The sequence below is a fragment of the Perca flavescens genome, chromosome 1, assembly GCF_004354835.1.
Source record: "Perca flavescens isolate YP-PL-M2 chromosome 1, PFLA_1.0, whole genome shotgun sequence".
Lineage (NCBI taxonomy): Eukaryota > Metazoa > Chordata > Actinopteri > Perciformes > Percidae > Perca > Perca flavescens.
Window position 1 is genome coordinate 6,605,952 of NC_041331.1, and position 72,089 is coordinate 6,678,040.

General features: G+C 41.1%; 4 protein-coding genes across 11 annotated transcripts in view; 1 reads left to right on the forward strand and 3 right to left on the reverse strand.

The window, feature by feature from the left end:
* The window catches only part of txlng (taxilin gamma), a 15,686-nt gene extending 12,637 nt beyond the window's left edge, over positions 1–3,049 (forward strand). For all 5 annotated transcript variants that reach the window (XM_028578329.1, XM_028578294.1, XM_028578310.1 and 2 more), the window contains exons 9-11: positions 743–835; positions 942–1,037; positions 2,558–3,049. In XM_028578329.1, the coding sequence (XP_028434130.1) occupies positions 743–835; positions 942–1,037; positions 2,558–2,959 (591 nt within the window). In that variant the 3' untranslated portion in view covers positions 2,960–3,049. The remainder of the gene's footprint in view (positions 1–742; positions 836–941; positions 1,038–2,557) is intronic.
* A 4,653-nt stretch (positions 3,050–7,702) lies between these two features.
* LOC114555157 (histone-binding protein RBBP7) lies at positions 7,703–25,727 on the reverse strand. Of its 2 annotated transcripts, none has more exons than XM_028577355.1 (12): positions 25,523–25,727; positions 24,691–24,835; positions 19,043–19,188; positions 15,908–16,081; positions 15,681–15,796; positions 14,066–14,226; positions 12,253–12,379; positions 12,090–12,167; positions 11,468–11,544; positions 9,471–9,528; positions 8,899–9,009; positions 7,703–8,762 (listed from the first exon to the last, which is right to left on the reverse strand). In XM_028577355.1, the coding sequence occupies exons 1-12, from the start codon at positions 25,536–25,538 to the stop codon at positions 8,691–8,693; spliced, it is 1,281 nt and encodes a 426-aa protein (XP_028433156.1). In that variant the 5' UTR covers positions 25,539–25,727; the 3' UTR covers positions 7,703–8,690. The 2 variants fall into 2 exon arrangements, with proteins under 2 accessions (XP_028433156.1, XP_028433147.1); XM_028577346.1 differs by having other exon boundaries at positions 15,908–16,084; positions 25,523–25,726.
* A 5,833-nt stretch (positions 25,728–31,560) lies between these two features.
* On the reverse strand, positions 31,561–43,606 carry hdgfl3 (HDGF like 3). Of its 3 annotated transcripts, none has more exons than XM_028583287.1 (6): positions 43,357–43,606; positions 42,473–42,549; positions 40,543–40,681; positions 40,090–40,242; positions 35,671–35,805; positions 31,561–32,310 (listed from the first exon to the last, which is right to left on the reverse strand). In XM_028583287.1, the coding sequence occupies exons 1-6, from the start codon at positions 43,438–43,440 to the stop codon at positions 32,290–32,292; spliced, it is 609 nt and encodes a 202-aa protein (XP_028439088.1). In that variant the 5' UTR covers positions 43,441–43,606; the 3' UTR covers positions 31,561–32,289. The 3 variants fall into 3 exon arrangements, with proteins under 3 accessions (XP_028439088.1, XP_028439081.1, XP_028439074.1); XM_028583280.1 differs by having other exon boundaries at positions 31,561–32,313; XM_028583273.1 differs by having other exon boundaries at positions 31,561–32,316.
* Positions 43,607–46,797: 3,191 nt separating this feature from the next.
* On the reverse strand, positions 46,798–53,486 carry LOC114554752 (testis-specific serine/threonine-protein kinase 1-like). Its single transcript, XM_028576771.1, has 2 exons — positions 53,443–53,486; positions 46,798–47,517 (listed from the first exon to the last, which is right to left on the reverse strand). Exon 2 carries the CDS (start codon positions 47,503–47,505, stop codon positions 46,798–46,800), a length of 708 nt encoding a protein of 235 aa, XP_028432572.1. The 5' UTR covers positions 47,506–47,517; positions 53,443–53,486.
* Between the last annotated feature and the right edge of the window lie 18,603 nt (positions 53,487–72,089).

Sequence of the window (72,089 nt, forward strand, 5' to 3'; positions counted from 1 at the left end):
GTGGTTTAATTTTCAAAAAAAGACTCCTCTTTTCACCCTATGTCAGGTCTCTGTTTTAGCTACAGAGTGAGACCTCGCAACTTGTGTAACATCTTTGTTGTCAGTCGCACATGCGCAGTAGCTAGGTAAGGATTACATGAGCTAGCTGGCTGTTTCTCCAACTTTGGCCTGTAAAAGGCAGGATGAGCCTTCTTCTAAACGAGGGCGCCCTTCCAACTTTGCATGGAATACCTGCAGAATAGGGACATGGAAGTAGTTCTATACAATTTATTTTGTAGATTAGGGTGAATTTGTGTGTGTTGTAGCAGCGTTTTGCCCTTGAGAACGAGCTAGCAGGTTAGCCCCCCTAGGCCCCTCGTCTCGGCTAGTGACGTAGAAAGCCGTGCAGATTTTGAACAGCTCACCCGGAGACTGAAGCCAGGATACATTCAGAAACCGTATCTCACTCAAAACAGCATGGATGGATTTTTTTTTCAAAGTTTGTATGCGTGTGGAAGCACCAGAGACACAAAATAACACCCCAAATCCCAGAAAAAGTGATTTTTTTTTTTTCTTCTTCATAATATGGGCACTTTCAATACAATAAAAAAAACTCTTTTTACTAAAAAAGAATAGTGGAAGTTTCAAAATAAAGTGTATCAATATTATTGGATTGGATAATACTGGATGGTTGAGGATTGAATCGATAGATATCTATCTATCGATCCAGATGGATGTCGTTACATCTCTCTCTCTCTCTCAGCTCTCCCTGTACATGGACAAGTTTGAGGAGTTTCAGAGCACGCTGGCCAAAAGCAACGAAGTCTTCACCACGTTCAGACAGGAGATGGAGAAGGTGACTACCGTGGGGCGTCCTGTTGCCTAGCGTTTGTGTCTCCAGTGTTTTGTTTGTTTTTTGTTCCCCCTGCCCGCTGCTAACTGTCTGGATTTCCCCCTCCCAGATGACCAAGAAGATCAAGAAGCTGGAGAAGGAGACAACACAGTGGAGGACCAAATGGGAGAGCAACAACCAGGCACTGCTGCAGATGGCCGAGGAGGTGACTCTTAGCATCCACCCGCTCCTCCTTGCTTTTGGTTGCTTTGGTAGCAGTAAGACAAATGGGGAAGAAAAAAAAAATCATACGGTTTTATTAAAACTGATTATCGACTATTGTGGTTGTGGATCGTTTAGATTTGAACGATTCCGATCCCTAGACAGATTCTTGAAAAATGACATCAAAGAAAGGCTTTTACGTCCTTTTACGTTTTTGGTGAGCCCAGAGGGAAAATATGGTATTATAAAAGTAGCCGACATTTACGGCAGCTCGCTCACGGTGGACTACAGAGAAAGTGTGATATTTTTACATCTGTTTCGGAGCGACAGAGGGAAAATATTTCAGTCGACACATGAGGAAGGGAAATTTGCGTTCTAATCCTGTCCGATTCCTACCGGTTGCTTAGGAATAGTGGAGCATAGTGGAACCGGGTTTCGGTACCTAACCCTACACTTATGTGGAATTGGCCTTGGTGAAAGGTGCACACATAAACAAACCAACAGGAAGTAAACTCGGGCTGAACGATTAACCGCTGAATGCGATTAGCTAATCGTGAAGACCGCGATTAATCGACTGTGCAGTATTTAGTTGAGTTTGGTTTAACATTTTATATTCCTCTTTTTATTATATTTACAGATTTTATTTATTTTTTTATAAGAAAAATGCTGCAATAATGTTACATATCATGGATTGTTTAATGTCCTAGTTTCAGTGGATCTTTCATTTATTTGTTTTTACTTTATAATTTTATAAGATTATTTTTTGGGGCATTTTTGGCCTTTATTTTTGACAGGACAGCTGAAGTCATGAAAGGGGAGAGGGAGGGGGGGGGGTCGAGAAGTAAATGGACACCCGGTCTACCAACTGAGCTAACCGGGCGCTCTGTTTTACTTTATTTAACATGATCATAGAAGGTGTAATATTTAGCTAAAAAAATCGAATTGTTTTTTTTTTCTCCCCCAATTGTTTAATTGTAAATAATAAAATAAAATAAAACAGCTTGTTATGTTGGTGCACGCCTGTGTTAGCGTGCGCTTGTTGCCCCGTGTGCGCTGATGCGCTCATCTGTTGACATTTCCAACCGCCTTCCTACAGCCGCTTAATCAAAGCGGGCTTTCCACACAAACAAACGTACACGTGTCATTAGCATGAGAAACCCACTGCCACGATTATTTTTTTTAAAATTAAAAGCCAGACCCTGGATTAAACACAAACCGTATGCTTTCGACAGGAAGTTCAGAGCTTTCACCGTAGCCTACGTAAGTGGTCAGGTGTGTGTGTGTGTGTGAGTGTGTGTGAGAGAGAGAGAGAGACGGTAATTACCGGTAGCGACTCTAGAGTCGCAGTGATCGTCAACGATCACGGAAGGCTTGTATCACGCGGACACGCCGACAGTGTTGTTGTCGTTACTTAGAATTCCTCATGGGGGAGAGAGAAACGAGGCACCGTAGCTTCTTTTTTTTTTCTTCACTTTTCCCGAACTGGAAAAGTGAGGCTCACGAAAGCTTGTGTTTGCGTTGTAGAAAACTCTGCGCGACGGCCACTTCAAGGCCCTGCAGGGGAAGCTGGAGCTGCTGGAGAGGCTGTGCCGCGCCCTGCAGAAGGAGAGGAACGACCTCAACAACCAGCTGAGCCTCCTGCAGGAGCCGGGAGACAAAGGGAGCGCGGCGCTTCCCGAGACCCAGCCGCCGGAGCCCTCTGCTGGGGAGGACGACGACCCGGGCGAGGAGGAGGAGGAGGAGGCGGCGGAGGCGGAGGAGGAGGCCGGCCTGGCACAGGCTGGCGAGCTGGAGGCGGAGGGCATCCACAGAGCTCCCCGACCCCCCGAACTGGAGCCCACGGCGGCTGCTACTGACACAACCACTACCGCTGCTACGACGACGAGCAGCCAGCCCGCAGAAACGGCAGCCTCGCAGCAGGACTGAAGGAGCCCCCCCCCCCACACGGTGAGAAGGCTGTGATGGGAGGGGGCTCCACACACCTCCAGCCCACAGAAATAAAGCATCTTCAACGGGGATAGATTTTTCTTTTCTTTTTTTTGCCTCTTTGGGTTTCTACACGGAAACTCAACCCCATATCTCTCTTCTCTTCTTTTTTTTTTTTTTTTTTTTTTTTTTGTATGTGCCGTTAGTAAAAGAGGAATAACATGACCGTATTGTAAGGATTCTATTCTAAAATGTTGCCAGTGTTTAACATTGGTTGTAATAACTGGCTTCGTGGCAAGCACTTGGTCCTCCCCTGTTTTCTACCACAATTGTATTTTTTTTTTAGGCAATTTCCATGCAGTCCCATTGACGCTGTTCAAAGTCAAATTGGCCAGGGCGGCAACTATCGATTTTAGTTTTTCACCATCGATTAATCAGTCGATCACTTTCTGGATGAACGGGGTTAGTAGTTTGGATTCTAAAATGTCCGAAAATGGTGAGAAATGTGGATGAGCGTTCCCCCAAAAAGTCCAAGATGACGTCCTCAAGCGTCTCGTTCTGTCCACAGCTCAAAGATATTCCGTTTACTGTCACAGAGAAGAGAACTAGAACATATTCACATTTAACAAGCTGCAGTCAGAATTCCCCCCCCCCATTTTTGACTCCGACTGATTAATTGATTTATTAAAATACCTGGCGATTGATTTAAATAGTTGACAACTTATCGATTCATCTTTGCAGATCTATAATTGGCCTTCCGTTTCCCTGTAGCGTCACACGTCTCACTGGGTATTCGAGTTGGATTCAATTCCAACGTGGACATATCACATGCATAATTTGTCATAGGTTGCTTTTGATTAATGTAGCCCTTAATGTCCCCATGTGATCTGGAAAAGCTTGAAGAGCAAATGGGACATAGTGTAGAACAATTTTCAAAGTCTGTTCTTGGCCACAGGGTATTAAACAAGTTTGTTCGGATCATGTCATATCAGGTTTTAAAATTTTTGGGATTAGAGCAGGAAGTGCCAGCAAAATGAATCTGCACATGGGTACGTGTAATAAGTGGTGGTGGTGTTTTTTCGGCTCGGTAATGTGGTGACTACAGCTCGCAAGCTACTGTAGCTGCCGAGGTTGACCTGCTATCAGTAACTCTCTGGCAGCACGCTTGCTAATTGCCAGTTAGCGAGCTAGCTAGTAAGGCTGTCACCTTATCTGAAAGGCGCCATGTCATTTCTCTGACGCTCCATTGTTCCGACCTCTCAATAACCCGAAAAATTCCCTTTTTGTTCCTACTACAGCCCGCTAGTCTTGACGTCCACCAGCCAAGACCCCGCCCTTCAGTAGCATTTATTGGCCAGGCGTCCGTGCTTACGGAAGGTAACGTAACCCCATTTGTACAGGGCCTGTCCCCTGACCAACCGGCTATCCTAACCATAACCACTCGAGGTCAAATGCTTAACCCCAACCAATCGAGATGCTCCGTAGGGCGGGGCTTGGCATGGCCAGAGTGGGATTCGTAATTTCGCAACACCAGCGGGACGTCAAGACTAGTGGGCTGTAGGACCAAAGGGAATTTTTCGGGTTATTGAGAGGTCGGAAGAATGGAGCCTTCGGAGAAATGGGCAGTCCTCCCCCATCTGAAAAGCAATATTTGATCTCTACTTGTCAGTTTTGAATTCAAAATTCGGAAGTGCATTAACCATTCATCGTCCAGCAAGGGGGTCATGGCCTGTCCATGAACTAGGCTGCCATTTTGGTCAGTTTTTATTCACGCAAAAGTGGAGAAAACTAGCAAGCGCTGCTGAAAGGATAGCCACGACGCCAAACCATCGAAGAAGTAACGCGTGGAGGGATTTTTGGACAGAAAACTCAAACTTGTAAAATGCATCATAGCTTGTCACTCAAGCGATGTAGTGGAGGCACCATTGATCAAAAACTTTTAGATATATTCACTTGAACTTTGGCTTTTGGGAGTAGTGGCAGCGCTGCTAGCTAAAGTTAAAGTTGACTCAGGAGACATTTTCATACCATCAAACTCCTGTGGAGCACGTCATCTGGTAGAGCTGGGTTATTTCAAATGGTTTGCGACACAGCTAATATGATAGCTTCCTCTATCTGGTTCACGGTTATCTGCATTGCAAAGAACTAAAAAATGAAATAAATTGCCACCTCTATACAGGCGGTTAGCAACAGAGTTAATTTTCTCTAAGGTTGGGCATCGTTTTGATTTTAACAATTCCGATTTTTGAGTTGAAACGGGTTACATGCTTATTCCACAGCTAAGAGGAAAACATTATACAATAGTCCTATTGCAAGAATGATGTTGGATGACATGTTCTTGCAATTGTCGTCAGTCACACTTGCGGGGGCGTTTGCTGCCGCCGGTGGTCAATCCACGTCATTTTTGAACTGAACTCTGGGATATGTAGTATTAAAGCTCACTTCTGTTAGCACAGGTGTCACCAAATCGACCAGGATCTTAAGGAGTTAAAAGGGTTAGAACTGAAACATAGGTTGACCTTCTATTTCACCTTTTTTCTGTCCCTGCTTAATATGGGAAATTGAAACCCAAAAATGAACGATACAGGTCGAGAACATTTGCTGTTGCGGGCTTGTCGCCCACTTGAGAACTTAAATGATGTAGAGATGAAAGCTCAGCGAATGTCCTTGCGCAAAAATGTGTTGATTTTGATCTGCATCTCAGCACTTTTGTTTTTTTTTCTTGTTTTAAATGACCCATGTCATTTGATTTCCATATGGCCAGCTCAACCGGGTGTACAGAAAAGAGCCAAGTCAGGAGTTCTGAAACGCCACTTTATACTGGAAGAAGATGGGTTTTTTTTTTTTTTTGATGCGTGTGAATAAAAAGATTTTTGCAGATTTCTAGCAGCGATGCATATCAATGGGAGGCATTACAGGAGCTGCAGTTATTGTAAGGAAACACTGGGATTGTTCTAGTAGCATTAACGAATAGAATCCTCAAATCAAAGTCAATTCACACTTGCATCCTCTGCAGATGTTATTCTAAGGCCGGTTACTAGTGATCCACTGTCTTTACTCTCTGAGCTCACTAGATGGCGCTCTCTGTTCAAGGAAAAGGTTAAATGAATGGCAATTCAGTGTTTTCAAACCCCTTGTTAAATAGAGCGCCATCTAGTGAGCTCAGAAAGGAGAGACAGTGGTTCACAAAGCTTCATTTGACCATCACTACCGGTTACACACTGCCTGCGTGGCGTTTGTTGCGTGGCGGCTGCGTGGATTTTTCTACGTCTTTACACACCAGAAACATGTCTGACGCGCTGCTGCTAGCCTTGTCTGGACAAATGTATGTTCCCCATTGGTAAAATGAAATACCATGTTAAACATAAATATATACTTGTTTGATTACAGCAAAGACCACGTCGGCAGTGTTGACGGCAAAATAGGCTACAGAATATTTTGTTCTGTATTGACAGGCGCTATATTAGAAAATAATTTTTTTTATTACATTATTTGCATTTATATCAAAACCTAGAGCCTTCCAAACATCAACATGTCATTTGTTTAGGTGTTAGTGTCTAAACGACATAAATATTATTCTATTTTGCCTGGAAACACTTCCAACACGCTTGCGTGTCACGTGAAAAATAGGCGTCTGTTCTATTTCTAGCAGGCACGCGTTTTCGGCGCGGCTCGACACCTGAGCCACGTGTCACGCAGGCAGTGTGTAAGCTCTAACCCGTTAACATGGGAGCCAAAATATAAATGGACACGCTCGCGCGATGCAGCCAGTGTGTAACCGGCCTAAGTCACCAAGTTTTCTTTAGGAGCACCTTTTTGTTAAATCTTTAACTCCGCTCTACCTAGGCAAGGTCTCCTAATGCAGCTACTGTCCTGCAACAACAGGTCCAATAACTTGAGTATAGTAGGCTACTTAATTCTAACCTATGATTGCTTCGTCTGCATCCTTACTCGGAATATTTTATTTCTGGATACGATTACAAGGCTGATCCAAGATCAGCACCTTTGGGCAACTTTCCCCCCCCCCCTGCAGTGGAAACCGAATTGCTTGTTAACTCATCCAACTGTTTGGTGAAGGACCAGATTACCACAGCACTGTTAGATGTGTTGTTCCGGCCATCAGTTCTTTACGTGGCTGTCCCTTTTCCAACTCTGTATTTTGTAAAAAAAATCAGTGAGAATCATAGGTGGCATTACTGACCAATAACAGTATAGGGGTATTAATGACAAATAATCTTCCTTAACAAATATGTACACAGAGCCACGTAACTGGGTGGAATGTCCTTAAAGACGTTGCCTTGCAGTCTTTTCTACATTTCTCCTCGTGCTTTTTATCTTCGCATTTGACATGAATGGGTCTAGTTTGAGGGGGAAGACCTTTCAGCATCCATTTCCTCTTTCTTTGGCGTTGCCCCAGATTGACTCTCAGGTAATGTCAGAATCTACCTCTGTAGGTGAGAGTAACTGTGAAAGAAGAAGCATGAGTCAACATAGCTTTGGAGAGCTCTATTTTTACTATAATGAGCCCCCCCCCTTTGATTGTACAATGTTCTTATAGTCCTGTCTTGCTTTTCAATAAACATTTTTGTAGAATTTGCAATACGTGGATTTATTTTTGGGTCTTGTGTGTCATTTCCTAAGTAGAGAGTGAAAAATGAGTAAAGGTTTAAGTGCAGCATTTTCATTTTTTTTTTTGTTTTTAGAATTTTTATTTTTTTAAGTTGCATAAATAAGAAATTTACCTTTTGAAAAGTTATAAAAGTTTTATTGCAATTTGTGGTGCAGGAAACAAAACAAGGCAATTTCACATTATGTAACAACAGAAAGAGAGGGAAAAGATGTGCGTTTCCCTCAAGTGCACTAATTTAGTTCCACACCTTTCACTCAACCAAACACTGGAGAGTTTCTGTACCTTAGCGTATTTAACAGGAGGCAAACGCAGCAGGGAATGTTTCTTCAAAAAAGGACAGCCAGGAAGTGTCAGCTAAGTGCGATATTGGGTAACAAATTAAACAGCCGCAAGTACTCGACAGGTGGGAAACTAAAGTAGGAATAAAGCTCCCCTGGACGTGACCATCGCGGTTAGCTCTTAGCCAATCAAAGTTTGGACAGGTGTAGATCAGGTTTTCCAACAAAAAAAAGCATTTCAGTGCTCAGATCAGTCTTTTACCGTGCGGGTTTCCTTACTTATTTGTGTCTTGCGGGGAAGCCTACTAGCTAGTGGTTTTCTTGGCTACTCGTTAGTCCAAATGTAAAATGACACGTTTGTGTTTTCCTTGCGTGAGCCCTTGGAAATGAACCGATGTAACTCGTGTTAACGATAGCTTGCGCTGACTTTGCACCTAAAAAAGGTTTTTTTTCCTGCTCTTAAGAGTCTCCCAATCCCATTCCCCAAACACTGGAGATATTACCACCTGAGCGACTCCTATCCTACTCCAAGGGCTTCTGGGGGACTTGGGGCCGTGGTGAAGTGGGAGCAAGCTGAGCCTGAATCATCCAGCCGTCGGTTAGCCAGGGTGGAGTCTGTGCCGTCTCGAACCCTCCACGCGTTTTGTTCACGTGGAGCAGACTCTTTCCTTGTGCACTCGATTAGCCAGAGAGGGAAACGACAGGCTGGGCGGGGTCTGGGAGCTCAGGGAATAGGGCAGGGTTAGGGGTTAGAGGTTGGTGCAGGTGTGGGGGGCCGGGGGGGTCGTGGGGTCGTGCCTGGAGAGATGGGTGCAGAGCTGGGTTATGATCCCTGAGCCTCCAGCTCTGATGCAGGGGTGTTGTCTGGCTCCTCGTCGTTGTAGATGTTCTCCGCCTGGGAGGAGAACAGGACACGAGGTTAATAACTTTAGCTGGGTTTGCATGTTCTGCCCATGCGTCGGGGGAGGGACTGGAGCTATCGTAATCCCAAAAAGAAAAACTCGGTGTGGACGGACGGCAGTTGCGCTCACCATCTGCCAGACTTGCATGATGTTGTCCTCCGACACCGAGCAGATGACCCAGGGTTCATTGGGGTTCCAGGAGAAGTCAGAGATCTTGGCTGTGTGGCCACCGTGGATAAACTGATGGAGAAAAAAAATAAAAAAAGAAGGTGGACATTAGAGACAGGCACTTTGATACAACAGCCAGACGTAAACAGGTAAGCTATTGATACACATCATCTTTAAGATGTGCCATTATTTGAAAATTCCGACTTTATATTTATTTTTTATTTTTTTATTTAAATGTCTGGAAGAGCTCAGAACTCAAGAACTTTGTTCTTACTTCTTCTTTACTTTGAAAGTGGTAAAATGTTCTCTTTTTTGAGTCGATATAAATGGAACTGACTGGGTTAAAGGGACTTATACCGCCTCATGTTGCAGGCAGATGAACTGAATCAGAATTTGTGATATCAGCAAATATCTTTTCTGTGTCCAAAGAATTGATATATTGTGATAAAACTTGTGATTTAAAATAAATATTTAAAAAAAATATTTAAAAAAATATAATCACACAGTTATCTTGATTATAGGATATTGCTTACCAGCAGCTCTGGTGGGCCATCCTCAGCATCTTCTGCCGACTGCTCCTCCCCGATTTTACTAGAAAAAGAACATCCAACAAAAACGTAGTTACTCCTCAATAGAGACCGAGCATATTTAAGTCCCGCCCCCCACTGGATGAGAAAACAACTCTCAATTTACTTGTATTGTGTGAAGGTGTCTCCTCATCAATTCCGCCTGCTAGCAAGCAACAGAAAAATGTCTCAAAGCTGCTTTGTGGCGGTATGCACTACCAACAACATAAATAAACCATAACTTAAGTTATTATAAGCTGCCGAGGCGAAACAAGGAACTCATGGGGACAAAAGTGTAAACAGATGTGAGGAATCAGCAGGGAGAATGGAGGACTGTGGGATCTTGACACTAAGCTAACAGTATGTCTGACGTTTGCCGCAAGCATTTTGTTACCAACACAAATATCCAAATGTCAGTTTTAAGCTAACTATATTTCCGTAAGTTTAGCTAAAGCATTTTGTACACAGTAGCTAACTTGTGTTATAGTGGAATGTGGGTAAATCAGAAAGCTATGCAGTATTATGTCTGCAGGTGCTATAGCTTGTTAAAGTGGCCATATTATGAAAAACACTTTCTCGGATTTGGGGTTTTATTTTGTGTCTCTGGTGCTTCCACACGCATACAAACTTGGGGAAAAGAAAATCATCCATGCTGTTTTGAGTGAGATACGGGTTTCTGAATGTATCCTGCCTTCAGTCTCCAGGTGAGCTGGTCAAAATCGGCACGCTTTCTACGTCATCGGCTGAAACATTTGGTGTGCGCCAACCACTTTAGCTAACACCACATCAGCTAGCTGTTTCTCCAACTTCGGTCAGTACAAGGCAGGAGACTTCTTCTAAACGAGGGCACACTTCCAACTTTGCGTTGAATACCTGCAGACGAGGGACATGTAAGTAGTTCTATACAATTGCTTTTGTAGATTAGGGTGAACTTGTGTGTGTTGTAGCAGCGTTTTGCCATTGAGAACGAGGTGGCTAACCGCTAGCAGCGTTAGCTTCTAGCTAGTAGCCCAGTACCTAGCTACTGCGCATGTGCGACTCCCAACAAAGATGGGACAGAAGTGAGATGCCTCACTCTGTAGCTAAAACAGAGACCTGAACACACAGGGTGAAAAGAGGAGCTGCAGCAATGTGCAGTACAACAAAAATATGGCGTTTTTTGAAAATTAAACCATGTAAGCCTATTCTGGTACAACCTCAAAATACAAATATGAAAATGAGCATAATATGGGCGCTTTAACACATAGCTAACATTAGCTTGCTAACAGCTAACTTGTCCTCTCTGGTAAACAAAAGGTTGCTAAAATAATACCTTGACATGCTTAAATCTGATGTTTTTAAGTAAGCTACAGGCACTTTGTTAGCATTTCAGCCCTTAGTTGCCTATCGTGGCGCAGATTGTTTTCCTCTCTGGTGGGCGTGGCTTCCAGGGTATGACACAATGCGCTGCACGTCAAGTGCAAGTTAAAAATCACAAATATTTACCACGTGTGAGCAGTGCTGGCTAACCATTATTAAAAGGAAGATTTTTGTTGTCAGTATTGGCCAGCCTCTACTCACTTGTTCCCGACATAGTTCTGTACTGTTGAAGCCAATGTGGTAATCCTTTAAAACGGATTCCTACTGGCATATCGAATATATCTTCTGTTCAACAGCTGCAGCTTGGTCTACACTGATACTAACAGCCCCCAAGTAACATTATATGGTGATGAGACAATATATTCTTGTATTAATAGTTAGTACGATGCCTTAAGGTTATCTTTTATTGGCATTTAAGGCTGCACTATATTTAAATTGTAATTTCCTGTAGTTATCATTTATTATGAGTTGAGGTGGCTGGGGCATGTGATCAGGAAGCCTGCGGGGCGCCCCTCCTTTGGAGGTTTCCCCACCACTTCCAACTGGCAGGAGACCCTGGGGGTCATTGAAGACATGGATTATGATGCATGGTGGAGAGTTTTTACCTGAGGTCCCAGACGTTGAGACGCCGGTCGGTGCCGCTGGAGGCCAGGATGGTTTCGTTGTGTGGAGACCATTGTACCTAATGAATTGGACAGTTGGTCACTGGCAGGTCAAAATGTAGCACTCCTATAGCAGCATGGGCTTTCTCGTAAAAAAACTCTCCTCAGGCTCGTTAGCAATTCAGAAAACAGTTTCAGCATATGTACCTTTGGCCATACCTTTGGCAGGGCAATGACTGTTGGAGTGCTCCATCATTTTATCGATATATCCTCACACAATAAACAGGGGTATGCTTCATTAATAATGTTTAATAAATTGTAATTTAAATGCTGCCGTTGCCCTAGAAAAGGAAAAACTCAGTAGTACACCATTTCTGTTCAACGGCAGCATATTTGTGTGGAGGAGATCTGTTCTGTTCAAGTAAGCTACAGCTTAACTTTGATTTTACAGAGTGCTCGTGTCATTTGAATGAACATCATATCATTTATGTGCGTCACCATGGCCTAGTGCAGAACAAGGCACAGCAGCCATTAGTTTTCATGCTTCTCTTCACTTACTGGCAGTAATTAAAGTTTAATGTTGGACCTACTTACTAACTAAATAAATACATTTGGAAGTTCTTACCTGGAAAATTTCATCTTTGTGGGACTCAAAGGAGTGGAGCTTCAGTTTGAGGTTCCTTAGATCCCACAGTGCAACAGTCTGAGAGAAACAAAACAAGCCCTGAATTAAAATAGTTAATCCAGTGTATGTAATTTCAGTCCAGGGTGTATTTCTTCTTCTCTACCTTATCAGCAGAACCAGTGGCGAGAATAAACTCGCTGTAGGGGTTGAAGCTGAGACAGTTGACCTCAGCAGTGTGCGCTTCGACTGCGTGGCTGGCTTTGGACGTGGTGTTGGACCGAGTGTCCCATCTGGTGGAGGGTTAAGGAGAGTCAGAGGCAGAAGGAACATCAGTTATTTGGTTAGAAATTAAACAAAAATAAAAATGTACAGGGCTGCACAATAAATCTTTTTTTATCGTCATCGGATATCAACTGGCACAATAAAAATATCACAAAGGACTGCGCTTGAGAGAGAGATATATATATATATATATATATATATATATATATATATATATATATATATATATATATATATATATATATATATATATATATTGTCTGTCAAACAATTAAAATATTTAATCGCAATTAATCGCATTAATGTCCTAGTTAACTCGCAATTAATCGCATATTTATTTTAAATGTCCCTTGATTTCTTTTTGTCCCATTATTTTTTCTCATTTTAATGCTCTTATCAACATGATACGGTACTTTTAAAACTGTGCCTGAACTGAAAGATATATATATTTAAAAAAGGAGCACCTTGTTTAATTGTATTTGTCTGTTCAAAAATATAAAACAATAAAAAGTTGATCTAAAAAAAAAAAAAAAAAAAAAAGGAGCACAAAACGGTGAAAACAACCACTGGATGGGAAAAGGGTATTTTACAATTACAGTGAATGCACCAGAAGGCTGGTGAGGCGAGCAACATGACATCACGACATGTTTTTCAGACAACGGCAGCTACAGTCCGGTGTTGGAATCATCTCCAGTGAAATACAGACACACTTTACACCGTTTAGCTGTAAACATTTTAACCGCGTTTAATCCAGCTGCTAGCTAACGGTAGGCTAACATTACCTGCTGCTAAGTGTAGTGTTGACTGGCCTCCTGTGCGGCAATGTTTCAGTTCCCTCTAACGTCCGTTTTTTGGAGCATCAGAGAGAAGCGCAGGCATTGAAGTGGCACCTAAATAAGGCACCGTAATCCGCGTTGCTATTTGGTCCGGTAGATAACGGTCGTTAAGGCACTGGTGCCGTATTAGCACCGGGTCTCGGACGAGCGACTAGTTTGCAGGTATGTACTACTCTTTGGCCGGCTCGCAAGCAAGTGCAAACAAGTGTGTGCAGCGTGCATGTTGTTTTGTTTCCGGTCTAGCTAGATCCAGTGTGATGTTGTAGTTTTTCCAACGTTACTAGTTGTTGCAACAGCATGTGAAAAAAACGACAAAGTTTGCTGGGCCAAAAAGAACGTTAATTTCGCCATAAAAAAATTGACGCCGTTAAAATGGGTTTGCGTTAACGCCATTAATAACGCATTAAACTGACCGCACTAATATTAATATATATATATATATATATATATATATATATATATATATATATATATATATATATATATATATATATATATATATATATATATATATATATATATATATATATAGATAGATAGAGTGGTGTCTTTAGTATTCAATGTTCAATTTGTTCAATAAAAAATTGTTGTCAATTATTTCCTTTGAATTGATTTTCAACAAGCAATTTGTTTTATTTCAGCAGAATACTGAAAGCAGCGTAAGTGCAGAACTGAGTACACTTTAACATCTGTTTATCGCAAGAAAAATCGCAATATTCAATATTCAATATTCAAAGTTATCGCATATTTTCCTCATATCGTGACAGCCCTACAAATGGAGCAGTTTTAACTTGATGAATATTTTGTCTCCATTCACAAAACCAGACAACAGACTACCTATTTGCATCGGCAACTTACATCATGAGTTTCTGGTCGTCAGCCACTGAGCCAAACAGCGATTCATGGAGCAAATGCCAGGAAACATCTTCCACCACCGCTGTGTGGCCGGTGAAGATGGTCTTGGCATCCACAATCTTCCCTTCCTTTGGGCCTGCCCCAATGTCCCATAGACAGATGGTCTGGAGAGAAATGGCAGCACAATCAATTAACAGATTTTTCAAAAGTTTTATCCACACTGTGTTACTGTACTACTCTACGTGTCTTTGTAAATTGCCCACCGGGGACATATGAAGTGTTTTGATTGAATAGAATTTTTTTATTATTTATTTTTTGTTATAAGATGGGAAAGTGCTGCATCATTAGGCATACCCACAATTTGTCATCACAAGATCTTTCCAAGAAGTCCTCAATGGTTCGAGGGTGCAGCAATGAACAGTCAACAGAAGATGAAACTGAACACCAAATCCACTAGCGCCTTTTCCATCAAATGTGTATGCAATAGTCTTTAAAAAGGACAAATCCGGCGCAAAATGAACCTAGGGGTTAATAACACATGTGTACCGAAGCATTGAGAACTTTGTAAGCGTACAGACAGTTTATTAAAAAGATAGATTAGAAAGACAGTACCGTTCATGTATACAGGAGGGCACCATCTTGGGAAAACAGTCACGGCCAGTCGAACGACGTGCTTGAGCTATGTTACTGGTTGCACGGCGTTCAACTGGTCATGACTGCTTTCCCAAGATGGCGCCCGTCTGTATACATGAACGGTACTGTCTTTCTAATCTATCTTTTTAATAAACTGTCTGTACACTTACAAAGTTCTCAATGCTTCAGTTTACATGTAGGGACCCTCATTATGCTACCGTGGAAGTGTGGTATAGAAATAGCTTCTTTTTTTTTTTACTTTACCTTTGCCCTGACGACTAGCGTTATAAGCTAATTAGGAGTTTGCGATTAAACTGGTCACATTTGATTAGCATAAAAACATGTTCCAGAGAACGGTCAAACTCGGTACACAATTGTTATTAACCCCTAGGTTCATTTTGCGCCGGATTTGTCCTCTAAAATGCACACTGCTTTCAGTCTAAACAAACCTTTGGACTAGGGCTGGGCAATACATCAATATTATATCAACATCGATTTATGAGGCTAGATATCAACTTAAATTTTGGATATCGTAATATGACACAAGTGTTGTCTTTTCCTAGTTTTAAAGGCTGCATTACAGTAACGTTATCGGTGATTATCTAAAATCTTATTGTGTTAATATTTTGTGAAAGCACCAATAGTCAACCCTACAATATCGCCGCAATATCGACATTGATGTATTTAGTCAAAAATATCGTGATATTTGATTTATTTCATATTGGCCAGCTTTACTTTGGAGCCTTCTTTCGGGCACATTCGCTTATCTGGACAACCAGTAAATGAAGGCCCGGTTAGCTTTTAGATCCAGGGAGCACAGTCTCTCTCTCTCTCTCTCTCTCTCTCTCTCTCTCTCTCTCTCTCTCTCTCTCTCTCTCTCTCTCTCTCTCTCTCTCTCTCTCTCTCTCTCTCTCTCTCTCTCTCTCTCTCTCTCTCTCTCTCTCTCTCTCTCTCTCTCTCTCTCTCTCTCTCTCTCGTCACTTACATGGTCGTCGGAGGCGCTGAGCAAATTGCCGCTGAGGTTGGGATTCCAGGAAAGGCCATAGCCTTCTTTTTGGTGGCCTTTCAGGCGCAAGTCAGGACTGCACTCCCCGCTGGGATCTGAAACACACAAATACACACTGTATTCACCTTCATGATGTCTGACTCACTGGAGCTAAGTGTATTCTGGTGCGTGTAATCATTGGTGTATCAGCGCAGCAGTGACCCAACCTGGCTTAGTCGGGTGCTTATTGTAGTCGAAGACCAGCACGTCAGAGGTGGGGGTCTTGGTGGCGATGATGCAGTGGTTCTGGGGCATGTAGCGGGCTCGGTTGACCTCTCCCTCGTGGTTGATCTTAATCTCGATCTCGATCTTCCCACTTACAGAGCCAAATCCGCCAAACTCTGACAGGAGGATACAATCAGACTGTAGTGCAGCCAATGCAGGAAATGGACACTTGACAACTACAGGTCAAACCTTGCTCGGTTGGATAGTCTATTTTACTACGAGGGATGCACAGTATGCATGTTAACGATACACTCAACTCACAAGTCGATACAATTTTAAGTTCAACATACGTTTTTCTCAGGATCTTTTTTAGCAAAACGAGCTGCAGACAAATGACTGAAAAATATTCCTTCATTTATATAAAACTGTGCCAAACAACAGATGTGTCCTCTTATCAAAAGTGACACTGAAATTGTATTTTATCTTAAATAACAAAAATGTATAATTTGATTTTTAAAACAAATCCCACATCAAAATAACTAAAATAGAAAGAAATCTCTTCAAATAAATAAAGTAAGAACACGCAGTGAGTGACGCCTGTAATCAAACTAGTGAAATCAAGCGTAAATAACTCCCCTAGGCAGTTTATGAATTGCATCTAAATTTTTTTTATCTCAACGGGTTATCGATTTTTAACCGATTCACGATGCATCGTTACATCCCTAATGCACAATATTGGTGGCTGATACATTATTGGCCTATAAATGAGAAATTAATGTTACTGAAACAATACAATTACATATATCCTCTATCATAGGGACAGTGGGGGCTCTCTAAACATTGGTGTGCTAGAAAGATAAACTTGTTAAGATGCATTTGTAAGATTCATGTTGGCAGGTAACATCGGTACTGGCGACAACGAACAGATAATTATTGGTTATAGTTATTGGTCCTGAAATTCTAGTAATAGCAGAGCATCTCTATATTTTATAGGATGTTGGCAGAGTCACTTTGACTGGAAAGTGTTGTATTAAAACAGCTACAGTGGCCAGTGCACATAAACTTCCACTGTAGTATAAGGTGCTGCTGCTTGCCCAAAATCAGCACCGGCTGATTAAAGAAAGCCATTATGTGTTAATGTACTAAAGCTGGTAAGCAGTTTGACAGTTGGTTTCTGAGCGAAGGTGACTGCGGCTGTGCTCAGGCACACTTTAACAGCAGGACAAACTAAATTCAAAAAGAAGAAAACCCAGAAACCAACATGTAGTAAACTATTACTTTACCCCTAGAATTTTTTTGTGTGTATTGAGCTTTACTCTCGGACTGGACTGTACCTTAAAATTGTTCCGTGGCCATGCTAACATACTAATACTACCTCCGGCAACACGCCAAAGGAGCAGTGAGCCTTCAGCACACCTGCACACAGCTGGGCACCCATCAACATACCTGCTGGAAGACAGAACAACACAGTTTCAGCATAAAGATCGACAGGAACGGGACGCGGGTATTTAAACCAGCTCCTGACAACGACAGTGTGACTCTAGAGCTATAATCACAATTATTTTGATCAATATTGAGATCACGATTAATTATCACGATTATTTGTTGATTTTAACCAAAACAAATTTTATTGTCACATAGGCTAATTATAACTGCTTTTACATCCATATTGTGCTACATTCCTGCTAATACATCCATATTGTGCTACATTCCTGCTAATACATCCATATTGTGCTACATTCCTCCTTTATGGAAGGATACTGTGAAGGAGTGTATGCCATTTCAGCTGTTGTGCGACCGCTTGCCACACATGCACGTTTGCCATGAAAGATACAGGCAACGCAATTTTCTGTTCACGATAACGGCACATGTGGTGCCCGGTATATGGTGCTACCGAACGAAATAGCAACGCGGATTTCGGTGGCTCATTACACTGCCACTTACATGTCTGCGTTGCGCTCCGATGCTCCGAAACCCACGTTAGAGGCAACATAAACATCACTGCACGTCACGCTAGTAAGCACTAATAACACATTACGCAGCAGGTAATGTTAGCCTACCGTTAGCTACAGTAGTAACTGGATTAAACAAGGCTAAAATGCCGACAGCTAAACGGTGTAGTGTGACTGTATTTCACTGTAGAGGATTCCAACAGCAGGACGTCCAACATTCTGCTGCTAAAGCTATGAGCTAAAAGACACAAACTAGCACTGGTCACTGCTGTTGTCTGAAAAACAAAACAGACGGGACAAAATGTTGCGTTTACTGGTAAACTGGTAAACATCGTGACTGACTTACGATGACCACCTGTTGCGGAATTTTCCTCACGTTACTCTGTCCTCTGTGACTGTCTACATCTAGAAACTAAGCTGCGCGGTGCAGGGAACAACTCTGATTGGCTCATGGGAGGCACGTGATCAGACAGTGGTTTATGGAGCGCTAGATTGGCTTTGCAAAAACTTTGCTAAGGAGTGCTCTATGAACGCAATGACGCATTTTAAAAATTGCTCGATCACGCAAATTTGATCGTTGGAAGCCAAAATCGTGATCGTGATTAAAATTCGATTAATTGTGCAGCTTAATTGTCAACTATAAAATTAAATCGGCAACTATTTTGATAATCGATTAACCGGTTTAATTCACTTTTTACGAAAAAGAGTCAAAGTTCTCCGATTCCAGCTTAAATGTGAATAGTTTCTAGTTTCTTCTCTCCTCTGTGACAGTAAACCGAATATCTTTGAGCTGTGGACAAAACAAGACATTTGAGGACGCCATCTTGGGCTTTGGGAAACACTGATCCACATTTTTCACCACTGTCTGACATTTTAGAGACCAAACAACTGATCCATTAAATCGAGAAAATAATTGACAATGAAAATAATCGTAAGTTGCGGCCCTACAAAACTCACATGACAAACAGTTGTAGTTGGTGCTTCTACAAACGTTTCATGAGGCAGGCAACGCACGCTATGTACAGTATGGTGAGATTCAATAAATGTTAAAATATGACATTGTCCACTTGTTTGTATTGCAAATGTACACCTACTCCCCTGACCTTACAAAGACACGTATAGTGGTAACCAACAACTGTTCGGATGTGAAAAGTTCTCCTGCAGGATGACGTGTGGTGTATTTACCTCCTTTTTCGCTGTCGTAGTGCGATGCGTCAAACTGGGCGTCATCATTTGGTACCTGGACGCTGGCAATCACCAGGTGGTTCTGCTCATCGGACGTATGGGTCCCTAACACCAGCCGGTGTACTGCGTAGTCCTTCCCCTCAGGCCTGTGCAGAGTTCCACAAAAGGAGGACAGGATTTGAATCTATACTCCGTACCAAATGTAGCTTTGCCTTTCAGTTTTAAGTGCGGCGCTTTTGCGATGGAAACAAGGTAGGAAGGCAAATGTGATTCTTCAAAGTTTTTACAAAACATTCCAAAACTGTTGAAGACTGCGGATAGTAAAAAAGATAGAACAACAATACGGTTTTATACAGAAAAAGAATATCAAGGTATAAAAAAAGTTCTGGGCTTCAATCAATCTCTTAGTGTATTCTTGCTATTTGGTAATGCCAGTCACATAGACAGATAGGGGTGTCCATTTGAACTTTCTAGCTGATGCTAAAATGCTAAAAGAATATAGACAGAAGCATCCATAGCTGATAAGAGCCAGACAGGATATATGGACCTATCACTGCCAATTGTAATTGGCACCAAAAGCTTTCCATACCGTGTAATATAATATCAATATCCAGTTTTTCAAGATGAATGTACAGAGACAGTCTGCACGCTAGGGCTGGGCAATATGGAGAAAATCAGATATCACGATATTCTTGACCAAATACCTAAATATTGATATTGCGGCGATATTCTAGGGTTGACAATTGGTGCTCTAACAAAATATCTTCGAACTAAGATTTTAGATAAATAATCATCAGTAATGTGGACATAACGTGTAAGTGGGGATAAGGCAAATAATAGAACAGCTAGAACAGTATGGTAAGTTCAGAAAAGTACATCACTTTACTGTAATGCAGCCTTTAAAACCAGGAAAAAACACTTATGTCATATCATGATATCCAAGATCTAAGACGATATCTAGTCTCATATCACAATATCGATATATTGCCCAGCCCTACTGCACGCTCACATTTAGAGAAGCGCCTTGCTTATGCCAGTCCCAGCACGCTTAAGTCATATTACAGTTGATGAGTTAGATATATAATAATTTAAAACCATGTCTAACAGCAAATATTGCAATACTCCAAAAATATTAAAACAAATAATTTACGCATTTGGCATAGGGTTTGGTATTAGGGGTATTTGCCGTTTTTCTAATCCGGTCCAATTCCTACCGGTTGCGTAGGAACCAGGTTTCGGTATCCAAGCCTAATCTGGAGGCGCCTCATCTCCACCCGGTCAGCGTCCCGCTGCTTCAGAGCCTCGAGAGAGACAATCTCTTAAAAGATATTTACTACGTCTTACAGATCCTGTCACTGTGGACAAACCCATTACAGCATTTAGCAGTACATGACATCTGTGAGGTATCTCACTATCTGATGGCTGCTGCAAAGGTTTCTCCATCTGAAACACTGACCGAATAAAGTGCTTAGGTTTTTATGCTCAGCCACTCTGTCACGTGCTCTTTTCTACAGCGGCTGGGAGAGCTCCATCGCAACTTAAAAAAAAAAATAATTCTTCTGTTTGTCTAGCAGCTTGTGTTTTCTCAGGTTGTCATGTGTTGAGCTCTCTCAGCCACCATACTTCTCACGCTCTCTTGCCAGTTTGGGGTATCACAGTATCGAGGCTGGTTTGTGTGTCAGTGAACAGACACATGATCCCACAAACAGACTGTGTCCTGAAATGGGAGACCAGGTTATGTTATGTTAACTTCCTTCCCCATTATTTTCTTACACTGTCTCACTAGGCCAGCGTGTTTCTCACCAAAAATTCCATTTTGCTCTGCTTTTGCAAAATCATGAAAGACGTTCCCAGTGAGGGGCGGTGGGCTGTGTGGCATAAAGAAAAAAATTGTATCACCTCTTGTGGTCACTCATTTTAAATATCAATATAGCCAATCACAAAGCCCAGTTGTTGTCGGAATTAAGATGCATTTACTAGTGATGTTACGTTCTGTGCTGAAGGTCCGAAGAGCTTGTCGAGAAATCCCCGAAGTTTTCCGTGAAGCGCGTATCGAGGCTTGTAACGTTGTAGACAAATGACGTCATTGATGGCATCTGAAGCCTTGCTGCCCATCCGTAGCACGTGACTGTTTTATGAAGTGGTTTGATACTAAACAGTTTTATTACACATCTGGGATCTACACAAGCACATTCATCAACCTCTGCCCAGTTAAACCACCGCCACTTTCCAGTTTTAGAATAGCCTACTTATAATGCCCCTCCTGCTATTACTATATTATGAACAAAAAGGGTTGAGATCCACACGGATGATCGCCGCATTCCTCTCAAGGAAATCTGTTTACTACACAGTTATATTGATTATATTATACCAAAAAGAAAATACACACTATATTATAATATAGTGTGCATTTTTTTTGTGGATTAGGTGGAAATTGATTTTTTTCTTCACCGTTATTTCTAAGTCTTTACAGGCCAAAACCGTCTGATTCAGCGTATCACAGATCACTAGATCATCTGTATTATAGCTGTCTGTTTTACACTCTTCGACCAACAGGTGGTATTGTGAGAAATAAACCCTTTTGCTGGAAAGCAGCAATGCTTTATGAGGCTTCATCTCGTCACCACTAGTATTTGCTGTAGGTTCATTTTGTCAGACAATGTCATGATCAAAAAATAACGATGTGATCAGCATGGCAACGCAGCACCTTGGGAATGATTGCCGCGTATTATGTAAGCAGAGATAAAAATCACTATTTCATACTTCTGTTGCCTGACGACACGAACACACACACACACGAACACACACACACACACAAACACACACAAACACACCAACGTTCGGCCATGAACCTCTTGAATTAACCTGCAACATGTCAGCGGTATGGAATTTCTTCAGCGTGTGCAGAAGATAACAAGTTTGCAATATGAAACACCTGCAAGGAAAAAGTAGAGCGTGGAGGGACGACACCAAAAACCAAAATCACAATTTTTTTTAGTTGGATATTGGATGTGAAAAGAAAGAAATGGTTCTAACGTTGCACTTTAGATGTGTGTGAATTTCCCACACCAGAAGTAATTTACATAGTTCCATTTTATAGTGATCCATTATCTGTTAAAACATTTTTTCTATGTTCTGTGAAAAATGTTCTATTTAAAAAAAAAATAAAAATAAATAAAAAAAAAAAAAAAGACAGACAGAAAATAAATATTTGTGTGTGCTGTAAAGTGGTTAGAAAAAATGAAATCGGAATCTGCTAAAATCTCTATCGGCTGGCCTAACTCAAAGAAAATCGGAATCGGCCTAGAAAGTTGTAATCGGTGCATCTCTACACAACAATGAAGTTAAGTGAGTTCTGCTGTCCCACTTCTTCTGACCAGACATTGGCTTTGACATAGGGCTGGGCAATACATCGATATTAGATATTCTCTTCAATTTTGTGTATCGTAATATGAGACTTGCTGTCTTTTCCTGGTTTTAAAGGCTACATTTCAGTAAAGTGATGTCATTTTCTGAACTAACCAGGCTTACTAGCTGTTCTGTTATTTGCCTTTACCCACTTAGTCTTTAAATCCACATTACTGATGATTACTTATCAAAAAAATCTCATTGTGTAAATGTTTTGTGAAAGCACCAATAGTCAATCCTACAATATCACTGCAATATTCACATTGATGTATTTGGCCAAAAATATCATAATATTAGTAGTGGTGCACGATATATCGGCCGCCGATATAATATCGGCCGATATGGTCATTTTTTTACAAATCTGTATCGTTCCAATGTCAAAATAGGGCCGATGAATAGAGCCGATGTGTATCATTCCTGTGTATTTGACGTGTGTAGGCTTAGATGTAAGTGTGTGAGAATTTAGATTTAAATCTGACCTGTGGAGGGCAGTAATACGCTTAACAGCGTCTATACTGCTGAAATCAGAAGAAGAAGAAGAAGAAGAAAAAGTGTGGGCGGGGATATTGGTTTTTGCAGACGGAATCTGCGGCGAAGTGGGACACTGGAAACTTTAGTAGACCACCGGCTCTCGGTGGGCGGGGGAGAGATGAATGTTCGGAAGTAAGAGGTTGCTGTTTGGTTGCTGCGGCCCGCCGTACAGGTTAGTTTGACCAGCGGGCAGCAGCGGCGGCTGGAGTGGGCAGCAGCGGCAGCCGCCGGAGTGGGCAGCGGCGGCGGCGATCATGGGGGGACATTCTCAGCGGTGAAACGCAAACGGGGGCTGTACCTAGCTAGGTGGAAAGCTAACGCTAGCCAGCCACCTGTTCCATCAATCCTGTTTGCAAGTGTCTGCTCATTAGACAACAAACTGGAGTACATCCAACTTAAAACGAAACTCCAATCGCGAGTTCAGAGACTGTGTTTTTCTTGTTGTGGAAACATGTCGCCGGGTAAGAGTGGAGATTTTGTTAACACGGACTTGTGCAGAAATTAGCTGCTTGTATCCAACTAAATGCTAACTGCTGGGGAAGTTTGTGACTAGTAAATGCCGACCGTTCTACATTTCACGCAAATTAATCTAATCTGCTACATGTAGCTATTGCACACACACGTAAAGTTCAGCTAATGCATACTAACATTAGCGCTTGGTTGACTGTAAACACCTGTTTCGTATGTCGTTTTTATATATTTTAAATGTGTAACCATTACAGCCACGGTGAAATGTTGTTTCGTGTATATGGTTGAAATGACAATAAAACACATTTGGGTTGAGTTGAATGCTGCCTCACTGTCGGTCTGTAGGTGGATGTGGCTTGGGAGTAGAGTCTAAGCAGCGAAGCAAGTGCATTCTGGGATTTCGTGTCTTTCATCCATATGAGCAAAAACGCATTTTATGGCTTATCTCGGCCTAGAAGGCACCAATTTCTATAATTTCAAGGGTTAGGCCTAACCTTTAAGTACTTGGCAGTTACTGTACTTCCAGTTCAGACTGCAAAAGCCAGTGTCTGTTCAGTCCAGTTTTTTCTGGCTCCATTTTCACATTTTACCTCTTTCAATACTTTTGGCTTTGGCCATTTAAGGCCTACTACTGTACTTTAAAGTTTTGAACTGTTGTACAATATTCACAGAATACAGTGACTTGGTCTCAAGTGAGTTAAATGTTTATTGTGAATACTCAGGGTTGGCTTATTCATAGTGTGAATTCAGGACACACTTGTATCCTTTTAAAAATGTATTTTTATATAAATATTTAGATTTTCTTCTGAAAATCTGATGACAGTCATATTTTGCACACAGGTAAATGTGCCCAATATCAGTGATTTCTGAAAATAAATCACAAAAGTAAAAAAAATGCCTTTTGGAAAATAGTTCCTTATTTGATTATCATAAAAAATGTGTTCTATACAGAGATATCGACATCGGTAAATATCGGTATCGGCCATAACAGCAATATTAATATCGGTATCGGCCACAATTTTCACATCGGTGCATCACTAAATATTAGATTTTCAACACCAGCAAAAGAGACCCACAGTTAAGAGCTGGGGAACTGTCCAGTCTGCAGGTGGTGGAAAGTGGCACACAGCACAGGGCACTGACTGGCTGTAAAAAGTAGCTTGACAGACACCTGTTGTTGGTATTGCTGTTGGGATTTACACCACGTTGTATGAGCAGTAAGACGGAGACCATGTAAATACCTGCTGACATCTGGAAGCCACTGGACAGTAAGGCTGGGCCACTCCAGCGCATGAGTCATCACCAGGTCATACAGGAAAGGTGTGTTTTTCTTCCAAATCTTGTATTCTTCATTGATGACCCTTTCTTCCACAGCATCGTCATACACTTTAGCAGAACAACATGGTATGAGATACAGGTATAACAGCAAATAGTAGCAGATATTGCCATTGCAGCAATGTATTTTCTTTCCCCCTCGTAGATTTATGCATTTCCTCGAGGAAAGCGGATTTACACATAACGTTACAGTTACGTTGGTGGTTCAGCCAGAGGCTTGCTCAAGGAACCGTTAACAAACAGTCTTACACCATACTCCATTTAACATATCACTACAGTTTAATGCTAGCTTAGCTTATGTTACGTTAACGATAAGCTGTGTTAAGAGAATGATGAAAGAAATTCAAGAATCATAGCTGAAAAGGTATTCTGTATTATAAACCATCTTCACTATTTCTAACTAACGTCACGGCGTATTTTGGTGAAGGGGGCTTTTGCAGCGTCACTACATGCAAACAATTTATTAAGTTAAAATAAGTGCCGTTTGGTGCATTGGGTGTAACGTTAACGTTATACCGAAGTTAAAGAGTAGAGGTGTGGTATGATGTTCTTAAAGAAACGTTCAACCGACAGCAACACACAACCGACAACAAGCCTCTTGATAGGACTTTACTAAGCTAGCATGTCATGCTAGCACCCATGGCAGAGCGCACACAAAGCGGTAACGTTAATGCACGAGGAAAACAGGCCACCTTTTTATACGATAGGTAACGTTAACGTTAGTTCTGGTAAACCTACCCTCTTTATCAGCCATGTTCCAAACTTTGCGCTTTGTCACGATGCTCGAAAGCAAAGTAACTAGGTAGACGCCGTTTTAGTTAAGACTGCTGTTGCCCTAGCTAGTACTGACGCGTTGGTTGGTTGTACCGCTACAAAAGTAGGTTCCTTCCTTTTCAGCGCCGAATTACTCAATTACCTATCACGCATGCGTCAATGCGCGCATAGCAACGAGGAACAATACTGCGCGCGGAGTGCGCATTGATGGAGAAGGGACTGCGCCTGCGCTGACAACTTGGCCCTGCTCCAACATTGAGCCTTCACACCACACTCGGATCCCACCACCTCTAAACAATGATTCAAGTATATAATGATATATCAAATACAATGTTGGCCAAGCCATTTTGCTTCATGGGTTTAGAAAAAATAAGAATAAATTACATGGGCAGAATACACAATGCAAGTGCAAAATGTGCAAATTGAAAGTAGCCAATTAAACAGAAGTGTATCACAACATATATTTTGGGCTGTAATGACTACTGTAATGCAAAACTATATAGTGTATACAAAGCACAATGTATGGCATTATATAAGTTATGTTCAGGGAAAATAGTAGATACTGTTATGTGGTGATAAGTCAATAGGAAGTTCAGTGAAAAGTCCAGAAAGACATCAGCTAGCATTCTAATGTTAGCATGCTAACAAAGTACAGCTGATTTGATGAAGGTAACAACATAGCCTTTCCTGTGGCACCACCCTCAGGAAATCTTTTTTTTTTTTTTGTCCCACAAGTGGTAAGGATCTTTAAAAGGATTTGTGTATCCTTTATTTTTACAGATGCAACAATTTTGTATTGTGGTGTGTAATGAACATTACAGCCTCACAATGCATTCCAATGAGTTTATTTTGTAAAAGTCTCGTCCATAAACAGCAAAAACAGTTTACAGTAAATTACAAACCTTGAAAATGCAAAACATGTTTCAAATACAAGCATAACAAAGATGTGAAGGAAATAAAAAAAAAGCATGAGTTTTACTTACAGAAGGTCTTAATCAGCTATCATCAAAAAATAAATAGGTCTATATGTCTCATGACAACAACAGCGGGAGCAAAGTAAAGGCAACTGGCACAGAGTTAAAAGACAGAGTAGTCTGGTGTCATCTTCTCCATCTAAGTAAACTCTCACAGGGGACAATGGTACGTTTGAGAAGTTCAAAAAATGCCTTATCACACTGTATGTTTCAGATGAAAAACATTTTCAAAGCTCTCAGTTTTCTTAAAAAGTGAATGTGGTTCAGTTTACTGTCAGGTTTAGACATCAAAACAAGGCAACAGAAAAAATAAAAAGTGGATTGTGTATTCTTTTTTTCCTCCAGGTCTAATTACATACCAACAAATATCGGATTTGAAACTAAGAACCAATGGACACTTTCATATAAGAATGATCCGGAGTACAACAGCAGAGCATGCCACTTTATAAAGCTTTGAAATATACAGTGATCTTTTTCACAGATAAACAGAAGAACAGATGTATCACTTCTCCAAAAAAAAGATGAGCTGTTACCTAGAGCAGTCCGAGTAGAATAGTGGTCCTATATTCTACAACAAAAGTCAAATATACAGATATAGATAGTTTTGAGTTACAATGTGTAACCCAGTTGTGCACAACACTTCATACATGTATCTATGTATTTCCATTTGTCTTTTTCTGGTTACATAAAAGAGTTAACATATATGGGGATGGATAATGTCTGACAGTTACTGAATTTTCCATAAGCCCCTCCCATAACTAGCCTCGTAAAAAAAAAAAAAAAAAAAAGAAGCAATTTCAAGCTACAACTAGAGTGATCAGTACACTGCAATATCCAACATATATCATAGATGGTAGGAGGGTATATAATATGGAGGTCTTATCAAATGCATTTGTACACAGTGGCAGGTGATTATGAGTGATACAATGCGGATGGGTATGCACGGGCCAGTATGAATTGATGGCTATCTACACTATGTGTGATTATGAAGCACTGGGGAGAACACAAACCACTCCAACCCACTGTTTCATCCAGGGGCAGAGCCAGATGTTGGAAACAAAGGGGGCTCAGCCTAAACCCAGCGGGGTCCGAGGGGCATGTTTCGAGGAGATTTGTTTTTCTATTTATGGCAGCTATATGCATTATTTTTCAGGCCATTTGAGAGAATACAAGGACTTAAAATCAGTACATCAGAGATGTAAATAGAGGCAAATATTGTCTCATGTTACTATTTTTTAAGTTAGGCTACATAACGTAGGTAGGGTAGGAATTTGGCCTAAATAGCATTACTAATCTTTGAACCCATTTGGAGCGGAGTTCACAAAATGAATGGCGATATTTTCCCAGTAATAGAACTTCTGCTGCATTGATTTGCCGGTCCAGTCAGAGAGACTGAAGGGAGAAATGACACAAAGTTATTTTACAACCCTAAAAAATTTGGGGAAAACATTCGTGGCTGGAGCCTAAATAGGACATCTACTGCAGTTACATGATTGCGTTCATGTGGTGTCATATGAATTTCATATGTGTCATCAACATGGCGGGCTAAACTAGATTTTATTTGAACAGTAGAAACGTTTTTTCTTTACATTAATTGACATATTTGATATCAACTTTTGCTCAAATATTAATTCTAATATGGTATTAACATCATTTGTTGTCCATAAAAAGCGACCTAGACTAGTTTATTAAGGTAAGTACGGTATTGAACCCTTAATAACAAGTCAGGTACATTAGCTGAAGCACTATGAGCTATGAGTAGAGATGTTCAAATTATTAATGGGTAGTGTATCATTTTGTATTAACTTGTTTCAGTTTTGTTCTGATCTATTTAGAAGTTAATTGTGCTTGATACATATAATGGATGGACAGTAGCTTAAGGATGGTACAGGAACAAATTATTTAATTAAGAAAATTATGGAATAGGAGGAACTTGATCGATTAATTGATCGGCAGAAGTTTTTGGGGATTTTGACGATGTTTTCGGCTATGGGGTTGTATGGTTGTTTATTGAAAAACCACAGATTAAAAAACACTTTGATAAGGATAATTGCTTATTCTTGCTTTGTCTTACAGTGAAACACTTTGTGTCTTGTGTTTTAAGTATGTTGTTCGAAAATAAAACCATTCATTTATTATTTCAATATTTTTGTATTTATTGGCATTCCACCTTGATTACGGAGTCAGGTAACGTTAAACCTGACTCGATAAATGCCAATAAATAACCTTACATACTAATCTAGGTCACCCCTTTTTTCCTAGCATCCATGTTCGTTGTTATGATTACAATCAACATTCCGACTTTCCACCTCGAGTGCACGTGAACACAATGAAGTTAGACGAACGACTTCGGATCTCGGAAAAATCGGACCATCCGAGGAGCACTTGAATGCGTAATTCTATCATGTTACATACAGAGTAGAGATGCACTGATACTGTGTTTTTATTGAGTTCACAAACTACTGTAAAAAATGACCTTCTGAGCACACATAATAAGTCCCTTTTCAACAGTCAGTAATCTCCTGTAATGTACTTACAGGTACAGGTGACCAGGGTTGTGGATAAATACTACTGACTCTTAAGGTGAAAAAGCAGGGCTTCCTCTATGTAGATTTTGTAGTGGCGGCCCGCCACAGCAAAATTTCTGCCGCCACGGTATCAGAAATAGTGCTGGGGGGTTGTTGTTCAGACAGACCTGCCCCCCTGCTAAAAAAAAATCCTAAAGGAAACACTGAAAAGTGATTAGAACTACATTAACACTGCTACGTTCTGGTTTTTGAGCAGAGTTTTGAGCCAAAAGCGATCTCCGTGCACACAAGTATCTTTAGCTCCAGTAGAAGAAGTAATCTCCGTATACTGGGCATAAACAGGAGGCTGCATGTTTACTCCGCCCCGTTGCTGGTACTTGCCATGGTAACGTTAGTAGCTTAAGTCTCAGAGAACGAGATGTCATGACCCGATCAGGCGGAGAAACGTTGGCGTCAGTGTCGGTGTCGCCAAAGGTCTCCGCTTGCACAACCCCGCGGCTCGGAAACGCCAGAGTGGTGTAAATGCGAGGTATAAACAAAGCAAAAGATATTCGCTTTTAAACCAAAACGTAGCAATGTAAATGTATCCTAAGACCAGCAGCTTCACATCTCACTCTGAGAGATAAAGCCAACTGTTTGCCAATCCTGGAGCTTTTATCAGCCCTAATAAAGTAAGAGGCTAATTATTGTCTTAGAAATGTAACAGTAGAGGGTTTGTCACAAAGTCTTCAACTTATTATGTCAACTTGAAGCATCTACATTCTGATACTTGTGCTGTTTTCCAATACATTTGTGTCAAAAGTGCCAATTCCTTTATTTATTTTTAATTCATTAACCATAGAAAAAGGCCTAAACCTGAAGAAGCTGGGTTACTAACACAGTACAAACATGTAAATCTTGGATCTCCTACTTGTATACACTCAACTTAAAGATTATTAGGAACACCTGTAAGATTTCTCGTTAATGCGATTATCTAATCAACCAATCACATTGCAGCTGCTTCAATGCATTTAGGGGTGTGGTCCAGGTCTAGACAATCTCCTGAACTCCAAACTGAATGTCAGAATGGGAACAAAAGGTGATCTAAGCAACTTTGAGCGTGGCATGGTTGTTGGTGCCAGAATTTGGCGTAAAGAGGATGAGAACATTGATCCATCATGCCTTGTTACCACTGGGCAGGCTGGTGCTGGTGGTGGTGTAATGGTGTGGGGGGAGGATCCCTTTAGGCCTTCAGAACTGCCTTAATTCTTCGTGGCATTGATTCAACCAAGTGTTGGAAGCATTCTTTAGAAATGTTGACCCATATTGATAGGATAGGGTCAAACACAGTATTAGTATGGTGTTCCTAATAATCCTTTAGGTGAGTGTATATTGAACTGCTTACCCAACAGAAAATACAGTTCTGCTCATTCTCAAGCCCAAACACATAGGTAGTATTTAGCATGCTGAAATATTACTTCTTCACCGGACTTAGGTAGCTTACCTCTTATTGTCAAATTGTGATTTAGCATTGTGACTTGGCAGCGAGTGCATACTGTTTTCCCTTCTGTATGAAATCATACAATTAACGATTCCTATTAATGTGTTCCTTTATATTCGGGACAATTTAGCCAACAACTCCCAATTGCTGATGAAGACAGTGAGATACAGTTGATAGTTCTGGAAAAAGCAAAAGTAGTAAGCAGACCTTGAGTAAAGATTATTTTGACAAGATTTTAAATGATTGTTTTGGTCCACCAGGATGATCAGAAATAAGTCAAACAGATGGATATTTTACTGCTATGTTTTCCAGTGAAGCAACAGGTTTAGTTCTACTCTTGTAGTTATTAAAAGAGGCAAAGGGAGCCACGCACACCAATTACCAATTACTTAACAAATAATGAACCTCTGAAAGGGGTATAACTTACAAATTCAAAAAAAAAATTATTGTGATTGGGCTATTATAATTAACGCTTTGGCTACATTGCACACGTAATGTGTGCGGAACATACACCGGATTGGATTTGCCGCGTAATGTATCAACCTGCATGGTTGTGTGAGTCACAAAGCGAGACAGAGGTCTTTCGCTTTGGGATTGTTGTTGTTTCTTCAATTTTTGGAGCCGGCACGGCGCTGTGAAAATGTCAATCTACCGTCACCTATTATCAAAGGACGCACGTGACAGGAAACAAGAAATAGAAACGGAAGCTCTCAAGACCAAACTGCAAATACACTCATTGGTAGTTTAATTTAAATCTTTAGTGCGTACATTTTTGATATTAATGAACGTCCGCGCAGAAACTCGAGCAAAGTTAATGACCTCTTCTAAAGAGTCCATTGTGTTTTTTTAATCCTCCGTGTCCTCCTTGGCTACTAGCAACTGTGTGGAGGAGGGGTGGGGGCGCTGTGCGCAATCACGGAAGGCTTGTGTCATGTGGACGCGCCGACAGTGTTGTTGTCATTACTTAGAATTCCTCATGGGGGGCAACAGATACTACGCACTATAGCTTTAAAAGACATATAGACACTTTATGATCCATTTCTGTGTATAAGGGCGTAAAAAATATAAATAGACTATCCTATTTTGTACGCTTGTAGAGCGGATCTCAGCGACGCATACGCACCGCATACAAGCTGCTCTCATGCGCGGTGTAGCCGGATTTGATGGATTGTAGTGGAAGCGCAGTGTAGGAGCATACTTCACGCGTGCAATGTAGCTGGCCTGTAAGCCTAGCAGAGAAGAAGGCTCCATATAAACACAACTCATAGTATCACAACGCCTAATTGTTGCCGATAGAACATGATACAAGTCAAGTCAAGTACGTAATGCCCCTTTACATGTCCTAAACTTCACGTTGATGAAAACAATATAAACTCACAAGCATTCAGAGTCACCGGGTAAACATGATTAACCATCTGAATCTGTCTATTTAAGAGAGTTCAAGATGACAAAGGGCTTTGCTTTGATTTCTGATACAGCTCTTTGCCTTTAAATGTAGGCACTGAATAAAACAAACAAACAAAAAAACTGTGTGACATAATGCCCAGTTATACCCTGTCACCCAGATACCATTATCAGTATGGGTGCACCTTTTTTTTTTATAAAAACACATACTTGAAGTCCAACAGCGAAGCGGAGGTGAAGATGGCAGCCAGTAGATGGTGCTGATGAGAAATCACGTCGGAGGTTCACCTTTCCAACATCACAGCTACAAAGAACCATTTCCCTTTCATGCTTTCTTTTCTTCGCCTAATGTTCTTCTATGAGCAGCTGCTTCTGGGGGACAACACAATGGAGAAACACAGTTATTATTAGCATTGTTGTTAGTAGCATTAGCCCTATGAAATCAAGTCCAATGTTGACCAAAGGAGACATTTAAAATACAATCGGAAATAAATAGGTAAATAACTGTAACTGTGTTATGAGTGGAAAGCATAACCGTGATATTGGTAACTACAGCGATAGACCAATAGTAAGGTTATCAGAAATGAATCAAAATGTTGTGGTTTAAATATATTAACACCTAAAGTTGTTCTGGTAACCATGTTAGCAAACAGTGGCTTATTTTTAAAGATCCAGAAGACACAGAGCAACATTATCATTCATTTGGACTCGTGTTTGTGTCCACCTGATGAATATCAGTCCAGTATCCACTCTCTTTTAGCTCGTTTACTCTCCAACTCCTGAGAAAAATATCTGGTTTCTAACAAATTTGGGAAAATATGGGGGCCATTTTTCCATTTAGATGAGAGACTAACCCCCATTCTCCACTGGGCTGTGCTGCGTTCCGGTTTTGTTTCGTCCTAACGCCAAGCGCCATACCACGCCGGGAGAGTCTCAAAAGCCGAGCGTCTTGCTGTCCGACTCGCAGATTATATTGTCTCTACAAGTACGTTACAGAATAAAAATGTTTATTTTGCTAGTATCTACCTTCCACTCCAGGCACTCCTGCAGCTAAACTCCATGCCTTCTCTTTTCTGGTGTTGTCTTAATAAAAAAGATCTGCCCGGCTGTCTGAACGCCCTGTGGGTCGCATGAAAATAGACCTGGCGTGTAACGTTAGCAAAGCGGAGCGGAGAGCCGCTTCATGCGCGCTTCTGGGACGCGGCACGTGTTGTGTCCGGAATCACATGCTAGGCACTACATACTAAACATGTATACTATTATATATATACTATTACGGTTCAATATACTTTTGTGTAAATAAACAGTAGTGTGTATATGTTAGGACGCACTAAGCTGTATTTTTCAAAATCACTTTCTGAGAGCCTCCTTGCCGATTGGAGACATGTAACCATGGTAACCCCTGCCGACCTCTTAAATTACTGAAAAAGACCAACAGTTGCAGGTGACAAAACCACAGATTTTAAATATGTAAAAATATAAATTAAAGCGTTTTTGACGTTAAAAGGCTCCTTGGTTGCTGTCCGTTTGTCTGTCATGAACGTCCTTCCTACAGCTTTGCATTGTGGGATACTTATGCCGGCGTAGTGTGCAGTGTTTGCATACTGTAATATTTCAGCGGAAATAGTATGCAACTCACACAGTATTGGTTTCATACTAAGGTTTCAGCCGACTAAATTGCATGTTAGTGTGGGATATCGGACGCAGCCAGACTGACATTTGTCCTGATTTTATGTCCAAGTTTCTTTTTTATCTATTCTATTACGGACTGGTGTGTGTGTTGTGTGTGTGTGTGTGTGTTTTTCAATTTATTTTTAAATTTATTTCATTTTTTCTTCATTTTTACATCTTATCATGACCCTTTAAATGCATAAATGTGCTCTTCCAAAATTGATTCATGTTATGTTATTATTACCTACTTTCCTTTTGTTATTATCCGTAGTGTCATGTTTGTTTAGTCTTCTTTGTCTCTATGCAAAAACAGAACTGGTTTGTATGCATAATGCATAACTCTGAATGTAAATGACAATTGTATGTCCCTGCAGAACTTAATAAACAAAGTAGGAAAGAAATATGTATCTGTCTCTCTAAAGGAGCTGTGGGCTGGCAGCAGGCCCCTTGGAGACAGCCTTATTCTAGCCACACTGACTTTAGGCCTCACGCATTAGCTGTCCCAGAGGCTAGTGGATTTTGCTTTCATTTTTTTCCAAAAGTTGAAGTTTAAAGGTTCCATGGCATGAAAATGTCACTTTATGAGGTTTTTTAACATTAATATGCGTTCCCCCAGCCTGCCTATGGTCCCCCAGTGGCTAGAAATGGTGATAGGTGTAAACCGAGCCCTGGGTATCCTGCTCTGATTTGAGAAAATGAAAGCTCAGATGGGCTGATCTGGAATCTTGCTTGTTATGAGGTCATAAGGAGCAAGGTTACCTCCCCTTTCTCTGCTTTGCCCGCCCAGAGAATTTGGCCAACCCATGGGAGAGAGACATCATAGCTTTCAAACGAGAAAAGTGGCAGTTGGTCAAGGCCACACCCCCACCCTCCACCTTGCCCCTCCCTCTCTCCTCCTTAATAGCTACAGACACAGAAATGGCACATCTTAAGGAAAGCTCATTGTGGGACTGGCTCTAGTGGCTGTAATTCTGCACCAAGGCTGAATTTCGGTAGACTTCAGATATAGTATTAGGGGACCACTTAGGTCTATATAAAAGAGACTTCAGATATAGTATTAGGGGACCACTAAGGTCTATATAAAAGAGACTTCAGATACAGTATTAGGGGACCACTAAGGCCTATATATAAGAGACTTCAGATACAGTATTAGGGGACCACTAAGGTCTATATAAAAGAGACTTCAGATACAGTATTAGGGGACCACTAAGGCCTATATAAAAGCATCCAAAGAGCACCATGTCATGGGACCTTTAAAGCTTTAGTGCGTAACTTTTTTTTATATTAATGCACGTCCGTTACATTCAAGCCATTGCCAAATGAGTTGATACAAAGCTAATTAAGGGGGATTACGGAAGGCTTGTATCATGTGGACAGTGTTGTTGTCATTACTTAGAATTCCTCATGGGGGTGACAGAAACTACGCGCTGTAGCTTTAACACACTTTTTGTGATTTGCAGAAAAAATGTTGAGCCATCTATTTAAATTTGACTAAATGTAAGCTTTATTTAATGGCATTTTATTGATTTGACGATTATGGAGAGGGTCTACATATTTCTTGGCAAAAGTAGTAATAAAGTAAAATCCTTTACAAACTACAGTGTCATACACGGGTGAGATGCCACTGCAGTACTGGCAGCTTGTTTACTCATGCCTACAAGGTGGATTAGTCTATATCTCAACATTAGTGACAAAGATATGAACTCTCAAAGCCCCAAGCCCCCTCGATTGGACTGGTGGTAAAACACCCACTGTTGCTCTCGCCTACAGTGGTTAGCACTAGTGAATGAGTAAGCGCTATATCATTACATTTCCGGGATTGTTCCGGTGCAGCCAGAGGTTCCGGCTATTTTGCAGAGTTGCTCCGTTCGGCGCATAGCACTGCCCAAGACGATTGCGATTGGTTTAAAGAAATGCCAATAAACCAGAGCACGTTTTTCACCCATCCCAGAATGCTGTGTGGACTAAACAGGCCCTCCTCCGCAGCGCTGTGGAGGAAGGTCAGGACTAAGTAAGCACTAATGACTGACTAGAGTGCTAAATATGGTATCCCACCTTACTGTCGGTGGTATTTTGGATGATGTCGTTGTCGGGGTCTCCTCCCTCTAAGCCGCTCTTCTGGTCGTCATCTTTCCCGTCCTTCTCCAGGTCATCCTCCCCAGATGAGATCCTCGACAGCTTGGAGGATTTCTGCCACAGAAACACAGATAAGGACGCGGGAACGCTTGCTGAGTGTCAAGAGTTTTTCATTTCTAAACAGACCAAAAAAATTTGTGTAGCAACGCATCACGATTTGCAGGGAAGAAACCAACACAGTTAGAAGAGGACAATAACTATTCACACTGTAAAGCAGGCGTAGATGACTTAGTGGCCCTGTGGCAAGCAGTGCCTTTCTCATAATTTGATACATTCCTATTGTGGCCTGTGTGCTTGATCCCCGGTTTAAGCATCTTCAGTTCATCCCCGTAGAGTAAAAGAGAGGCAGCCCAGAGCCATCTCAACGCCCTGCTTGAAGAGGAGGCGGAGCGGCTTTGCAGCAACAGGTGAGTCAGCTGATTGAAACAAGTCTGTCACCTTAATTGTTTTAAATTCTTTTCTATTGCTGAATTCTGGTAAACTTTGGTAAACTTAGTTATTAATTTTGCCCTAGGTGAGGGTGTACAAATTGAGGACGTGGATGATAGTGAGGGAGAGCCAGTAACGGGGGGAAAAAGCCAGGCTCGAACAGGATTTTGAACAACTTTTCGGCCGGTGCTATCAAAGTGGAAGGAGAGCGGACGAAGAGGTCCGCGATTAATGTGCAAACGCAAATTCCCACTATGGAGAACCCGCTGCAGCGGTGGGCCCGGAACGCAGACAGTTTTCCTTGTTTGGCAAAGTTGTGCAAATGTTACCTGGCTGTCCCAGCCACCAGCACACCAAGCGAGAGGATTTTTTTTTCCTTCCGGCTGGAATCACCATTACGCGACAGAGGGCGAAGCCTTCGCCCAGCCCACATCGACGCAAACCAGGATCAAAAAACCAAAAACTGTGACTGAAAAGGACTGTTGTGAAATGTTTGTTTAAAGCACTTGAATAAGAAATTCATGTTGTTTAGTTCAAAACAGTCTAAAGAAAATGGTAAATTGTAGGGTGATTAAAACTCACTGTTTACATTATTTACAGTACTGCATTTACAGCCGATATGTGAAAAGGTACACAACCTTATTTGTTTAACAGTAATTTAGTTTTACTGCGAACCGTCACAGGAAGTGCTTTTATTTTGAAGTAGCCTACACGGAAGTTGTCTGTTGTGTACTCTTGATAGCGTACTGAGATGAACGTGAGATGTTACAAAACGTGTCCGTTAAGCTTAAGTTGTTCACTTTCTCGTTTGTAAAACTGCAACATATTGAACAGTAAATGTTCACAGTAAAAGACAAGCGTCTTTGGCCGTCATTCGAAGCCTTTCCACTACAGGGACAGTGATGGTGACTTGGCTTGCAGGCCCTTGCCTGTGTGTACTTTTCCTCCACAGTTGTTTTCCGAACTTCAAAGTATTTTCTTTTGCACTTATATGGGAGACGTAGCCTAACGTTAGGCGTTAGGCATAATGCAGCTGAGTTGCTGCTTGTTGTACTTGCTGTTCTGCGTGAATTCTGTGTATTATCTGTCTGTTGTGAATACAGATTGTTGCAAAGCATTCCCTCCTCCTGTGATTTAATTAATGACTGAAAAAAAATGATGTCAATGACGTCATCAGCGACTGGTCGACTTGACTTTCATCACATCGGAGTCGACTTGAAAAATCTGAAGTCATGCAACCCCTTATGAGAACGGGCTGACCACCCTGCACGCTGTTATTGGCTGGGGGTTACACACTCGTGTGGGGCCCAAAGGCTCTTTGACCACGCCCATTAACGTCCCACACTCACAAAAAAACAAAAACACGAGTGAATCCAGGCAGAGGGCAGGGGTTCTGCAGATACAGACACCACCACACACTTCTAGTGGGTCATAAGTTACGATTGACAGGGATTACTTTTGTATTAGTCTCATACATTGTTTTTTAGTAATATAATGCATATTATACCTTTAATTAATTGTTATTTATGTTTCATTCGTAACAACTACTGTCTTTTATGTATGTGAAGATATCTAAAAAATTCATAAATCATCACCTTTTACATGGTCACAAATGCATCAATAGTCGCAGTGGCACAACAACTCAAATAAAACCATTAAAATCCATTTTAAAAATGTAATAATTTACCATTGGTCTGTGTGTGTGTGTGTGTGTGTGTGTGTGTGTGTGTTTGTGTGGGCGTGGGGTTGAAAACAACCAAATGATTGTTCACCCCTCTCACCACCCCATAAACACAGAGATCACCTTTAATCTTTTCTCAGCTGAGGAGATTCCAGTTCCATCATGTAACACACACACACACACACACACACACACACACACACAGTGTTTCAATGATGTTACAGGGCACGCAAACACATCAGCAAACCGCTCCACAATAGTGCCACATTCCTTCGGATGCACCACATGTGCTGTGCGTAATGGAGCCCAGTTGCTAGGCAACTGTGGTTGCTAAGTGAGGAACAGGATGCATGTGACTTTTTCAACCCGCTTCCATTTACAGCAGCAATGGCTTATGCACTAATACAGTAACACACTGTGGCAGTGCTCTGCAGCACTCCATCCCTTCAAACCCTCAGAGCTTCTTTTTTTCAAAATAAAGGCAAGGTCAAACAGAAGTGGACGGCCCGAATGAATACAGTAAGATCCCCTGGAACGGAGGCTGTTAAAGACATGTTTGGATGAATGAAACTGGGAGAAATGCCACAATGTGAAGCTATAGTCTAGTATTCAGCAGAAAAAAAACAAAAGGAATCAGCCACGCTGCTCTATTTTCAACAAATCCTGGAAGACCCAAACCCCTTTAATGACAATATTGTGTCCATGAACATCTAAGTATCCCTATACACTGATGAACTGCCTGCAGGTTTTATATATCCCTCTGGGAATAATGCATACAGTATATTGTTCTATATGGGTTCTAGGCACTCTCCGTTGACTTGCAATCTGGAAAAACCAAACTCTGGTCAGGCCAATCACATCGTGTATAGAGTCGGTGGGCGGGCTTATGGCTGCTGCTGCTGGGAACAGTGGTCTTCTGGAAGACTTGGAGCTAAGCTTTTCTTTGAGAAAAGAACAAAGAACGACACTGAAGTCATTCTTAAAAAGGAAGCTGTGTTCGGAGTTTTGCCGACTGTTCATGCCAGATTTCAAATATGCAAACGGAATGAAAGACTGTTTCTATATTCATAAAATCTAGCCTCTTAAAGGTCCCATGGCATGAACATTTCACTTTATGAGGTTTTTTAACGTTAATATGCGTTCCCCCAGCCTGCCTTTGGTCCCCCAGTGGCTAGAAATGGTGATAGGTGTAAACCGAGCCCTGGGTATCCTGCTCTTTCTTTGAGAAAATGAAAGCTCAGATGGGCCGATCTGGAATCTCCTCCTTATGAGGTCATAAGGAGCAAGGTTACCTCCCCTTTGTCTGCTTTGCCCGCCCAGAGAATTTGGCCCACCCATGAGAAAGAGAGAGACATCATGGTTTTCAAACAAGCAAAGTGGCAGTTGGTCAAGGCCACGCCCCCAACATCCACCTTGCCCATCCTCTCTCCTCCTCAATAGTTACAGACAAAGAAATGGCACATCCTAAGGAAAGCTCATTGTGGGACTGGCTCTAGTGGCTGTAATTCTGCACCAAGGCTAAATTTCGGGAAAGAGACTTCAGATACAGTATTAGGGGACCACTAAGGCCTACATAAAAGCATCCAAAAAGCAGCATGTAATAGGACCTTTAATTGATCATATCATTTTCAGGTTGGTTGTCATCAGTGGTAGAATGTAACTAAGTACATTTACGCAAGTACTGTACTTAAGTACAAATGTTGGGATACTTGTACTTTCCTTAAGTCTTTTCTTTTCCTACCACTTTCTATACTTCTACTCCGCTACATTTCAGAGAGAAATATTGTACTTTTAAACTTCACTACATTCATCTGACAGCTTCAGTTACTAGTTACTTTACACATTAAGATTTCTGCACACAAAACACCTGTAGTTTATAAAATCTGATGTTTTATTATAAATTAAACTACCCAACAAATAACGGCCTACAAGTCCAGCTGAAATGATTAGACCATTAAACAGTTTGGATCCTTTCCAGTTTCTAAATTTTTGTTGTTGTTGCATTGACCACTTTTACTTTTAATACTTTAAGTACATTTTCCTAATGATACTTAATTAACATTTTCAATGCAGGACTTCTACTTGTAACGGAGTATTTTTGCAGCGTGGTATTAGTACTTTTACTTAAGTAAAGGACCTGAATACTTCTTCCACCACTTCGGTGCTCTTATTATACCTGAGTTTTCCTCGCTCCTGTTTTAGTATCGTCCCCAGCTGAAGTAAAGTACCTTGGAGCTGGCTGTCTTTTTCCGTTTGGATCCGGTCTTGTCTCCCTTCAGCTTTTCCTTGTCATCTTCCTCCTCAACAGAGTCGCCCTCACTGCTGCCATCAGCAGCGTTTCCTCCCTCTTCTGTTTCTGACGAACTCTGTTGCTGGATGGCCTGTGTGCGAAAGATGCCTACCATTTTTTTTTCTTGCTTGCAAAACTAAAAATGGCTAGTTCCACAGTAACTAACACGTGAAATGTGTAAATGTAAGACTGCAAATTACGACAAATGAATCCAACTTGCTTTACTCAAACGCTGTCTGCTTTGAACAGCCCTTTTCATTCATGTCTTACACTTTCTGGCGAGGTTAACAATGTGGCTTTGTTGAGCATCGAGCCCGCCTGGCATCTCTGCTTCCCCCCGCTCATGTTTTCTCCCACTGTTCTCCACAGACACAATAGACTGCCGACTGACCTGATAGCCTGTAAACTTGACTCCGGGGTTGTTCTCGATCTCCCATAGACCCTCATTGAAGCCTTTCCTCTTGTTGGACTTGCCAAATTTGTCTTTATACTCCTTGTAGGGCAGAAGATCCTTCGGGCCCAAGAATGCGCTAAAGAAGAGTGGAAGACACATCTATTACTATTACCGTAGGTTGCTTTCACACCCACCTCGTTTGTTCCGTTTAAAACCAACCCTGGAGCGTTTCGGTGAACTCTGGTGCGGACCAAACAAACAAGCTCTGGTCCGCTTGAAAACGGTGGCTCTCAGTTCTCTTCCAAGTGAACTAGACTTCAAATGTCTGTAGCGGAGCACTTCCAGGACTCAAAAAGTTAGCTTGAGGTGCTCTTTGGATGGGATAATCATAATGTAGAAACCAATAAGGAAACTCCAAGGCACTCTCTTTTAGAAAAATACAAAGCCTTTATTTACGGCTTAGTCATCATAAATCTTAAAGTACTCCGACGCGTTTCGGCATACAAGCCTTCGTCAGGGAGTCAATCGATTGACTCCCTGACGAAGGCTTGTATGCCGAAATATGCCATTAATAAAGGCTTTGTATTTTTCTAAAAGAGAGTGCCTTGGAGTTTCCTTATTGGTTTCTGAACTAGAGTTCAGTTCACTTCAGGTGAAAAATACAGGAAGTGAACTACAAAAAGAGCATTTACAGGCCTGCAGTTTCAGCCTTGCACACAATTGACTTATATATGATTTAAGAGATGCTAACTTTTAGATCCATAAGCTGTTCTGAGCACACATCGCTTGACGTCCGTGTGACATCATCAGTCTGTGTGACATCATCATCTCTCTCACCTTCACTCTGCAGCTGCTCATTGTTTGCCTTCTTCTAAAATATTAGAAACATTAAAGCAGAACCAGGAAACCTAAGATGTTATGTGGTGTTGCTCCATTATTTCTGAGACCAGGAAGTGTCGGCGAGTTTCGGATATTCTGTCCAATAAACAAGCAACCATCTTGATCGCGTGATGTGGGTTTACAGTGTTTGGTGCAAATGAAAAATGCAACAACGTTGCTACTTCACCCCTGAATCGCCCACCGAGTCTACCGAACAACAGGTGTGAAAGCGCCCTAACTAAAGCATTCTCAAACACCACATGATGTTTCGATGATAAAAGATAAATTGGGCAGGATCTTTGTACATAAAAGTTTTCAAATTTAAAAAATTATAAAATTTGGCAGAATTTTTTTTTGCTGCTGAGCAACTTCGAACCCAATCACTATGAGTACTGAACTGTAATAACCTTTAGAGGTAAAACCCTAGCTGACCTCTTTTATTTTAAAAAGTGTTTGCTTACACAGAGGACTGAATATGTGTCTGTATACTCAGATTCATAGACTTGTTCACTTATTATTTTATTATATATTTGCTGATCTAAATCAGGAAGCTTTTTTTTTTTACTGTATTTCATTTGGGCAAAATACTTTTTTGCATTTAGCAGTTTATCATATTTTGTTTTAAAAAATGGTTTAAATGTGTTATCTAGGTCACATGGTGTATATGATTATAATCACGTGACCAAAGTCCCATAGTTAGGTCACCTGAGGACCATATGATGTGGTTGAAAGTTCCAGAAAATGCTTGTGGGACCCTTGATTTAAAATTTCTTTTTAAAGCTATCATTTCTAAGGTCAAGAATGAACGCCTAAAATGTGGATATTCCCTAAACTAAGATAATGAAAAGAGTATTAGTCATATATAATTTAGTAATGTATTGCCTTGGCAGGGAAAACACATTTGTACACAAACAAACACAACAAAAAAAGTCCCAATATGGTGCAACTGTATCACAACTCCATAACATTCATATTAATATGAGTATGGCAGCTGCTCTCCTTTTTAAATAACATAAATGAAAGCAAGAGATGAAGAAAAGGTGCTTACGTTTCATGGGTCCCAAAGAAGAAGATGGGGTACTTGTTGGCAGGCGGTTTGACAGCTCCTTCTGGAAGCTCATCAATCTGAAGCACAGGGAGAGAGAATTACTGCATATTTATTACACTTCTCCTTTTTTTAGATTATGTTCAGATTACCAGCCATCTCTTAATGTATACCACAGTACCGCACTAATAATTTACTACTATGGGTTATATCCCCTGTCATACAAAGCCCACATATACAATAAAGCATTGTATTTTAGTAGAGATGCTCATTTGTTGTAAGAGGTTAGAAATGGAGCCTGCATAGTGGAAATCCACAGTCATAACATAACAGCCCATGTGCGCCATTGAATTTGAGGCCATACTCTGTCTGCTATAGTGTATTTAAATACATGCATTTGTTGCTAATGAGACGGTTGTATTGGTTAGTAGTAGTTTTGAAACAGAGGCGCTACGGGTTACCTGAGGTCAGCTACTGGCTCATTTATTCCATGGGTGACAGCTAAATGCAAACATTTAGGCTAATGACAAACACAATGAACTAATTAGGCTAGTGGAAAATATTAACATGCCAAAGTGCGTTAAAACTCAAGCGATAGCTGAATGGAGCAAGAAACGTATTGGTGAAAAATGGAGCCCAATAAATGTTATTCCAAAATGTCTAAATTTTTTACTCAACCTGGCGTAAAAGAAAGGCTTTTTAAAATACGTTTTGGTCGCCAGTAAGAGAACTACGCAGACCAAAATGTGGCTGTGGCTGTGTGGAGTAAAGCCCCAGCCGAGCTCGGGGCATAGCATCCCTCCTATTACCCCAGCGAAGCAGCGGCTGTATTGTGTAAATCAACCCCGCCTCCCTGTGCTCCCAGCCCGGCCGCATCCTAGACTCACCCTCGCCGGCCAGTGCGGGTATCCCTTCATCTTAGCGAAAACCAAATCTCCTGCCTTGTATTCACGCGGCCGTGGTCGAGCCATGTCGCTGGGTTAAAAAACGGAAGAGACGACTTTATAATCCTTTGCAGTTCACCCCGGGGCTCTTTAACGCAGGGCTAAATTATCGACCATCAATGTTTTTTTATATCAAGACTGCAGTTTACACGGAAATAAATAATTAAAAAAACGCGGAAAACGGGGCCTGGGAAAGGGCTATCCTCTTACGCACAAATTCAGGTGTAAGCGTTACCGAGAATGGCCTAAGTTGGAGTAGGGTACCTGTAAGAAACGCAAAGTCTGTCACAAATCAAACTTCCGGTCATCGAAATAAAAGAAAAACATACGCACATGCATTCAATCAAAATCCAAGGGAAGGGAACTGGGAAAGACAGGAGAAGAGAAGAAAGAGCAAGGAAAAGTACGGGAAAAAAGATGTTCTACGGATGCTTTACATTTGCTGTTTTATTTTATTAGGCTGTGTGTGTTATTTGAAGACATTAAATGTTGCTCATCTTCTTCAATGTCTTTTGTATCAAAAGATAAGTGTCCCATTTTGTCAGTAGCGCCTGTAAAAAAGTGTTTTAGGACATATTGTGTGTGAGATGGAACCATTGATGTTGTGTTTAATTTATCTTTTTTTTTTTGTGCATGTTTGGAGCTTAAACGATTGGAAAATTCTTCCAGAATTCAAATTTTCAAAAAGAGTGTCCCAATTTTTACAATACTTTACCCTACAATAATGTTTGGTGAAAGTTGCCAGATTATTGCCAATAAAGTGATTGGCTAACTCATGGCAATGATCAAATAACCATCTTTCAACAACTGCACTCTGCCAGGCTACTCATAATCAGACACATGTAACTCCAGTTTCAGTGTCTCCATTTTATTGGTCATCCCTCAGCTTAAAGACAGTTGGCAGCCACTTGGTGGAAGCATCTCCCCAGTGATGTTAGCAAGCATCACCTTGATCCTCATCCCCTTCCTGAGTTTATGAAGTTTACTTTATACCATTCCAACTTGTTACTTCATCTATTCTTATTACTTATTACTGCCATTATTGATATTAGACACAAAATATAGAACATAAAATCGAAAAACAATTTAAGGAAGTCCGGCACAAAAGATTATTTTGTAAATACATTCAAAGACGGTCAGCTGTTTTCCACTTGCATGCTGGAATATGAGATGTGCCCACAACCTGATCAGATTAAGGGATCATTGCTTTATTAATTAATTTGTTCAACCTTTATTTATACCCGAGAGATCATTGAGATCATTTACGATGGCATTGAGTCAAATTATAAAGACAAAAACAAAACGAAACAACAATAAAACTTTCAGAATTGGGAAAATAATTAAAATTAAAATTAGGATAGGTAAGATGCAAAAGAAAGTCCAATTTTGTAAAGCAATTACAAGTAGACTTTTGGAGGTTTCAAATTAGATTTCTAAATTGTCCAAAAGGCACAAGTGGGTTGATTTCAAGAAAGTGCAGTAATTTGTTCCAGGATTCAGGTGCCCTAAAGTTAAACGTAGTTTTTCCACCGTAATAACACATATAATACCACTAAACGATTACATAAGTTGGTTATTTAGCTGCAGCAGCAGGACCATATTGGAGCAGCTTCACCCACAAGACCATGCTGATTCACCAGCAAGACCACCAAAAAAACAACACCCGACCAGCACTTGCTAACCTGAATAATAGTACAAGCATTTTGTGAGAAAAAAGGGGTGACTCTCCCACAAATTGCACCATAAAATCTGACCGATGTGTATTACTCATAAAAGTCTCCTCTATAACATAAAAAGTCCTAAGAGATCCAAGTGATGGAAAGTAATGAAAAATACTGAAATTGCTGATGCCACAATTTCCCATTGCAGCCCACGGTAAGTAGAGACACTGCAGGAGTACAGGGGAAATATTTTAACTAACAGATATCACCATGAAACTTCCCCAGTTGATTATTTGACCAATGAGACAATCAGTCACTTAGACACCAATGCATTAATCCCACACTGGAGAAATTCGTGTGTTACAGCAGCTCAAAAGAAAATAACAATGTACACACATCAGAATAACACAAATACACATTAAATAGACATAGGAGAAAAAAAATATATACATAAAGTATATGAACAAGAAAATTTAATCAGTTATAATAATAATTGTAATAAAAAAGACATTTACACAATAAACACACTTATATAAACAGAGTATATATACACAGATATACAGATGAGTAAGGTGCTGGTGAATAGATATGACATATTGCACAGTTGGAGGTAACAATGAGTGATAATTAAATAAATATGCATAGTGCAGAATATTGTCCAGTGATGGCTCATATTGCAGAAACAGCTAGCAGTGCTACATTACGATGTTGTATTAAAGAGTCTGACTGCTGCTGGAATGAAGGACCTGCGGTAGCGCTCCTTCTTGCACTGTGGGTGCAGCAGTCTGCTGCTGAAGGAGCTGCTCAGGGTACTCCCAGTCTCATGTGAGGTGTTGCCCATGATTGACCCCAGGGTGGCTCACATCCTCCTCCCCCACCTCCTCTATGGTGTCCAGAGGGCAGGCCACAAAATAGGTTCCAAGTTGGAAAATACCAAAACACCTTCATTTATACAAATTAGCACATACTGTATGTAATTAGATGATGTCTCATTTGTATGATTTAATTCCCCTCCTATTTGCGCCTATTTTTTATAGAACACTTAGATCTTCACCCCCTTAGGGTATTCATAGAGGTCGCATAGAGCACAGGGTTTTTTAGTATGCTGACGGCCTTTTATTATTCATGTAGGACCTAGTGTCAACCTTCCAGCATGCAGTGGAGACAGACACGGATAAAGACATGGACAAAACAATTGCTGCTGGCCAGTTTTCCATTGTATACAGATCACCACAAGCATGTAGGCAACGATAGCTGGAGAGCCATCCTGCAAATGCTACACAATTACGCAAATTTTTAATGCTAAACCTTAATCTGTTTCAAGTTTGATTCACAATTCAAAATTACCTCTGTGTCACACACACACACACACACACACACACACACCCACACACCTTCTTCAACCCTGGAGTGGGCTGGATTTTCAAAATGAAAGCTACTGGATGCTAACAGAACCTTACTGAGGTGTATTTTCAAAATAAAAGCCCTAAAAGGTAACAGACGCTTAATTATTATTCTTCCGTTCTTCTTCTTGTCAGCTGACGACCCTCCACTGTCAACCAGTAGCCTACTGAGGTTGGACAGCCTCCAAGACAGTGGGAAGGTCATCACACCTGCAATTAAGGAAACTCAAACACTTTGCAGCTGGTTTCTTTAAAACAAAAAAAGTGTTAATAAATGTATTTATTTAGAGTTTGGTCATCTTCTAATTTCCAATTTAACATCAATGTCTTGGGGCAGCAGTTGATGGTCCCTCCCCTGGTTCTGAATTGCCTTTTGAAAGTTTCTCTTCTTCTTTGGCCTTTTTATCTGGAGGTCCTTCCTGCCCAGAGCCAGCGTTTGATGTGGGGTTCTCATTTCTGTCCTCCATTCTCACTTCCCGCGTCATCCAGTAACTCTGTAATATGCTGCTGATTTTAATTCGCTGCTCCACAACAGGGTGCAGAATGCTTCGCATAAGGTCTTGTGCCTCAGACGAAACAGACGGAGTGTTTGGGAAGTTGATATTATGCTGGATTTGAATTCTCACCATCCTCCTAATGTTGCTGGAATCATACGGCATTGCTGCATAGAGCATCATATACAGCACAACACCCATACTCCACACATCCGACACTTTGGGGTTGTACGGATAGCTTCTCAAAATCTCAGGTGATGCATAGGACGAGGTGCCACAGAAGGTTTCGCTCAGCACCAACCGCCCGTCTGCGTAAGTGAGCCTCCTGCTGAACCCAAAGTCACACACTTTGAGGTTGAAGTGTGTATCCAGCAGCATGTTTTCACATTTAAGGTCTCTGTGGGCTATGTCACTGTTGTGAAGGTATTGGACGGCCTCGCACAGCTGTGTGAAAAGCCTGCAACTTGAATGTTCAGGTAAGGCTCCCCTGACATTGATATGCTTCAAGAGGTCTCCTTTAACACAGAGCTCCATCACCACATAGACCTAGAGATACAAAAGTTCATGGTGAAATATAGGAATGTGCAATAGATGTCAAAATAAAATTAAATAAGAAGAATCGGACCTAACAACACAAATGGTAGCACTTTTACAGCCAAATTCCACCGGGCGCATCTGCGTTGTGTTCCGCCGGCACTGTGGACACCGCCAGACAATGCTTGTTATTTCACCAGCCGCGATGCAGTGCGTTCCAGAACCGCGTCCCAGGACCGCGTCCCAGGACCGCGTCCCAGGACCGCGTCCCAGAACCGCGTCCCAGAAGCAAGTCCAAGAAGTGCGTGTAAGAAGCATGCGGGAGGTGGCACTCCGAGAGCATCCAGTCAATATACCCAGGCTCCCAGTGTAGGAGGACGGAACAAAAAACGCACCACAGATGAAATCCGTCAATTCCGTGCCCGGTGGAATTTCGGGGTTATGCACGATTGTTTTGTCTTTCACATCAGTCACACAAAATTCTTGCTGTGTCTTGGACAGAAGAGTGGAAACACTACAAGTATGACACCGTTCAGCCCCCAGAACGATTATCGCGTGCTGTCGTGAAGATCACGCGCAAGGTCAAAGGTCGACGCTTTGGTGGAGCAGCAGCCTCTCAAAAACTCACGAAAATCTTTTAAACTGACCATTGTCGATCTGAAATAAATACAGATTCAGCAACTGCATAGCCCATTTCATCGCTTAAAATGTTTTCAGAATCACATTTCGGTGAACTATTTTCGTAAAATAAGAGATCTTATTCCGAACAAGCCCCCATTATGGTCTGTTTTTTTAAATCTGGGAAACGTGTAACGTTCGTTCAATCAGGTACAGCCATCACGGTTGTAAGTGGGTGGAGCCTGTTGCTTGTCAGTGGTCAAAGTGAAGAGAAACAAATAACCACTAGTGGATAGCGCACTAGCGTGCAATTCTGGGAAACGGAGCAATCCCTGCCGTGAAAACAGCCTATATGTTTACATATGTGCGCCAGAGAGGCAGAGAGCACTCTCTCTTCCTATTGGTCAATGTAAAGGAACACGTCGTAGAACATCACTCCAGGCGGAAAAAAACAAAAAATTCTGACATGCTAAACTTTCTGCGTCGTGGTAGTGAAGCGTCATAGATGTTAGATTGCTGATCTTTCATTATGTCACACTACAAGAAGTAAAGACACGTTTGTCGGTCCCGACCCACATTAATCGGGCACAACTTTGAACGTTTGTCTGCGATGTGTCTGTCGGGTCAAAAATTGGGCTGAATTTGTGTAGTCTGATCCTGGCATTAGCCGTGCTAGTGGTGTGACTCTAGAGATGGCGATGTCTGTCGGGTTGTCCACCACTTGGGTCCCGACTGAAATATCTCGACAACTATCAGTTGGATTGCCAGGTCATTTTGTACAGACATTCATGCTTCCCAGAGGATAAATCATACTGATTGTGGTGATCTTCTGACCTTCACTCTAGCTCCACCAGCAGGTTGACACTTTTGGCTTTTAGTGAAAGATTTCAACAACTATTTAAAGGATTGCCATGAAATTTACTACAGACATCCATGTCCCCTTCAGGTTGAATAGTAATGCCTTTGGTGATACCCTTTTCATCTACACCATCATAAGGTCAGAACTTCAATTATATTGATTTATGACTAAATACGGGATCATATAGCAAAACAAATGCCATTTCCACCAACCTCAGCTGTACTTTGTTAAGTGCAAATTAGGGGATGCCAGAATGCTAACATGCTTAAACTAAGATGGGGAACATGGCACATATTATCAGCAGCAGCAACAACAACAACAGCAGCCATTTGGAGCGTGTTAGCAAGGTGATTTAGCTCAAAGCATTGCTGGGCCAAATGCAGCTGCACAGAGCTGCTGTAGCGGCTGTAGACTGTTGTCTTGTTTAGGTGACAGCAGTATATTGTTATTCACTGGACTTACTCTAATTCTACCATTGCTACCACAAATACCTAACAAATTCTTCAAATTAAACAAGAAAATAGGTTGCTGGTAAGCATTTTCTGATCTAACGCCACTATCTTGGTTAGGATTAGAGAAAGATCATTATTTGGGTTAAAATTACTACTTCATTAAGGTTAGAGGACTTTGTCATCATGACTACAATTATAACCATGTGGTTAAGGTTAGGAATGACCATCGTCACGGTTAAAAGAAACCAATGTTGACTCTTGGTTGTAAACGGGAAGTGAACAGCGATCTGCCGTTAAAAAAGTATGACGTTTTGTTGATCCATCCATCCATCCATCCATCCATCCATCCATCCATCCATCCATCATCTACACATCCATCACTTTATCATACTTTATTGTCTTTATTCAGTTCTAATTTCAAATATTTTTCTTGCTGTATACGTTTGGATCACACACTTTCCAAATGCCCTTTTATTGTGCTCCCTCTGTCACTGATGACTGACAGTATGAATGTGTGTGTATGTTTCGGTGGACTGTAGAAACTGAATTACCCTTCAGGGATAAATAAAGCTATCTGTATCAATATCTGTATCACTCCAACCTCCTCCTTATGTAGACGCATTAAAATAATCTGTCCTATCAGTAGTCTGTTGTTATAGCCATTTTATACCTCGGCCATTTCAAATGTAACTGGCTCTTCCCATGTATTCTTATTTCCATGTATTATTTCTGTGCACGTTTAGCTAACTCTGCATAGATACAGATGTAGTAAGTATATCATACAGTATCAGTCATCCAAATGTATATGACCACTATTGATGTCTATTAATTGGTAGGCTCCAATTAGAAAATATTACATTGACATAAAGGTCAGAAATAGTTTGGAATGTTTTCTTGATTGAAATCCAGCTTTTATTTGAAGTTTATTCAGAGATCAAAGGTCAGACAATTGCACCATGCCCTTTTCTTTCTTTGGACCTTTTGGTGTACTATTAGAGGTTCTTCTGGCAAGGCGTCTCATTCTTTGGCAGGTGGATTTGCGAGGTCATGCATTTTCCCAAAATAGAGAAAACAAGACACACACTGCTGGGATCTACTGGGAAATTTGATGTAGTGTGGCAGCCTTTTATTTCTTATTTGGAACAGTTAACGTTTTACCTTACCTATTGAAAATGTGTATTTTTGTCGTTTGTTTGCTTGTTTGATTTAGTTGTATTTATTTAGTTTCTTCTCCATTTATTATATCTGTATAATCCCTGTGGTGTCTCTATACTGTGTATGTATGTAACACTAAATAAAAACACATTGACCAATAAAACCCCAGTTGTATTACATGTTTTTTCTACCGCCATGATTATTGGGATAAAAATACCAATAATAGCAAAGCTGTATACAGCTTCTCTGCTGCAGCCCGAGTGGCAGAATGAATCGTGCTGTGATCACAAAAGATGCTTCTCATTGAAATACATTAGTTTAAAAAGATTTGCTGATTATCACGAAAAAAAACGAGATAAACGTGTCCGTGTACACTAATCAATAGATTAAATTATGTGAACATTTCACAAACTGCAGTGAGACTGGGTTGTCATATATGAAGGCCTTATGTCTATATGCTCACAGAATATTAAAAGTAACATAACATTTCAACTGTGTACCTGAATGAATCAAATAATTAAACATGGCTTGCATTTGAATTCCACAATCCAAAAGAAGTTTTAAAAGTGTATATAAAAGCTGGGTAAATGTTAATAGTTGGCAGAAATGACCGAGGCAGAGTGGATAAAGAAAAAACAGGTTGTTAGCGAAAAAATACAAGTAAAATTTGCATTGGGCCATAAAGAATGATCTTTCTTTAAAACATGTGAGGTTGTGTATATAATGGAAGGGTCCCAGATTAATGTTAAGTTGGTCTGAAGTGTCTATGAAAACAAATGAAAACGCTAAATCTGAACATTTTGCATGCACTTTTAAAATGGTCCCTATGAGCTCAGGAGTTTCCTGTTTACTGTCAAGTCAGGTCCCATGTAGGCTTTCATTATGGGATCAGGAGGTAAAAATAACACCTATAGAACATCAGTCAAGTTTTATCTCGCACTGCACAGCTGATAAAAACTGATGAAATGTTATTGCTGATGAACCTCGCTGAATGTTTGAGTGTTGAACTTAGACTTTCTCCAATCTCATGAACAGTCCTGCTGTATTGACTATGAGCAGATCATGTTAATTTTATCTGGCTTAAAAGACAATTCCGGTGCAAAATGAACCTAGGGGTTAATAACACATGGGTACAGAGTCGACTGTTCTCTGGGATATGTTTTCATGCTAATCGAATGTGACCAGTTTTAGCGTGAACCGCTAATTAGCTAGTAGTCGGGGCACTGGTAAAGTAAAAATAAATCGCTATTTTATACCACTAACAAGGCTTAAAATAGCACCACACTTCCACGGTACCATAATGAGGGCCCCTACATATAAAATGAAGCATTGAGAACTTTGTAAGTGTAAAGACAGTTTATAAGATAGCCTATAAGATATTAGATAGTTTATAAAGACAGTAGTGGGAAAACAGTCATGACCAGTCGAACCAAGAACGCCCTGCTTGAGCTATGTTACTGGTTGCACGGCGTTCGTGGTTCGACTGGTCATGACTTGTTTTCCCAAGATGGTGCCTGCCTGCATAGGCGAACGGTACTGTCTTTCTAAACTATCTTTTTAATAAACTGTGTGTACGCTTACAAAGTTCTCAATGCTTCGGTTTACATGTAGGGACCCTCATTATGCTACCATGGAAGTGTGGTGCTATTTTGAGCCTTGTTAGTAATATAAAATAGCGTTTTCTTTTTACTTTACCAGTGCCCCGACTACTAGCTTTCACATTCGATTAGCATGAAAACATATCCCAGAAAATGGTCGACTCCGTACCCATGTGTTATTAACCCCTAGGTTCATTTTGCGCTGGAATTGTCCTTTAACTACTCCATTTCTGATAACATTTAAGTAGGGCAATGAACAGTATGGCTGGGGGAAAAAATCGATACAGCATAGTTTAGCGATATTTTCTGTGGCAACTCCATATCAATACACAGACGCCAAGTATCAATGTTTTTATATATATGTGTTGGTCAGCTTGTCTGCTTGACAATCCCATTTTGCAGCAAAAAAATTGAAGTGAGATGAACAAACAGAGCAGAATATAAAATAAATATAAAATTATTAAATACAAAATATTGATTACCTTGCTAGTATGTGATTCAAAGATGTCAAGAGTCTTGATAATGTTAGGATGGTTCAAAGACCTGATGATCTCCATTTCCCGAGACAGAAACTTTTCCAAGTAACTAGGATTAACCTTCTTTTTGTCTATAACCTTTATGGCAACCCTTCTCTTTAGTCGGCTAGAGTATGCACTCACAACTTTGCCAAACATGCCTTCTCCCAGGTGGCATTTAAAGCTATAACCGCGGCTCTCCAATAGCCTTTTATTCATCATGAAAGTAAGGATGACTACAATAAGTTGACTTACCGGAATTCCCTCCACAACCTGATCTAGTTATTATGACATCATTTTAGAAGCCATAATTCTGAGAATCTTCCATCGAAACTTTATGTACACTGTCAACGCATTCTAAAGGTATTTTCACACAGGGAACGATTGTCGTGCCTCGTAATTCCTATTCAATGAGAGGCGAGCGGGCAGAAGGGTGGGTATGGGCAATCTGACAGCCAACGCAACAAGAGGGCGCAATCCCGTGAAACTGTCGCATTAATTCTCGCCACATTCACACCCGCCCGCTGCAAGAAGTGAATTGTTTTGACCTTTTCCCTACGCGAGCGACACAAATCAATGAACAAGAGACGGATTCTTCTGTTTGTGAGTTCCCTAAAATATCAAACTGTTCTTCTAAACAGTTATCAGGACATAGACAGTGGAGCTTTTGCTTGTCAGACAGCACAAGACTGGATTTATCAGGTAACGTCTGTAATTATGACTATGCTAATTTAGCTTACTTTAGTGTTGTCCCCCTGTCTGTTCACGTGAGGAGCGCAGTGAGAGCCCACGGATCCACGCAACTACGCAGTCGTCGCTTAGCATCTGAAAAGACCTTAATTAACGGATTCGTATGATATCGTACGAACAGGGCACAAAGCAAGGCAGCATTATTTGTATAGCACATTTCAGCAACAGGGCAATTCAAAGTGCTTTACATAAAACATTAAAGAGCAGTTAGAAAACGATTAAAAAACAAATTAAAACATTAAAGAGCAGGTAAAAATGATAAAAAAAAAAATATTTCTCCGACCACAGGTCCTTTTGGCTCCGGTTACTTGGTGTTTTCGTTACCCATTACAAGATTGCAGTAGTTCAACTTTTCACTACGATGTAGCCGTCGCTACAAAGCTTAGTTTAATCTCGGTAAACCTTGCTAAATCCGGGACAGTTCACAGTCTGTTTCTTGAAAAGTTCACAGTGTCTTTCTTATTGACTTAGTTCACAGACTAAATCTGACCAGTTCACAAACGTGGTCCTTGTATGGATAATCTATTGTCACACCCGTGTTTTTTGATTTCTAATCTACGTCACACCCGCGTTGGAGAAATTCTCAGAAATATGTCCGTTATCTGTTCAAAAATACCACTAGATAAAGGACAAGAATAAAATTGACAGTGCATTATAAGAAATTAAAGAACTGAGAGATAAAATAATCGAATAAAAGTTACAGTGCAGTATATGAAATTAAACATTAAAGAGCAGTTATAGAATGTCATCAGTGTCATCAATGCAACTTCAGTATAACAAATTAACAGTTATTTAAAGAAAGGCAACATCAAAAAGATAGGTCTTTAGCTTTGATTTAAAGGAACTGAGAGTTGCGGTGGACCTGCAGTTTTCTGGGAGTTTGTTCCAGATATGTGGAACGTAAAAACTGAATGTACAGTACGGTACCGTTCGGCCTCTGCCGTGTAAGCAGCCGGTGCAGTTGAGTTTAGCCGACAAAAGGTGACTGTCCTGCAGCGACGACAGTTAAATTTAGGCACCAAAACTAGTTAAGATTAGAAAAAAGACTGTGGCTTGGAGTAAAACAACGGCCCCCTTAAGTAGTACTCTGGGGACATGAACACACGTTCATTAAAGATTAGAAAAAAGATCACTGGTTGGATTAAACCATTACCTGCCTTCTAGCTGCCTCTCTCCGGCTATTCCTTCTCCGAATACATCCACTTATTCTTTTATTCGGGCCTCTCAGCGGCTAACACCTTGACAACATGTGGTCAGATGAAAAGAAAGGTATTTCTAAAGTGCTGTCATCTTGTTGGATGAGGCTTCTTTTTCTTTCTTTTTTTTTGTTAATAGCATTAGCCTGGGTCACTGGTCTTTATCATGTCCTTGGAGTTCTGTGAAATTCAGAAATGTTCTAAAAACTTTGTTTTTCCTCTCGTGCTGTGACTGCTGCTCATCGGTGCACAAAACAACCTGGATAAATCTGGCTTCCATGGCTGCCAGTAGTGCATTGTCAACTCCCATGCTGCCAGTAGTGCATTGTCAACTCCCATGACCCTAAATATGAATCATGGATTGGATTAAAGCACTGGTCCCCTTACAGTTAGTAATACTTCCGGGAAACAAACTGGGTAAAAGTCTTTTGGTTTGGCCCTACACAGACCAGAGTGGTCTTACTGTTTTTCTCCATTGGTTTGGCTCATTTCTTGAAACAGAAATTACATTCTCAAAGCTCTAAGATCATTTGGCAAAACAGTCTTACAGTTCAGCACAACACTATAGATCACTTGCAAAAGCTCATATCTCTCCCAAAACTCATGCTTCAAAACTAAATTCCTTTCCCATAGAAAGAGTCAGTGCCACCAAAATGGCAAAGATCCTTCTCAATTGCTTTTGCCTAAATAACCTGGATGGTTCAGCACAACACCATGGTTCACCTGCAAAAGCTCATATCTCTCCCAAAACAGTTCACTCATGTGTCAAAACTAATTTTCTTTCTCATTTAAATAGTCAGTTCCCCCAAAATGCTTTGTATAATATCCCTCATGTCCACCTTTCAGTCTTAGCCCAGTCCTTCATTGACAATGGTTACTGTACTGTTTTTGTCTAGCTAATAGAAGACAATTGTGTATAAAAAAAAAAAGGATTTTAGGGTAAGAGTAGCCTCCAAGGTTTGACATCACACATTGCATTCATACTGCCAAGGAAATTGTAACCATTTTTATTCACACACATAAAGTAATTTCCATACATCAAAGTAAAAAGAAAATGTATACAGCATAATATACTGTAATATAAACACACAAACAAGAAACAAGGAAAATGATATGTAGCCTACAGTGCTGTAAATAAAGCTGGAGTTTCACAACTAACAGTTCTTCACTGGTTGGTGTCCTCACCCTCCCTCTCCTGGCCACCGTCCTCCCCCTCCTGGCCATCCCCACGCTGCTGTCTGGCCACAGATTCTCGTCCACATCACAGCTTATATTCTCCCTTGCGATGCAACAAGGGAAGAAACGGCATGCATGTCCTCACACGCAGCGTCAATTGCATGGAGCAGGGACCTCTGATCTTGAGCCCGATGCTCATACACTCTCCACCTCCAAGCGGAGAACTACTCCTCGGGAGGATTGAGGAAAGGAGAGTAAGCTGGTAGGAATACCATGACCATCCTTGGATGAGTAGTGAACCAGGCCCTGATGAGCTGGCCACGGTGGAAATTCCCATTGTTCCATACAATGACATATTGTGGCATACATGTGAGTGGCCACACCATTCTCAGAAATGGCAGCACACATAGATATATTGCCCCCTCGCTCTCTCTTGTTCTTGTACTGTATAAATAAACTAGAAAATAAACTATTCCATAGTTTATTTTCTCCAATATTTTTCTTGTCATTTTTAGTATCATAACATCACATTGAGGTAGGCTATTACTGTAGGCCTATCACACACACACAGGCACACACACACACACACACACAGGCACACACACACACACACACACACACACACACACACACACACTAAATGAATAGGTAAATGATTAAATAAATATATTTCTTGCTATATGCACAGTGTCCTGTCCTATTCAAAAATAATTCCATCGTTGACTGACTACATACCTGTTTTTCCTGCGAAAGGTTTAAATAATGGAGGAGACTATAGTGGCTGCACTCGGTGACCTGCCTCTGCCATTGTGAGGCCATGGTTGATGACATTGTCTATAATTGTGGCCCGAATTTCATCCGGGACAGCATGGTGTCTTTGTCCTATTCATTTAGTGTGTGTGTGTGTGTGTGTGTGTGTGTGTGTGTGTGTGTGTGTGTGTGTGTGTGTGTGTGCGTGCGTGCGTGCGTGCGTGTGTGTGTGATAGGCCTACAGTAATATCTTACCTCAATGGGATGTTATGATACTAAAAATGACAAGAAAAATATTGGAGAAAATAAACTATGGAATAGTATAGAGAAAATAAACTATGGAATGATACAGTTTACAGTAGTATTCCAGTCATGAATTAGAATTGTGGTAAAGTTACTGTAAGTAAAACAATACAATTACATTGGTAACTCATTCTGTAAGGATATGTATATAAGTATATAAGGTATACATTATGAATGGAGTGTTGTCCTTTGAATTCTATGTCTAGGATTGGATGACAACCTTACCCTAAAATCCTATTTTTTTTTTCAGTTTTATACACAATTGTATTCTGTTAGCTAGACAAAAAACAGTACAGTAACCATTGTCAATGAAGGACTGGGCTAAGACTGAAAGGTGGACATGAGGGATATTTCAATGGTCCTCTGCCATAGTGACAAAACATCTAAACATTTTGACTTGCAGTGCTTACACAATGCCAAAGGGACGAAGCATTTTGGGGGAACTGACTATTTAAATGAGAAATTAGTTTTGACACATGATTGAACTGTTTTGGGAGAGATATGAGATTTTGCAGGTGAACCATGGTGTTGTGCTGAACCATCCAGGTTATTTTGGCAAAAGCACCAAGAGTGTTGAGAACGTCAGGTCTGTTTCAAGAAATGAGCCAAAGCAATTGAGAAGGATCTTTGCCATTTTGGTGGCACTGACTTTTTATATGGGAAAGGAATTTAGTTTTGAAGCATGAGTGAACAGTTTTGGGAGAGATATGAGCTTTTACAAGTGAACTATAGTGTTGTGCTGAACTGTAAGACTGTTTTGCCAATTAGCTTAGAGTTTTGAGAATGTAATTTCTGTTTCAAGAAATGAGCCAAACCAATGGAGAAAAACTGTAACGTACTTCATATATCTGTAATTCAAATTTTGAGGTACTTTTAATCACAAGCATTGTACTGTGCTACATTTCAAGTCACATCTGTTAAAGAGTAAAAACAGATAGATAGATAGATAGATAGATAGATATATAGATAGATAGATAGATGGACAGATGGATGGATGGATACATAGATAGATAGATAGATATATGGATGGATGGATGGATGGATAGGTTTTTTTAATTTCTCATCTAATGATCATAAATGACCCGTAACAGCAAACGAGACCAACAGTGACTAGAACGCTAGTTTTAGTTTTTATTAATGCCTCTGCCCGGGTTAGATTTTTCCCGCAAAGTCACGAAATGATTTACGGGAGGTAGATGGAGCTGTAGAGCACACATTCTGACAGCTCACAGAGTTCAACATGTGATTCACCAAAAAAAAAGTTAGCATTGGATAATGCCTCATTCGCATATTCAAACAGTAAACTTCCGAAAACATGCAATGCAAAAAAAGATTGTTCAAATGTTTACCCCATACACCTTCTCTACATTACATTACATTACATTTAGCTGACACTTTTATCCAAAGCTAGTTCCAAGAAGTGCATTCAACCAGAAAGGTAGAAACTCAGAACAGCAAGAATCACATAGAAGTACATTCCCTTCAAACAAGCCAAACTACAAAGTGCCACATGTAAGTGCAATTTTTGATTTTATGTTGTTCAGCCATCGTCTTCTTAGCCAATGTGCAGTCAGAAGAGACTTCATCTTGACTGCACAAATGTAGTGACTACCCTTAATTTGCACTTATTTATTTATTGGTTTGTCAGTATTTGTATTTGATCTCAGTATTTATCAAATCACGGCTACGGCTGTGAGAGGGCTGTGTTTCATAAAGTCCTCCAGCAGATGGCAGCAAGGAACAACAATCTACATCAACGTGAAGTCAGAAGAAATGTGTGGTATGATTTATGCTGTGCAAGCCATGTGGACTTTGAATGGTACATATGAAGAAGCACTAAATACTAAGACATGTCTATTTCATGTGTTCTAATGAATATTCATGAGGGAAAACTAACCACAGGTGTCTTTATAGCAAACAGGCGTGATCCTATTCCCACCCCACATGTTGTGTGTGTGTATGTGTGTGTGTGTGTGTGTGTGTGTGTGTGCGTGCGTGCGTGCGTGTGTGTGTGTGAGCCCAGGCGGAGTGTGTCCTGTGGGTGGCAGCAAAAGCAAGGACAAACGCAAGACTGTTGTCCTGCACTGGCTCACATGCTTCTCATCTGTCTCCTGCAGATGTTTGTGTTCGGCCAAGCCAGTGTCACGTATCGCTATTTCAACATCAGGAAACCATTAGGCCACAACCATTACCTGCCTTCTATCTGCCTCTCTCCGGCTATTCCTTCTCCGAATACATCCACTCGTTCTTTCGTTCGGGCCTCTCAGCGGCCAACACCTTGACAACAGGTGGTCAGATGAAAAGAAAGGTATTTGTAAAGTGCTGTCATCTTGTTGGATGAGGCTTCTTTTTCTTTCTTTCTTTTTTTTTTGAGCTAATAGCATTAGCCTGGGTCACTGGTGTTTATCATGTCCTTGGAGTTCTGTTAAATTCAGAAAATGTTCTAAAAACTTTGTGTTTTTCCTCTCCCGCTACTCATCGGTGCGCAAAACAACCCGGATAAATCTGGCTTCCATGGCTGCCAGTAGTGCACTGTCAACTCCCATGATCCTAAATAGCCCCAGTCATAACAATGCCTGCGACCAGCCACGGCACTTCACAGCCATAAAGCCCCCCCGCCCCTGGCATGCTCAATTTATCATACATTTCGCACTTTCACACTGTTCACCGAAAGCCCTTTCGCGTGGCATTAGTGTTAGTTTGTGAAGAGGCCTTCTGACACTCGGCCTGATGCACCTTCCACGGCTTGCATGCATGTCCAACCTGAAGGGAGAGGCGCGAGGAGAGCACCCCGGCCACACAAATGCGGGCAATTTGGTTTGCGGCTGACACCCTGCGCTCTGAATAAATGATCTAAATGCTCGCCGGAGATTGTTTTGCCACTGCCGCCCCCTCAGCGATGACACGCCCCCTGTGGCCCTGTGATGGCCAGCCAGGATGAATATGAGGAAATGAGGCAGACATCCAGTAAATAATAGTTGCCATTGTGCCCCTCGGCAAGCGGCGGGACCGGGGTGGGCTGCAGGGGAGGAGAGGGGGGAAAGGCGGGGTAGTGGGGGGGGAGAGGGGGCTCTGCATGATATGCCAGGGCCTGACATGGCACCCAGACCCAGAGCTGTCACCCCTGAGGAAACATCACCCTCGCCTCCACAATTTGTGCACTTAACACTTCAGTTGGCACATGACAGGTGCTTATTTCCCCGCACTGGCTTTTCCCCTCACAGTGATGCCTCGGAGCCCAGGGCACACACGGCATCTGGTATGGATGTCTGTCCGCGACGCTGCTCGCTGGAAAAGTGTGTGACTACCACCAGTGATACTTTTCACATCTGCTCACACTGCATTCACAGCTGACTGAGCATGGCTACAAAGGCTTGAATGTGTGTGTGTGTGTGTGTGTGTGTGCGAGCGCGCAAGGGACAGAAGACTCATGTGTCCAGGGCCGGATTTGGGATAATAATTCAGTCTGGAAAATTGGTCTGGGCTGACCAATTTCACATTCATAACAGACCATGTACTGTATGCTGTAGCTGGTTAGTTTAAATAGTTTAAATAAAACGGTTTCAAAAACCACACCACGTGTCTTCAATTTCAAGAGTTTGTCAATTGTGCTTCCATAAAGTCTACAGGAATAAATATTCATATATCGTCCCTGTCTGGCGAATACCTTGTAGGTCCTAAAATGTTGCTTTTCAGGAAATGAAAAGAAAAATGGCTAATTTGAAAATTCTCTCCGATGAAGCCAGACAAAATCACCTTGTCACTGTTTAAAGCTTTAGTGCGTAGCTTTTTGATATTAATGAACATCCGTTCCATTCAAGCCATTGCCAAATGAGTTGCTACAAAGCTTATTAAGACAATCAGCTCCACACAACTCTCTCAGGATTTCTCAACATGGCTATGTTCAGAAGACTGTGGCGTCCGGCGACTTTCGTGTGCAGAAACTCAAAGTTAATTACCTCTTCTGAAAAGTCCGTCATGTTTTTTGAATCCTCCTTGGCTACTAGCAACTTTGTGGAGGAGGGGTGGGGGTGGTGCGCGATCGCGTAAGGCTTGTATGGTGTGGACGCGCCGACAGTTTTGATGTCATTACTTAGAATTCCTCATGGGGGCGACAGAAACTATGCACTATATCTATATATATTTGTAAAAACCTGCAGTAAAGGGTGACCAACAGCATTGATTCGTGAAAAAATATAGAAATGCCATGTGGAGGTATAAGGCTCCTGCCCAACAGCAAGGATACATCATTTTTGTGCACTTTAGGGGTCTTTGTTTTTTTGCACCTGGCATTTCCTCAGCGCTCTGACCGGACTCACTGGGTCATCTAAATGTTTGTCTGAAGATGTAAGACATGAGAGGCTTTATTGTCATTGCACCATGTGACTGTCTGACAGTATTACGACGAAATTACGTTGGAGCCAGGGCTTGACATTAGCACCCGCCAACCCGCCAAATGCGGGTGGATTTTGGCAGTGGCGGGTAACATGCCTTATATAATGTAACACTGGTGGTTGGAGTACTGGACCACTGTTCCGCTGCCCGACACAGGAACAAAGCTGGCTCCCAGTGTGCAGCAGCAGCTCACGGCCGGAGTACGGTGGCCCATACAACACATCAGACCAGCAAGCCGCGGCGATTCCTTAAAATATCCCACAGAGCTCCGTTCAGCGCGCACACGCAACACGGCAAGCCGAGGCAACAGTTGCGTCTGTACAGGTATTAGACTGTATAAGGTATGGGTTTGTAGAATAAGTACAGAGAGAGCGCGCAGCAGGACAATTTAGCAGGTAATTTGGTCATTTGGTCTGTGCGCTTCGCTTCCCGCCACCGAAGACGCATGCTGGCTACTTACGGTACAGATCCATTTGTCCGACACGACTGAAGCGTGGTGTCGCGACGTCATACAGCCATGGTTGATGCTCCACGCCCCTGACCACCAGCTGATTGGACGAACGCGTGAGGTGGGTCTGGCTACACGAGAATTTCAACAGTGTCATGGCGGCTCGTTGAGAATACGATCTCGTATTTTACAAATATAATAGTTCACCGAAACGTGTTTCTGAAAACATTTCAAGCGAGAAATAGGCCATGCAGTGGCTGATTCTGTCTTTGCGCAGCGTTTTTTCCAATGCAGCGCCTCCTTCCCGGAATGCTTTGCAGGCGCGTTGAAGTCACTTGGCGTCACCCATAGGAATAGAGTGGAGCGCAGTGTTGCACGGTCAAATGGGTCTGTACCGTTAGTGACACGCGCGCCAAATCACTTTCAACTACTTTCAACTAATCTTCTACACCCCAGCACCACCTAGCCTATGCAATAAGAAGCTACTCTTTTTATCTGTCTCTTATTCTGTTGCATGTTTTCATACAAAAATGATCTGTACACACATTATCAGAGTTGAATATTTGATGACTGCAGTGTTATATATTATGTAGTCTTTATTTCGGTGTTTTCAGTGCTCATTTACATTTAAAAGGGTTGTTAATCTGGTTCTATTGTAAGCACACCATAGTCAACTTTATTCAAATATTTTCACAAAATAACGGCTAGTGAAAATGCTGAGTGGCTAGTAGCTTTGGAAAACAACTAGCCACAGTGGCTGGGGAGCAGGAAAAATTAATGTTGGGCCCTGGTTGGAACATCCTGAATATAAAAACAAACAAAACAACAACATTTAAAACACAAAAAAATGTAAGAAACGATTAAAAATTTTTTTTTTAAAGGCAATTTGAATAAAAAACAAGAAGTGGACATTTCCCAGCAGTAGATAATTGCACATTACAGATAACAGATAAGGTATTGCATATTCTCGATATGTTAGGATAGCAGCATCAGTGATGAATAGATGAATGAAGTCTTATCAATCTTTAATATAAATAAGTACCAAACTTGTGTTTTTATTTTCTAAATTTTGCACCAGCCAGCTTCCCTTCCGATGCCTTGTGTAATATTTTTTCAGTCTAATGCTGTCGTACACGCTTATAATAAAAGACATGCCAAATATTTACATCTTCCAATGTTCCACACTAGGCTCTGTCAATTCTATATTGGATACAGGGGAGCACAGCTATGGAACCGTTACATCAACACTGCATTTTAGTCAACTTCTGTCAAAAATGATAAAAAAGAGGCTTAGGACCTGTCTGATTGAAACTGTCTGTATTGATCTCAGCTGTTCATATATGTCCTTGTTTTGTGGTTTTCTGTTGTGATTTTTCCTGTTTATTTTAGTATTCATTCCCTGTTTCCTTGTTTACTGCCTCATGTGTCTCTGTAGTCCTTACCTGCTTGTCTCGCCCTTGTCAGCCTGTCTTTGTGTTATTGGTCCTTTCCGGTTGTCAGTCATTCATTCATTCCCTGTTAATGTTTCCTTCATTGGCTCTCGGTTATTTTACCCATGCTCTTTCTGTGGGTTTTTCCTAACTTCTTCATTGTATGTATGTTTCATGCTTCAGTTTCCTGTTTTATTTTGTAGTCTCTCTGTTTCTCCTGTCTCATGTCTTGTTTTACTTCCTGCCTCGTGTGTTTTCCCCGCCTTTGTGATTGCTCCGGTGCTGCAGGAAAATCCGCCGGATGCATGATGCATTTTCCGTTTCCTTCCGCTTTCTTTGTGTTTTGGAATTTTTAAATTTGGTGAACTTATGAGGACTATGGTTAACTGCCCCTCAGATCTCTGCAGGGTAAATCCAGACAGCTAGCTAGACTATCTGTCCAGTCTGAGTTTTACCCCCCATCCCCGAATGCTATGTGGAGTAGTCAGACCCTTCTTTAGTGCGCTTTGGAGGAGGGTCTGGCAAAGCAAGACTAGCCCCGCCCTGATGTGTTTCACCTGTTCATTATCAGCCCTCATGTCACCTGTCCCTCGTTCCTACCCTCGTTATCTCGTGTATTTAGTCTCTGTGGTTCCTTTGTCTCTTGTCCGTTCATCGTTGTCCCTCCGTGCGTCAACCCCTGCGTGATTTAGCCTTGCCTGTTTTCCCCGTGTTCCTGGTTTTGTGTTGGATTGCTTGTTACTTGTTCCCACGTCAGCCGGTTTTTCCATGTAATAAATCTTCTAAACCTGCACAGTGCCTCCTCGACCTCCACTCTGGACTTTTGGGTCCAAGCCTGCCATTCTACAGACCTGACAATATCTGACTTTGTTTGCCTTTCCTGTCTCTCGTAACTACTCACACATACACACATAAGTCCACATATCCTCATTTTATCTATATTCTTGTAATTTATGTTATGCCTTTGTTGTTTTATGTAGCCAACCTTATGCTTGTTTTTTTTATTCAGTGCTCACTTGTGTTCAATTTGTTGTTGTTAGTTTAGACTCTTGTAATTGTAATTGCTCATTATACATACATATACATACTTCTCTTCCTTAGGTGAGATTCCTGCACAATCTTTTATATATATATATATATATATATATATATATATATATATATATATATATATATATATATATATATATATACATATAGTAGTTTATTTTCTTGTTAACTGTTGTCTTGATTGTATTGTGCAAAATAAACAAAAAATTGAAAAGAAATGAATACATTGGAGGTGGAAACATTGGTTTGATGAATTACGTGAAGAGAAATGTGTTTGCATTCCCCTTGATCCATAGGAACAGTAAGTTCATCATATCTTGACTATAGTCATAACCACATCAACAGTCTGTCCCTATGTTGCCAGCAGTCAGTGATCCATCCAGTGCTTCACTGGTTATCTATAAGTGGTAAGGAGAAAAAAATAATTGAAAATCGTATCAGGATTTTTTTTGCGACAATTTTTAAATTTTACATTTTAAAAAACATTTTCCCCTAGAATCAGTTATTTAAAATCTTTTTTTTTTACCAATGATTCACCTTAATATTTTCTGTTTCTACGGTACCGCGCACATCATATCCGTTTCCAGCAAAACAGAGCGAATGCAGAAAATGCACAAAGTCCATGTTATGTTCTTCTTTACCAGTATGAACTGACTGACTGACATGTGATGTGCATTCTTCATAGAAAAATATCAGTTTTAGCAATGTCTAAGTAGGTGGCCGGGTTGGCTCAGTGGTAGAGCAGGTGCACACATACTTGGAGCCTCAACGCAGAGGTCCAGGGTTCGAGTCCGACCAGTGACGATTTCTTGCATGTCTTCTCCCTCTCTCTCCCCTTTCTCATCTAGCTGTCCTATCAAATAAAGGCAGAAAAGCCCAAAAAATAATATAAAAAGAAATTCAAGTAGGGCACCTGGGTAGCTCAGTTGGTAGAGTGAGTGTCCATATATAGAGGTTTACTCCTTGACGCAGCGGCCGCGGGTTCAACTGCGACCCTTTGCTGTATGTCATTCCCCCCTCTCCCCTTTCACGTCTTCAGCTGTCCTAAAAAAATAAAGGCCAAAAATGCCCACAAAATATTCTTAAAAAAGAAATGTCTAAATATATGAATATATTGAAGTGTATTATTCAACTTTAGCTTTTGTTAAAGAAAATTGCAATACTCAATACTATCGAATGGCAATACTTCTAGAATTACAAATGCAAATCGCATCACAATTCCAATCGGCACCCATGTATTGTGAAAGAATCGAATCGGAACAAAAGCACATCGTCCTGGCTCTACTGTCTATCTAACTGGCATGGTACAGACAGAGCAGCCACAGCTGAGGGACGACCTATTCCATCATACATAATACTGTCTCATAATACAGCTCAGCATTCCTCTATGGATCAGAGGGAATGCAAAATGTATTGCGGGGGAAAAAAATCCACCGTGACTTTTCCAGAAAGGTTCCAGAAAAGAGTATGCCGATCTTCAATATTATCTCCATGCGTGCGTATCTCCTGCTTTCCTATACAGCATGATTAAGTGTTCATCCATCCATCCATCCATCTTCGTCCGCTTATCCGGTGTCGGGTCGCGGGGGGAGCAGCTCCAGCAGGTCATTAAGTGTTGATGCCATTTATTAGTTGTTGTTCTTTTTAACTGGGCATGGGTAGTTGTGATATTATGTTGTGTGTGTTTTTTTTTAAACCAACACATTAGCTGCACTTTCCTGCAGGGCTTCTCTCTTTTTAATGCACTCCGTCTCAGCTCCACCTTTTCTGTTTCTCTCTTCTCTCACACTTGCGCTGTCCAGTGCCATGTGCACTCCACCCACTGAATGCACATTGTGTTGCTGCGTACATGCATGCAATCAATCAATCAATCAATCAATCAATCAATCAATCAATCAATCAATCAATCAATCAGTGATGACAGGCAGAGATCATACCATCAGGTCACAGCAGGCGGAGGGGCTGGCACTCAACAGTTCTGAGTGACTGAAGCTGCCTTGTGTGGTTTTTTCGATTTACACATTTAATGTTGCAATTTTAACACCGGCCTGGCACTGGTAGGCCGATCAGCTGGCCAGGCCACCGGGCCTGCATGTGTCCAAGGAGGCACTGAGAGTCTCTTCATTGTGAGTCCATTCATCAGCTTGATCTCTGTTGTGCTAATTGTTGCCATTTGTGTGTGTTTTTTTTTCTTCAGCAGTCACACAAGGCATGTGTCATGCAAATAAAGGTAAATAGATTAGGATAAATATGAAAGCATGTAAATCATCCCACTCTGTCGGTTGTGTGACACCGGCCCCGTTCATTTTCCAGCTCCTGCTTTAAACTGCTAAAAACAAAATGAAAAAATCTGGTTTCATTGATAGATATATAGATAGATAGATAGATAGATAGATAGATAGAGAGATAGAGAGATAGAGAGATAGTCTTTATTGTCCCATAGGGATAATCATTTCCATACATCTTCTTTTCGTGTTCCATAGCACAACACATATAAAAACACATCAAACATGTAACACATATACAAAAGAAAAGAATAAAAAAACACTTCACATTAGGACACCCACATAGACACATCAAATGTGAAAACTACAAAGCAACTTAGGTGGTGGTGGCGGTATTACAGTTTTTTCAGCACTGTGATGGCGGTGGGGACAAAACTTTTTTTAAAACAATAGGCTTTAGTCCAGTTCAGTGCTCTGTATCTGCGGCCGGATGGAAGTAGCGTGACGAATTGATTCAGGGGAATGGTCTGTGTCAGCTGCTGTTGTACGTGCTAGGCGTGGGATGCAAGACTCAGCAGATAGCTAGTCCTTACCTTTTCTTATCGTTTTCTTTGGCTGTCAAATAATTAGTATTAGTTAGTGCTGTCAGCTAAACGCGTTATTAACGGCTTTAATGCAAACCCATTTTAACGGCGTACATTTTTTTATCGCGAGATTAACGTTCTTTTTGGCCTAGCAAACTTTGTCGTTTTTTTTCACATGCTGTTGCAACAAATGAAGCTCAGTGTAAATTCTTACAGGAAGACTTCATATTCCTTTTTTCATCACTCCTAATGATCAGCTGTTTCATGGCATGTCACTTAGTCAGTAGTAAATCAGATTCAGCTGTGTCGTTGATAGTTAAACCAATCAGAGTCGGCCATTTGTCACAAGCCTATCACAGCATGACATCCTGCTTTAAATCTGCTCTCTCACCTGCGGTTGTCAGTTGTTGTTTCCGGAATAGAGTGCGTCCTGCCTCCTCCCCTTCTACCACCGGTGGTCTCGCCCACGGCCTCGGGTATCGTCAGCGCTTGGCTGTCAATGGTTCCCGTGCACCTTCATCACCACCACCAGTGTCTGGGCTCCATCGGGGGATATGTTTGGATTTCACTAACCCTTTATGACATTTGGTTTCGATGGAGTCCAATCTCCAGAGACTTGTTACATTTCATGTTTGTCTGTACAATAAATATGTTCATATTCGCAAGGAAGTCTCTCCTGATTGAACTAGTAACGTTAGAAAAACTATAACACCACGCCGGATCTAGCTAGACCGGAAACAAAACAACAGGCACGCCGCACACACTTATTAGGGCTTGCGAGCCGGCCAAAGAGTAGTAGGCTAATGTTACGTTTTGACTGGATGACGAGCGCGAGACGCCAAATTTGGATGCCAATAAGATTCTGTATGGAAATATTACTTTGAAAAAGTTGCCAAATGGTTCCATTGACAAGACCAAAGTGATGTGTGTGTTTTCTTGTTGTGAACTGAGCTATCATTGCAGCGCGTCCAGTCTGAAATACCACTTGATGGCCAAGCACACAGCTGATGCCAATTCTCCGCCCCCCCCCTCGCCAAAGCCAGGCGACAAAAACACAAAGCAAGCCGATCCACTTTTCCATGTTGATAAGAGCATTAAAATGACAAAAAAATAATGGGACAAAAAGAAATCAAGGGACATTTAGAATAGATAAAAATGTGTGATTAATTGCGAGTTAACTATGACATTAATGTGATTAATCGCAATTAAATATTTGAATCACTAGTATTAGTATGAGCACACATTGTCGTTTTTCAAATTACCAGGGGGCACAACATTTTGCATAATCTACATTTTTCTATTTATTAGAAATTAGTCTATTACTCAGACTACAGATGTGAATAAGCTCAGCCACTGCAAATCAGATTTTTATAAAGTCCTGCTAAATACCAGACGCTGAGCTGTTTTGACACATCTTGCGCACAACATGTCATCCCAACACAAATGACAAAATGTATTGTTTGTAGTACGTTGTTTCAGCATTACATGTCAGCATTTTCTGGTCTGATGCCAATTTCAGCTGCATAACATAACTTGTCAGTGCCTCCCAAAACGGTTACAAATCATGGTTTCAAATACATTTGTTTTCTGTTCTGACTGTGGTTCTTAAACTTTTTGCAATATTGTACCCCCTGAACACCGCAAAATATTTTTGGTAGAAAAAACATTACAGCGCTGCACCAGGATAGGATTGGAGATGGAAAGTTTAACTGACAAATAACCGCAATCAGCTTTGTGGGTGCTCAGTATTAGCGGAGCACCAACGGTTTTGGCGCCTATGCCTAGCAACCCGTTCAACCCAGAGGCGAACTGTCCCCCGCTCCTCCCTCCCCTTTCCCCTTCTCACATAGCTTCTCTGTGAACGGTACCTTCTCAGCAAGCAGGGGCGCCAATTTGCCAATTCCCCACATGGTGAAATGGTAGATAATACAGTAGAAAACCACTTTGAGGATTTTTTTTAAGTGTTCGTGCCGCCCCCCCATGTGTCATGAAAAAATGTCGTCCGTGCCAAAAAACGCAATTGGGGAAAGATCATGGTTTGGGTTAAAATTCCTAACTTGTTAATGTTAGGGAACAACGGTCGTCTTGGTTAAAAGAAGTCATGCTGAATAAGGGTGACCAGACGTCCCCGGTTTCCGGGGAAAGTCCCCGGTTTCCGGCAGGAGGCTAGTTGTACTACATCACTTTTTCAAAAATAGGCATATGCATAAGTTTGGGGAATATTTTTTTACCATACTTCTTTTTTTTTTTATTTATGTCATAATTACAAAGAGGCATGTCTCCAAAACTACTCCACACATAGAACCCCCCTGCTGGTTGTCTGAATTTCTTTTCAAAATGCACCAGATGATTAAAATAGACAATTTTTCAATCTGGTCATCTTATGCTGAATGTTGGTAGGAAATAGGAAATGAACAGCGTTCTCCCGCCTCCCGTCTCTATGACAACCTCACGCTATTTCCTCCTTTGCTCCCGACGGAAAAGAATCTGTCAGAGTTCGTCACTTGAACATTAAAATATGTCATTATTTGGCATTTCCTTTTGGGAGGACAGTGTCTTTGTACACGTAACAACAACATTGGTGGAAGAAGTATTCAGAATCTTTACTTGAGTAAAAGTAGCAATACCACAATGTGAAAATACTTTGTTAGAAGTTAAAGTCCTGCACTCAGAGTTCTGCATGAGTACAAGTACTCATTATGCAGAATGGCCTCTTTCAGAGTGTTTAATTACAGAACCCCCAAGGTCCTGAAAGATGACATTATTTTTTATGCAATATCTGATCTTTATGCTGATCTTTTTTTTTTGACCACATTTTTTCAGGGGCTCTCCAGTAGTATTGCTGCCATGTAAACCCATGGGGTTTGGTGCCCAAAACTAAATCCCAGTATAGCTTTGCACAGCTCCAACCTTCTCATCTTCTCATCATTCTCATCTTAAGTTTGATAGTCATGTAAAGAGACTGTGCAGAACTGTCAAGACAAATTTAAATTGCTTCCGATTAATAAGACAATATATACCCATTAAAGCAGCACAGCAGTTTGTGATGGGAGCAAAGAATAAAGTCAAGTGATGTTGTTATAGAGCGGTGGAATTCACAGAGGAAGGTGGTCAGAGTGAGGCTAATGGGAATGTTGAATATATGTGAAGGAACTTCATAAACTGAAGCAAATTAAAACTTTAACCCCATGATCAAAGGATCACCAAAGTCATTATGGTACATCTTCTGGGAACCATTAGTCTCTTTGCCAGACCATCCTCCACATGCTGTAGCGCAGAGGAAGGTCTGGCTACTCCACATAGCATTCGGGGATGGGAGATAAACGTGCTGTGGTTTATAGGCATTTCTTTAAACCAATCATAATTGTCATGGGCGGCACTAAGTTCCGCATGGAGCCACTGCAAAATAGCCTTGGGAAGGAAATTGTTTTGGTGGAACTTGTGTATGTTCAAAAGTTGTCTTAGTTGTGTTAGAGAAAACTCTTGCTAGCTTCCCCAATTGGAGTCAGCCCTATGTTCCCACAGCCCTATGTTCCCACATTTCTAGGACATTTTCAAAATTAGGTCTTGTGTTCCTACATTTCCCTTCAATTTAAGCCCTTTTCCTCCCACAACATTTTTTAGGGTTAGGGGGATAAAATCTGATACAAATTTATGAAAAAGGAAATGTGGGAATACAGGCCCTAATTTTAGAAAAAAAATCTTAGAAATGTGGGAACTGTGGGAACATAGGGCCTAATTTTGAAAGGAATCTTAGAAATGTGGGAACATAGGGCTGTGGGAACATAAGGCATAATTTTGAAAAAAATCTTATAAATGTGGAAACATAGGACTGTGGGAATATAGGGCTGTGGGAACATAGGGCCTTATTTTCAGTGAAAAAAGAAATCTTAGAAATGTGGGAACATAGGGCTGTGGGAATATAGGCACGCTCCCTCTAAATTTACCATGCAGAGATCTGAGGAGCAGTTAACCATAGTCCTCATAAATCCACCAGAGTTTAAAATTCCAACACAAAGAAAGTGGAAGGAAACAGACATCGGTGAAAAGACATGCATCTTCCTGCGGCACCGGAGCAATCCCGGAAGTGGAACGTCGAGGATATAGACTAGGGAACCATGCACAAAATGTTATGACACTCCATCTTGTAGATCAGTCATTCCCAAGAGGGTACTTCTGTAGTGTCCAGGGGGTACGTGGAAAGATTGTAGAGTAGCTCAACTAAAAATGTAAGTAATGAATTGATTGGAAGAATATATATACACATATCAACATTAAGTATAACACCTGAACGCTACATGTTGCAGTTAGGCTATATAAAAGCGTGTGAAAACTAGTTAGCAAGTGAGTAGAAGAAGCAGAAGTTTAGCTAAAAGTAATAAATAAATGGTAGTAATAACTAGTTAAATGTAAAAATGTAATGACTAAAACAGTTTGATGAATGAATGATTAGCTAAAAGTAATGGAGAAATGGTTAAGATAGCTAAAAATGGAAATAGTTAGCTAACGGTTGAAAGAGTTAGCTAACAGTTGAAAGAGTTAGCTAACGGTTGAAATTGTTAGCTAACGGGTAGTTCAGCTTCACTCCAAGTAGTAGTAGCCTAGTAGGCTTGTAGTAGTATGACTGCTGACCAAACCAACCTTAATATTGACAGTTTAATTGTATGAATTATTAATAACGATTTCCACTTTTACATAATGAATAGTGTTATATATTTGGAAAATACATTGGGAATCGATGAAGGGGTACGCAAGTTCATGCCAATGGCAGTACCTCAGACCAAAAAGGTTTGGACCCACTGTTGCAGATGTTACTGTATATTTCAATAGGTAACAGTCAGTATTCGGGGACCATGAATGTTGGTACAAGATGTAAACTTCTCAACAGAGTGGACTCTGGACCAAAAAAAGGTCCAACAGCCTTTTGTTTTTCGAGACTTTCATTTTGTTTGGAGCTCTTCTTTTTCTTGACTTCTTCACATTGTCTGGAACACTATGCATGCTTGTATGTATGCTTTTACTATGCCATTTAATAAGCAGAACAACATTTCTGTACTTGCAGTGTATTGTATATGTGTGT

Excerpts from the sequence above, each read along its gene's own strand:
- LOC114555157 (XM_028577346.1), bottom strand. Across the intron at positions 9,529-11,467 it reads CTCAACGTCTGGGACCTCAG|TAAAATCGGGGAGGAGCAGT; the intron begins GTAAAAACTCTC and ends TTCTTTTTCTAG. Across the intron at positions 8,763-8,898 it reads TCATGCAAGTCTGGCAGATG|GCGGAGAACATCTACAACGA; the intron begins GTGAGCGCAACT and ends TTCTCCTCCCAG.
- hdgfl3 (XM_028583273.1), bottom strand. The coding sequence starts at position 43,440 with ATGGCTCGACCACGGCCGCGTGAATACAAGGCAGGAGATTTGGTTTTC. Across the intron at positions 42,550-43,356 it reads ACCCGCACTGGCCGGCGAGG|ATTGATGAGCTTCCAGAAGG; the intron begins GTGAGTCTAGGA and ends CCTGTGCTTCAG. Across the intron at positions 32,317-35,670 it reads AAAATACCACCGACAGTAAG|AAGCAGCTGCTCATAGAAGA; the intron begins GTGGGATACCAT and ends GTTGTCCCCCAG.
- LOC114554752 (XM_028576771.1), bottom strand. The coding sequence starts at position 47,505 with ATGGAGCTCTGTGTTAAAGGAGACCTCTTGAAGCATATCAATGTCAGG.